The sequence below is a fragment of the Cupressus sempervirens genome, chromosome 1 (genome assembly GCF_028749045.1).
Source record: "Cupressus sempervirens isolate cs-2001-9-10 chromosome 1, ASM2874904v1, whole genome shotgun sequence".
NCBI classification, from domain to species: domain Eukaryota; kingdom Viridiplantae; phylum Streptophyta; class Pinopsida; order Cupressales; family Cupressaceae; genus Cupressus; species Cupressus sempervirens.
Genome location: NC_143118.1, coordinates 881,665,144 through 881,737,232, shown reverse-complemented (window position 1 = coordinate 881,737,232; position 72,089 = coordinate 881,665,144). Strand labels below are relative to the sequence as shown.

Here is a 72,089-nt window from a genome sequence, read left to right as displayed (position 1 = left end):
ATGATTTGTTAGAAGACATTGCCAAGAATTATGACGAAGCTATTAGGGTTGTGAGAAGAAGTGATGGTGTGCCTCTGGTCTCAATTAGCCCGGAAGAAATTAGAGAGGTTTTTCAACTAGAACCATTGTCAGATTACCATGTGCCAATCAATTTGCTAGAATTAGAGAATGAATACAAAGCAAAGAAAGATGTGATTAGGGGAGGTGCACTAAGGGCACACATTGGAATAATAGGAACTCTACCAGTAATTACTATAGCCTCTAGAGAACCTTTCAAAAAAAGTCTTTTCACTTCTAGGGCTATAGAGATATACATGACCCTGTACTGTTTTTTTGGTGAAGATGAGCATGAGTTCATGCCGATTGGCCTCATGTACATAATGCTTCAAATTTCTTCCTTTAGCATAGATGTTATCTTTGATTTTGCTTCCTTTTTTCCTAAAGAAATTTAGATTGGTTTAGTTGGAATTGCAAAAGGCAAGATGGAGAAAACTTTTGGCCACTACTCTTTATTAATGCATATGGTTTTGTTCAAAGGAGTGACATATTTTGGTAGTGAGATGGAATTGAATAGAGAGGAGAATGGGGCAACACTGCTAATCAAGTTGTGGAGCATAGATATGACCTGGGATGCAAGTAATGCTAGTTTTGTTAGATTTGATAGGTATTTTGCTTCTAAGTTGAGATGCCTCATATTGAGTGACAATCCCAAAATCCCTAGGGCACTGATGAGTCTCATCAGGCCTATGGATAGCCCCCATAATTTGAAAGTTTCACATAGTTGGGGAGATATCATCCCTTACTCTGTTTCTACTATTTTTAAAATCTATGGATTTAAAGAAAGTCCTCATGTCTTGCCTTACCAAGTACCTTTGAAGGTAGGAGTGCCTGAAGTTTTGTGGCAATTAGGAGTAGTAGAAGAAATGTTTTTGTTGAAAAGGCAATTAGGGTCAGTTTTCCCCACTTGCACAGTTGCCCATTAGTTTGTGATTACCAAAGGGGGTTGGCTCTTTTTGCATAAAATTTTGGATCAGTATATGATGGCTGTCTCCCATCCCCATTTTTGTGATTTTGAGGGATTTTTCAATCAGATTTTGAGGCATAAGATTAAGTTGGGAGAGGTCAAACATGATTCATATTATCCAGAAGACATTATAAGGAATGAATTCTCCTTGAAGGAATAAGAAACTAAAAAAGAAAAATGAAGAGTTTACTCTTGGGTCCTAGAATTCATTCATTGTTTTGATCAGAAATATGGTCCTTTAGATAATACTAACATAGAGGCTGACAGAATAAATAAGCTCATGAATAACTTTCCTAAAATAATGGAAGCTATGAATGAGAAGAAACAATTTTTTATTGATTATTATCCTGATAAGGCTAGAGAAGTTATGAGGAGGTTGTCTTTCACTCCTAATATAGGAGCTAGTCAAATAGTTGTATAGAAGAAGCCTGGTTATACTATAATTCAAAATAAAAGGGCTCCTATAGATAAGGGCAAGCAAATAATGGGATCCACTAGTACAACCCTAGAGGAGAGACCTAATGAGCCTAGTCCCAAGAGGTAGAAATTAATAAAGGAGGAGAGACCTCAAGTTGAGGAATACTCACCTACTCAATCCCCTTTGAGGATTGGAGAAGAAGAACTCACAGGTGACCAAGTTGAGCAGATGGTCCATCACAGGGAGGCGTCTTTATTACTCAAGTAGAATTGGATGAAGGTAACCCTCCAGAACCTCCCCTCCAAAGTCTGGACCTAATAGTAACTGACTATAGAGGCAGGGAATTGGACCCTATGTTAGAACAAGCAAGTCATCAATTTTTGGCTGATGACAATTTTGTGAAATCTAGAGCTTTTCAACAGTTTGCATGGAGGGCAAACATGAATATTTTTGAGGAAAAATGTAAAAAGTTGAAAATAGAGCATCCAAAAATGGATGAAGCATCCATCCAAAAAAAAAAAAAATGAACAAATGATGCAAGAGTTCCAGAACATTACCCCTGAAGAGGGAAGGCAAATGGTAAAGACTTCTAACATTTTATTGTTGCCCAATTGGGATATTGCATATGCATTGATTTTCAATTCTGTTTCTAATAAATTGGAGTTGCAAGACCCAAATAAAAGGGACTTCCAAGGCACTACATTCATTGAAGATCAAGTTGCATTGGTTAGTTGGTCATTAAGAAGAGGATCTAGAGCCACATCATCACAACTAGATGAGTCTGGATTAATGGGAAACATACTTGTAAGAAGGGTGGTTGATACCTCACATGTGCGGGCAGCATAGTGGAATGTGGATTCTTCCCAGTTTCTTTTGGCCACTACTAAGAAGGAGGAATAGGCCATGTTTAAATTATAGAATAAATATGAAACAATTCTTGAGGCCTATAATAAAGAGGTAAAAAAGAGAATTGAGTTTGAGAGCAAGCTATTGGGAAAATCCACTAGGCCTAGAATAACATACCCACATCCCCCAGTTGAACCTTTCAAATCCACCCCCCACATAGAAATATCAAATACACCCCAAAGGCCACAGTACTACACTGCTGAGGATTTTGAAGAAGAAAAGGGTAAACTATGGGCCTTACATGTAGAGCTAGAGTCAAAATATGAAGATAAACTAAGAAAAGCTCTCACATATTTAGGGGACAAAGTTGAATGGCCACTAATCCATGATTAGTTGGCTAGGGTAATCAATATCTAGGAGGAGTTGAAAGAAAATGATGAGGCTCTAAAGCCTATTGTGAATAAATGGGTAAGAAGGGAAAAATAAATGACATTTTTGTGTTTCTCTATCATAAAAAGTTCTCATGATCAAATTGAAAGAACCTTTGACATTGTTTTTGACATTGTTTCTGACATTGTCGATTTTGACAATAAAAGGATCCATTTACAGAGAGTAATAATAAGCTACTTGAAAAAGTACAAGAGCCAAAAATTTATTTTGTTTCCTCATGCCCTAGATAAGAAAAATAATTTAAAAAACAAAGATGAATGGGCAAAGGAACTTGATGACTTATTCTATTTAAGAATGAATCAAGTCATAAATGAAACAAGGCATCCATGGTGGGCTACCACAACAGAAGAAATGGTGAAGGCCCAAATATTCCTTGATTCTTTAAAATAAGAATTTGTTGTTATTGATAATGAGGCTGAGTATGTGCTAAAAAGGCAGAGGCATATTTTGCAATTTAATTGGCCAGATGACACACTTTTTGACAAGTGGATGGCAGAAATAGCTCCTGATGAATAGTTTGATGAAGATGAAATTGTCAATGATGAGGTACAGGGTGAGGAGATCCAAATAATTGACACCATCACTACTCAGGCCCAACTAGGACAAGAAGACAAGAGTAATCAGTTACTTTCAGTTGCAGGCTCAAGACCACAGGATGCTAATTCAACTGAAGAAGAGAAAAAGGTAGAAATTGCCCCCACCATACAGGATAAAGATAGTGAAAACCCATAGGTGAAGGGTAATATTCCATCATTAGAAAGAACTTCACCATTGGCTAATTTGGTAGCTGCATACAAAGAAGGATCAGAATAATAGCCAACTTGGCGACATTAGATGATGCGACAGAATCTGACCCACCAAAAGAACATTTTGATTTGGATATCTTTTGTTACTCACATTTTTGTCATTTTGTGATAGGTGTATGTAAATATTTCTTGTAATGGACACCTATCATTTTCTCTTAGCTTGAAGCTTGTTGCATCTCACACTATATAAGTGAGATTCCAGTGCTAGAAAAAAGGTCTGATTTCTATTTGTTTCTAGGTGATACACTTAGTTTTTGCTCTCGGTCCAAAAGCTAAGCAAGTTTGTGATATATTTTCTCTATTAGTTCTTGAGAATACATGAGTATAGAATGATCTCTATGTTTCTATCTTACGGTCATTCTGAGTCTACTGTAAATGTATAAAATTTTCAAAGAAAATGAATACAAATTATGAGCTATCCCCATATCAGTTCTTTTTGGACTTTGTCTCCTTTTGATTACTTGGTTATCTTGATGTTGTATGAGTAAAGACTTGTGCAATTGAATTTAGTCTAGTTAGGTTGTATATCTTTTCATCACTGCTATTAGTTCGATGGATTAAGTAAAAGCTTTGATGAATTTGATAAGGTTACTATAGTAGTGGAAAGAATTTTTGAATGATGAATTTTTATAAGAATTGTTGATAATTTTTTTTGTAAGGCAACAAATTAGATCTAAGGATTTATAGTAGACTCTAAACCCCAATGGATTAGGCACTGGTCAAATTGATTCAGCTAGAAGAAAGATGTGTCACAAATGTTTTTTAAATACAAAATAATAATCAATCTTACTTTTATTTCCTATAGATCTTCAAAGTTGGCCAGTACTTGTTTGCATGGAATGTTTTAGCTTCAATTTGCCACTATTTTTGAGATCACGTGTAGACCTATAGAAGAATTTTTGGCCAGATATGTTATTTGGGATGTGTTTATCAAATTGTCATGAATTATGCATGTATTTGAGGATTTGAGATGAGAATTAGAATAAAACTAAAATAATCCTCATACAGTGTTTCCTAGTCTTGAATCATCCTTGGGTATACCCACCCTGGTCTTGCAGAGCCTAAAGAGTAGAAAACCACCCCTAATTTGGTCGAAGTTGGATCCAAATGGTTTTCACATACAATTGTTAATAGGAATTGGATAGTCTTTAGATTGTGTGAGTGATATCTTTTGGTATTGAGCATTTTTTTGCTTAGTAGTTTCTCAAAACACCAACACCCTCTTCACCAACTCCACAATCTACCCCAACATATTCAAATATCACTCCAAATGGAGATACAACCATATAGGAAGGCATTAGGATCCTCTCCAAGACCTACAACCATATTTTATATTGTAACCATAATCAAGTTCCAAGAACAACACCAAAAAGCTTCTAAATAGGGATACAAGAAATTATCCCTACTTTTGATGAAAATCTTGAATAACTTGTTGGAAATACAATAGGGAAAGTAAACTCCAAGAGAGGTGGGTGGGTGAATCAGTTTTTCAAAACTTTAACCATAAATTCATTCACCACACATCCATCTCATAAGTTTCATGTAAACTGAAATAGCTAGCTAAACATATTAAACCATAGTATGAAAGAAAAAAATATTCAACACATATATGACACAAGATTGTAAGAATTTGGCTTAGGCCAGAATTCACCCAAGAACTAAGAACTCAAACACACAAGCACAATAGTAGACCAATAGAGAGAGTATGATCATAATGATGATATTCATTCAATATGCCAGCTTAGCCATATAAGCATATAAGCATGTACATACACACTAGGACAGCTTATATATAAAGGATTGTAAGATGCATCTAGAATGTGTCTAGAATGTACTAGGAGATAAGCATGACAACTAAGCACACATCCTCCACAATAAGAGGATAAGCATGATGAGGTGTCTAGAATGTTGTAGACACCATGTGCTCAAATAAAGTGATTACTCCAAAGTGTAGACAACTTGTACATAAGTAGAGTGCAAAATCCTATGTTCTCAACATGACAACTCACAAGAGTACGCATACTACTAGGAGACTAATTAAAAAACTAAAAAATATACATAAACCTAATTAAACTTAAGTAAGTGTAATAAGTAAATACTTATTTACACCAACACCCCCCCCTTAAGTGCAACTTAGGGGAATGCCCTTCAGCTTATGAAATCTAGGATGCAATGCAAAATGGGTCCTGACTACTAGGCCATGTTAGGTACCCATGTACATAATGATATGCAATCTCTCATAAAGTAGAGAAAGAGGGAAAACCTCATGGGAAAAACTATCCCCCAATAAGAGAGATAAAAAATAGACATGATGTATGGATGGATGGAGTAATCAAGACCCCCCCATTACGACATACATCCAATATATACATAAGAGAATGATGAGAAGAGGAAGAGAGATAGGATAGGCTCCCCCCAAAAGAAGAATGCAAAATAGTGACTGCTTTAATGAAGAAGCTGATCCAAGACTGCACAATGGTGTTCCTCCCCTTAGAAAGAAACAATACTATGGGTGCAAATGAAATGCTTCTGCTATGTGTGGAAAGAATCCCATAGGTAAGTGATGTCTCTAAAACCTACTTAACTGACTAAAGAACCTATCCCAAGAACTATCTATCTCTACAACTGATGAAGAACCCTACTACAACTACTGATCATAAGTATCCACAATCACTTCAACCTATGAGGATCGATCATGTAGAGAATGAACAAGAGAGTCTGATGGAGCCCTCATGACAACTAAAGAAGGTAATTCTGCATCAAGAAGAAGAGGTAGATCATCAATACTGTCCCCCAAATCTATCACTGAACCTATACTTGGAAGACTTGATGTACCCTGCTATGTTGGACCTATCATATGGTGATGTATGCATGTAGACTGAACTGATGTAGTGACCTCTCACTACAACTGTCGATAGAACCCCACATATTTGAATCTATTGAAGCACTATCACTGGTGTCACTATCACTTTCCACACTATATGATGTGTAGAGAGGAGTAGAGGACAAGCTCGGTGAACTTTCCTCAAATTGAACATCCTTCTCCAAAAAAAATTGATATGTCTTTAGATCTAGAAGTTTGTATGCCTTCACACTATCTTCATAGCCAATGAATGTACAAGGCCGAGGTGACTATGCCTTGCATCTCTTGGAAGATCACTTTGCCCATGTAGGACAACCAAAAATTTTCACGTGTGTCACAATAGGTTATCTACCACACCATGCCTCAAAAGGAGTTTTTCCATCTAAGGCTGAATGAGGAGAACAATTAAGAATGTGAGTGGCACTAGAGATTGCTTCAACTTCTAATGATGGATTTAGAGACTTGGCTTGTATCATGCAACTTGTCATAGACTTAAGATTTTAGATCCTTAATGCTGCAACATCTATCTTATGTGGATTGAATGGTAGCTGAGTCTGAAGATCAATTCCCTCAAGTCTACAAAAGTCCTTAAGTCTTATGTTCACATACATGCTTCGATTGTCTATTCAAAGAACTTTGATGGCTTTCTTGGATTTCTATTCTACATGAGTCTTGAAGTCTAGAAACTTGTCCAACACTTCATTCTTATTATGAAGAAAGTAGACCCAAGTGTATCTTAAAAAGTCATCAACAAAAGTCAATATGTAGCGACCGTATCTGAATGCAAAAGGATCTACTAATAACATGTGAACCATCTATAGAACACCTATTTCTCTTGAAGACTTCCCTCTTTGTAACTTCCCCTCTAGATGCATATCCACTAAATTTGTTGAACATTCACCCTTAGAAAAGTTGATTTGAGGTAGACCTTTGATCATTTTGCATGTGCAAAGTTGCTGAAGATAGTGCAAGTCAAGATGACCATACTGCTCATGCCATAATTGCATGTTTGAATTTGATTGTGATAACAAGGCCTTTGAAGGAGACTTGGGCACAAAATGAGAGAAAGAGTACAACCTCTTGTTATGATTCACTTTCCCCACTACAACCAAGGAATCATCTTTAAGATTGTGCACCTTTACTTAGTCTAGAAGGAACTCAACTCTATGTCCATCTCCAAGATGAGTGATTTGGTAGATTGATAGGAGATTTGAACTTAGGTTTGGAACATAGAGAACATCTTAAAACTCTCCATTTTCCATCTCCACATTTCCTTTTCCTTAAAATTCCATTTTGCTATCATCTCACATGAAGATGTGTGGTACCTTTGAGTGCTTCATTGAAGAAAAATCCTCCTTTGAAGAACCCATGTGATAAGAGGCACCTGAGTCAAACATCCATTCCTTTGAAGAGTTTTCATTTGCAATGAATGCTTGCCCTTTGCCCTTTGAATCTGAAGAAGATCCTTTGTCCTTATAAGAATTAGGCAATGGAACATTATGTTTCTTCATGATATTGGTCAATTCATCAATCTTCTTGAGATAACACTCATGTTCTTCATGACCCAATTTCTTGCAATAGGTACACTTCTTTTTCTCCTTATTGTTGTCCCCCTTCTTGTTGGAATTTGAGGATGTGCCTTGTTGATTGGATTGTAGTTTTATCATTTTTGCATCCTTAGATTTTCTCGTCCATTTCTTCTTACCCTTTCCTTTACTTGAAGATTGTCCAGCTGAATTTTGAGAACCCTTATTGGCCACCAATGCTTCAGAGTGAGGTGATTTGAGAATCCCCATTGATTTCAACTTCTTTTCTTCATCATCCAATAGTTTAGCATATTTATCAAAAGTGACTTTCTTGTAGGCAAACCCTAAGGTAGTCGTAGAGGTGTTAAAAGAAGATACAAATGTGGAATAGTCTAATGATAGCTTGACATGTATGAGATACATCAATTTGTCATCTTTTATAGAACTCCCAAAATCAATAAGCTTTTTCCTTAATTCATTCACCTTGATGATGAAATCCTATATTGAATCATATGACTTAGGATCTAAGGAGACAAGCTCATCTTCAATTTTGAACACATCCTCTTCAAACACTCTACCATAAAGGTTTTCAAGGGTATCCTAAGCTTCCTTGGATGAAGAACACTTCTTGATTTGATACATGATCTTATCATCAACCCCCAAACATATATCACCTAGGGCTTTCCTATCTATTGCTATCCAAGCTGAAATATCACTTGCTGATACATTATCACTTGCTGGTTTAGGAAGAGTATCATCTACATATTATGAAACTCCATTATGCATTAAGTGATACCACATTTTGATTGACCACATAACATAGTTTTGAGGAGTTAATTTAGGAAACTTAAAGTTTCCCATAATGTAGAAAATGAAACAAAAACAAAGTGCAGAAAAGAGAGAACACAACACCAAGAACACCCCCCGTTTTCACTAAATCAAGAAACTCCCCCAAAATGGATGCTTTGGGCACATTATTAGTAGTGTAATTACAATGGGCCACTTGCCAATTTTGGCCTTTGTGGACTTCTAATTTTTCTTGTTACAACCTCTATAAGGATTACAAATCTAGAACTTTACAATGTGCTACAATTCTGAAGCATTACAAAGCAAAGAAAGGCCCTATTGCTGAAAGTGACAATTTTTTCCACACAACCCTACAATCTAATATTAGATCTAGAAATTAGACAAAAAATAATGCACTTTCAAAAAAAATAGAAACTATTTTTGACTCCAAATGTGCCCGTATGAAGTGTTTGAAGTTGCAAAATGTAGGATTATATAGGTACAGTCGCCAAAAAATACAAATTCTAATAAATCCTTGCACCAAAACTAGAAAATAGATGCACCACTAAATTTTTTAGGAATTTTACCCAATTTAAAAAAAAATTGCACCTAATTTGGAGTTTGGATGTCCAAGTTATGGCCTCTTGAAATCAGACTACAAAAACCAAAATCAATTTGGAGAGGGGTTGCATCAGCAAATGAAGGGGTTAAATTTGACAATCATATGACTGATTGAGTAGTTTAAACTTGGCCTATGATGATGTTCAGATGGGCATCAAATTTAATGCACTAAATTTTCTAACATCAGCATGCCTAGGCCCTTGGATGTTGTCAGCACCGTGCAGAGTTGTACAGACCATACAAAAAAATCCATGTGGGTGGCTGACATGGATGATAGTAGGGCTTGTGAGAATCTATCACATGTTTCAAGTATCAAATTGAGTTGTCCAATTTGATGATGTGTCACCTATAGATTAGGTGCAGACATGGCTGATCATGTACACTGACTGGAGGCTATCATGGCTACGGTTACAAACTATAATGCACTGCATGTCACCCTTGCTGGCGGATACATGGCACAGGCTAGGTTGTAGTAGCATTTCCAAAAAAAAAATTCTGTTAGGGAGATGCCAAGTTTGAATTGATGATAGCAGAGTTTGATCATAGGATGCTCAGAAATTTATTTAATAGTTGTTGAACTTTCGCACGGGCTCATAAAAGGTTTATCCCACCAAAGGTTGCCATCACTTAGAAGGATGGATGTAGTGGGCTGACAATTACAAAACATGATGCTGGTAATGGAAATTGCTACCAATTTTGCAATGGCTTAGTCCCACATTTGTGGGAATAGCGTATAAAGCACTTTTTTTAAAACAAACTACCGTAGAAGGTTTACCAAAGGCAGTCTTCTAGAAGTGGGGATGGTAGTTGGGTCTATGGCTGCCAGTAGATGGTGGTGTTTGGCTATAGCCAAAATTTTTTATGTGGCTGTGGATTACTATGAAATGCCTATAGATTAATTTAGATGCCCTACAAATAATAAATTTGAATATGCCCCTTCAAAATTATAGAGCCGAGCCGAGGTGTCACTGCTTGAGTTAGCCAAATTTTTTTCCTTTGCCTGATCTATTAAAAGAACATAAACATATCTAGCTTAAGAAATGAATTGTAGAGAGGAAATAATTTAGATCCAAAAATTAATAATCAAATCAAATAAAAAATATACCTGAACTGCAAATCGGGGCCTCTGGGTTTCGATTTGCAAAACTTTTTTGCCTCGTGATTGACTTTCACCTAGCATAGGAAAATTTATAGTTGATCTTCATTGAATCAATGCTCTAGATACATTGGTGAGGTCAAATCTGGCTCTAGATGCTCCCAATTTTTGTGGATCCTCTAGATTCAGGTCAAGGTGCTGAAGCATGAACGGTCTCAAATGGCTATGTCTAGAGTCTCTCCCTCAAAGCTTTGATACCATGTAAGAGTTTGGCTTAGGCCAGAATTCATCTAAGAACTAAGAACTCAAACACACAAGCACAATAGTAGACCAATAGAGAGAGTATGATTAGAATGATGATACTCATTCAATATGCTAGCTTAGCCATATAAGCATATAAGCATGTACATACACACTAGGAGAGCCTGTATATAAAGGCCTCTATGATGCATCTAGAATGTGTCTAGAATGTACTAGGAGATAAGCATGACAACTAAGCACACATCCTCCACAATAAGAGGATAAGCATGATGAGGTGTCTAGAATGTTGTAGACACCATGTGCTCAAATAAAGTGCTTACTCCAAAGTGTAGACAACTTGTTCATAAGTAGAGTGCAAACTCTTATGTTGTCAACATGACAACTCACAAGAGTATGTACACTCCTAGGAGACTAATAAAAAAAAAAAAAAAATGCATAAACCTAAGTAAACTTAAGTAAGTGTAATAAGTAAATACTTATTTACACCAACAAAGATATTTGGTTACCCAAAAACCCTCCAATAAGAAGGTAAGATTGGGGTGGGGATAACACCCACAAATCCCCACTACTATAGTAATAAAGTGTATCCAATGAAGTTTACAATGTTTGACCATGAAACATGATATACCCTGTCAAAGGTTTGAAAGCTTACAAGATTGTTAGATCTTAACCCATTAAAAGATTTCAAAACCCTATTAGAAGTGTGCTTGGTAAAAGAAATTTAACTTACAATGAAGTAAGAACCCTGTTAAAATATTTACAATAGCATGTTAAGACTACTTTGTTAAGATATTTAACTAATTCACCTATTAGAATGTCTCAGCAATGATCTTTTCGTTAGCACTTTGTTGCTAGATAACAAATCACCTATTTCCTGATATGTACTTGATCCTCACTAATCAAATGTATCTCTTCTATCCTCTAACCTCCTTTTTTTCTCTTCTAACTGATTCTACAATGTATCTCAATTCACAATACCTTAGTCACCATGAATGCTCTATTTGCACATGCAAACTTTTCTCTTTTCTCCTTCTACATTTATAATTTTTTTAGGGTTTTTCCTCCTTAAAAAACCCTAGGTGACTTAGGGCTAGCTATGAATCAATGATTTTGATTCACCCATATTGCCACTTAATCCTTCCCTTTATTTGATTGGCTACATGTACTACATAGGGATCCTCAATAAAGATTTGTCCTTATCATCTAGGATTAGAAAACAATCCTCAAGTTAGCTCCAAAATGGTGTACACAGTAGCTTGTGCCATTAGAAACAACTATGTCAAAACTATATTACTTGGCACTTCAAGTGTCTAATGCTCAACATCCATTATCTCTTGAATGTTGTAAGTTGGCCTCTAAATGACTTGATACTTACTATCTGTTTGACACTTGAGTGACTTGGCACTTACTAGTTACTTGGCATATATTGTATATCTCTTTCTCATCATATACTATATTACAACTTATGCTCGACATACATTTCTTGTTTGGCATAAACTAAGTAAATGAATTAAGTATATTGTCACTCATTTGTCAAAACCAATCTAAGATTAACAATCTTCCCCTTTGACATGAGTGGCATAATACTTGGTCATGCAAAAATAACCTTATCCTTTCAAGCATAACTTAGATAATATCCATTTAGTATTTGTCTTACGTACAAAATTTCAAAAATTCAAAATTTTGTAAGACTCATGACTCATTAGTCATACCTCAAAATTCAATAACTCTCCCTGAGTTAATTATTCTATTCTAAATTTTGAACCAAAATTGAATACTCTTGTTGAGTAGATCTACTACACTGACTCAGACTTTGTTTGGTCTCCCCTAAAACTTATCTCTCCTTTCATGCATTCTCCCCCTTTTTTCATTCTCTCCCTACATCTATTCTCCCTCCTTTGACACTTATGTCATGGGTTGTACACAAATTGTGTGTTCATCCAAGAAATTTTTATGGACCTCAAGTATTATCTTCAAAGCTACATCCTAGTTATCACATTCTACTTCTAATGATTTGATTTGGATAGATAACTTGACAAAAAGGTGAACTAAGCCTTCATGTGTATAAAAATGAGGATCTTTCTTGATAAATAATTTTTCAAAGGCTAGTTCCTGGTGTAGTATCTCCATGTGTGGGGTCAACATAGACTAGATACTAATTAGTGTAGCCCAAATGTTTGCATCTTGAGCATGTAGAGCTGCCAATTGACATTGGGAGTTCATCAAAGTCCTAAAGTTCTTTTGACTCTATGCTAGATAATTGGGTAGAGTAGTACCTGTTAGATTCATATCTCCTTGCAGAATGTCAATATGTCATTGCACTTCTTATGTGAACAAAGTTGTATCACACAACTTGGTGTAAAGAGATAAAATATTCTCTAATACTTTCTTCACACCCTCAATCTTTATTGCTAACTCAACTTGGTGTAGTGCAATGGCACTAGATATTTTCTCATCCACCTTGGTTTGAAATTTATTCTCAGACCATTCCAATAATTTTCCATTGGTATCTAGGTCTTCATCATTGATTTTCTCTATAATATTTTCCAAATTCTCAATGATAGGCTTGGCTTCATTAGGTGCAAGGAGGCTGAGTGCATCAAGAAATATGTCCTTGATGTCATCAAGTTCTTGTTTCTTTCTATGCTCCCTTTTGAGTAGTTCTTGGTGTTTCCTCCTTGCTAGAGCATCTTGCAATATGCTCATCTACTCTATTGTGATTCTAGTAAGATCATACTTTGGTAACTCAATCACCTCATCTAAGTTGATGTCACCATAGGATGTAATCTCATCAACCTTAGATGTGCTAGGACTTGGACTTGAGGCTTGCAAAGGTGTGACTTCAGTACTCGGCCTGTGAAGTGCTTGAAAAGGAGTAGGAGTAGTAGTGTTTGGTAAGGTAACCAGTGTCTATATTTCTGTTACTTCCTCTAGATTTGTAGTCAAGACTGAATCTTCAGTGCTATCCTTCTCCTTCTTTTTGATCTCTTCTCCACCTTGTGCTTGTGGTGTATATAAAGGACTAACTTCATGACCTATTTGAACTTGTGTCCTTTCTTTTTCAATTATTGTAATTGTAGGTACCTTGGTGTTGATATGTGAAGACATGATGTCCTTTGTGTGGTATACTACCACATGCATGGTAGGTTTCACCTCTATAGATTGAGAGGGGGAATTTGATAATGCTTGAGTTTTATCCCTTGTAGATGCCAATTCTACCTTCTCAATCTCATCCACACTCACCAACACAAGATGACTGCATAATTGTGCCTTGGTGGTGGATTTAGCTAGTATCTTCTACATATCCTCCTCTATTAGTAGATTTATGTTCTGAATGGTGGTGTCAGACACATCCTTAACCTTTATTATATCTTCTTCATGACTAGCACTCAACATTTGTTACTTCAACTACCTCTTCATTTTTTTTGTCTTCACCTACTTCTTGAGGTGCTTGCTCAATAGCCTTTTGTGTTGTTAGCCCATAAATTACCTTCCATATTTGTGTGATTTTCTAGACAACAACTTCAATCTTGTTCTATAAAATGTTAAAATCTTAGTACTTTGGAGAAAATCTTCCCTTGTACTTATCAATAGCTTTTGTCATCTCAGATTTGTCCAAATCTAGCATCACTCTTGCAAGTGTAGTCTCCTTACTATTTCTCTTTGTTGTGAGACTACATTTCCACCTTTACTCAACTCTATCATATAGGCTCTTTGGTAGAGAGTTGGAAATCTTAATTGGAGTCATCTTAAAACTTGCCATCATGGAATATATCGACTCTTCTACTTTATCCATATTTTGTTCACATGTATTTGGAATATATGATCTTTTGAGAACTCAATCCTTGTTTTGTTCATCTTTATTTATGCCATGTATAAATTTATTCACCACACATCCATCTCATAATTTGTATGTAAACTAAAATAACTAGCTAAACATATTCATCCATCATATGAAAGCAAATAGAATTCAACACATGTATGACACAAGATATTGGGTTACCTAGAAACCCTCCAATGAGAAGGTAAAATTGGGGTGGGGATGACACCCACAAATCTCTACTACTACAGTAATAAAGTGTATCCAATGAAGGTTACAATGTTTGATCATGAAACATGATCTACCCTATGAAAGGTTAGCCCTATTAAAGGCTTACAAGATTGTTAGTTTTTACCCTATTAAAGGATTTGAACACTATGTTAGAAGTGTGCCTAGTAAAATGACTTTAACTTACAATGAAGTAAGCACCCTATTAAAGTATTTACAATAGCCTATTATGACTACACTATTAAGAGATTTAACTGATTAACCTATTACAATGTCTCAACAAGGATCTTGCGATTAGAAATCTACTGCTAGATAACAAATCACCTCTTTCCTAATGTGTACTTGATCCTCACTAATAAGATGTATCTATTCTATCCTCTAACCTCCTTTCTATTCTCTTCTAACTAATTCTGCAATGTATCTCAATTCAGAATACCTTAGTCACCATAAATGCTCTATTTGCACATGCAAACTTCTCTCTTTTCTCCTTCTACATTCATAATTTTTTTAGGGTTTTTCCTCCTTAAAAAAACCTTGGTGATTTATGGTCAGGTATGAATCAATGATTGTGGTTCACCCATATTGCTGATTAATCCTTCCCTTTATCTGATTGGCTGCATGTAATACATAGGGATCCTCAATAAAGATTCATCCTTATCATCTAGGATTGCAAAATAATCCTCAAGTCAGCTCTAGAATGGTTTACATAATAGTTTGTACCATTACAAACAACTATGTCAAAACTATATTACTCAACACTTGAAATGTCAGATGCTCAACATCCACTATCTCTTCAATGCTATAAATTGACCATTGAATTACTTGAAACTTACTATCTACTTGGCACTTGAGTGACTTTGCACTTACCAGTTACTCGACATATATTGTATATCTCTTTCTTGACATATACTATTAGACAACTTATGCTCGATATTCAATACTTGTTTGGCATGAACTAAGTAAATGAATTAAGTATATTGTCACTCATATGTAAAAATGAATATGAGATTAACATAACTTACAAAATTAATTAACAAGGGGTTAAACTAGCCTTTGATCTAGATACCCTTTTTAGAGAATTAAAGGATTCTTAAGGTCTTAGGCTTCCAAACAATCTATATAGTATGACCTACAACTGTTCCCAAAAATCAAGGTTTATAAGGCATTAAAGCTTGTCTGACAAGATGTAATTTTTCCCCTCCAATGACCCTTAACCACTTCCTCTCATTGTAGATGGAACTTCACAACTCATGCTTCTACCACTTCCCAATACTATGATCCCTAACCATGCAACACTAGCTCTCCTAGGGCATCACCTTTAAAATACCATCCTTTCTTCCCAGGGTCCCTCCTTCACTATAGAGAATTTACATGGGGTCATCTTCCTAATCCAAAAATTTTGTGCAAATTCCATGGTTAGAAGAGGCTCTATGACCCCATCTTTACCAATTGCCTAGTTTAGGACAATAGACTAGAAGAATAGAAAGAATTTGAACAACTAACTAGAAACCTAAAAAATAAAAAATTAATACCACAAAAATCCTAAAAATGAATCAATATAATACTTCTATTTTTTATCACACTTCATCTATTCCATTAAAACATTCAAAACTCAAAAAATCAAGAACTGTAACTATTATTGCTACTGTACAGTCTGTACACACAATTCCAAGTTTCTTCCAACCCCTTGGTTAGGTCAAGTATGGTCTTAAATATATGACCAAAAAATAAATCCAATGGTTTTAGAAAATTATGAAGCCCCATCCACAAAATTTCTCTAATGCAACAAAAAGCTGTCAATGACAACATTGACAACTTTTGAGCAATTTTTACATCTTTTTGAATTTTGCACTTAAACTTGTCCCAAAGGCCACCAAACTTCACGAAAAGCATAATAAGGTCTTAAAAAATTTTAAAAGGACCTTAAATCTCTTTTTGGGAAATTCTTCCCTTATAATACCACAAATACCCTATTTGACCTAAAATGGACATACTTACAACTAAGAGAAACTAAGGCTTAGTAAGTCTTCCTATACTTAAAAGACCACAACTTTAGACCAAGATATTTCATTTATTACTCTAGTGGTATGGCTAGTACCAGTATAAGACAAAAAGAAATAGGAACCCCAGGTCTCTAGGAGCCTTACCTAGGTGCTTCTCCACCACACAAGGTCACTAAAATTAATGTAAAATTACATAATATCTTATACCTTGACATGAAATTTCATGTGTTGCAACCAAAATTAAAACCTTTAACTAAACACTTATTCATTTATAACCTACAATAAATCAATAACATATTGGAAAAGTAAACTATTTTGTAAACCTTTGAAGCCACAATATAATATTTCAATCAAATTTCTCTTTTGAACAAAGGATCTTCATCCTTCAAATCTAGTCATTGGTTTTCATTCAATAAAGTTTTTGTATGTACAAAAGTGTATAGATATTTATTGGAAAATATTTTTTTAGATAAAATGGTGACTCCAACAAATAAAAACTCTCAAAATATGTACAAAACCAAATCCAAATTTTTGTAATTGGTAGGAAAATCATAAACAAAGTTAAATTTTCATTCCCACTCCACCTTTTATATGCAGATAAAATGGTTTCTTAATTTAAGAGTGACTTTGATAATGAAGAATTTTACATTGAGCAACCATGAGGATTCATTTGAGATTCCTCACTAGTTTTTTTTTACTTTGGAAGTCTCTCTATTGTATTAGACAAGTCCCTTGGGATTAGTATACCAAGATGGAATCCTTTGTTCTATTAGTTAGGTTCACTTAGTTCCATTGTGACATATAGAATTAAGGTCACTCAATCATTTTAATATATTTTTATCACATGGCCCATATAAACTCTTGATAATCTATATGTTTTCTATGACCAACTTTGACTCTATTTTTTTCAAGGGTGAAAATGAAGCTTAATAATCTTCACCCATCATTTTTTATTAAGGTAAAATCAATTTTTGAGGGGACTCGAATCCCCTTACAAATATATTTTATCTTAGGGATCTAGAACCCCATCAAGAATGAATGGCCATAGATATAACAATGAAAAGTCTAGAACCCCAAAAAATATTAATGACCTGCAACCAAGAAAAAAAAAAAAAGTTGGACTAGGTTTCTTTAGGAAAACCAACCAAAAGTGTTGGTCACATGGAGATGCTCTATTTTTTAGTGCCAATCAATGGGATTTTGAGGCCCCCTAAACCAACTAAGTGGTAAAACATGGCTTCCTTATCCATCAAACCAAACCAATTAAGTCCCTCAAGAAATTTTTCATAGAAAAACCTTGACCTCCCTAACGAATTGGAAAGACCCAAAACCTATAGTCTACCATAACTGTAAACATGTAGGCCAAGAATGATTGAGTACAATATGATCATGGTATAGGAGAACCTTAGGGAAGGGAAATCACTAATAGGAATTTTGGCTTCTAAATGGTCTATCCAACCATTTAAAAAATAATTAATAATCATAAAGTCCCAAGGTTCTTTTAGAGAGTGTCTAAATAAGTTGAGTTCAAGTGTCATTCATGATCTAGTTGCTAAGACCTTGCTATTGCTCTAAGGTCTTGATATGTTCAACTATGCTCAACATTGAAAAATACCTCAAAATTGAGGGATAGGTGTTGAAATATGATTAATAGGTGTTTTTGGATCAAATTGGACAGGTTTGAAGTGTTAAAAGGTCACCTTTGCAAATATTGCAAAAGTTGCTCATGACAACTTTGCCTTTTTGCAAAGTTGTCATGACAACATTTCCACAATTTTAGGAAGAAACACTAAATAGGTCTAGAGTTTGACTTGGGGGTTTGAGAAGTTGAGAATAAGGTATAAGGACAAACCACTATATTTTAAGGGTTGGTGATTGTCTTGTACAAACTATTCATGAGCAAGAAGTAAACTGTTGAGACGGAAAACATAATTTTTGTTGTGAGATCTATTGTTTGGATTGATACTCTAATTTTTTTGCATGGTTTGGTTACTTAACAACATGTAACTAATCTGTGCATACTTTTTTGAGGCATTTGGTTACATTTTGATAGGGTTTAAAAATTATTTAGTTTTTCTTTTCCTACTGGTTTGTACATAGTACTCTGAACAAGAATGGCTATAATTTGAGTTTCCATGGTTAAAACCTAATTATATTTTGGATTCAATTAGTAGAATTTTTACATTATATAAATATGAATTTTTTAGGTTTTGTGAACAAGTTGGGTATTTTTGCAAGTGATCCCTAGGAAAGCCTAGAATTATTTTCCTAGGAATCGAAATGCTTGCAACAGAGTTTTAATAAGTTTTCTCGATTGGTTTGTGCCAATAATTCTTGTGGAAATGATAAAGGTTGAGTAAAGTATCCAAAAACCAAAGTAGAATATCTAATAAGAAGAACCAATCATTAAACAAGCTAATTTGTTGTCATTGCCCTAAAAACCCTAAAAAATAGGGTTTTCTAGAAAAGTATAGTACAAACACTTTGGAGTGATAAAACCTAGAAAATCCTTGAGCCTAGGTTGATATTAAACAAAGTATAGAAGACATCAGAGGGGCTTTCTAAGTAATTTTTGGAGTTATAGAAGGTTCCTTGTTTGTAGGAGGCTTAATTGGGGTTCATAGGGCTATAAGGCTAAACTATGTAAGTTTGTGATTTTGAAGTTCAAATCATTTAAAGGAGATGCAAAATGGTTGGGAAATTTCAAAGAACCACATGAGGGTGGTCTAAAAAACTATTTACCTAGGTGGGAACCATAAGTGAGTTTGATGGCTTGTGTATGCTAGAAGTTGCATACATGCATTTAGAAGGGTTAAGAGTGTAACTTGAATTGATAGGTGAGTTTCTAGGTTGGAGAGGACTGGGAAGAGATCCTTCAAATTAGGGTGTAGATAAATAACCATAGGAATGCTAGGAGAAAGCCTTGGATAGAGAAAAAAGGCTCTAGGTGTGAGAAACTCCCCATCAAATTAGTAACATGATAGTACATATTCTAGAACTAGCTAAAATCAAAATGAAAAAGAAACTTATCCTCCTCCTTCTAGACCTAGAATTTAACCTGGCACACACATCCAATATAGAGGAATGGATGAGAAACTCATCCTTAGTGGAGATGATAAGATCCTTCTAAACAAAATCCATCATTGTTAGATAACTAAAAAAAAGAAGCCTAGCTAGATAAAAAAGGGGTTTGAATGAAAACCCCAAACTCCCCAAGAGAAAAAAAAAGGGGGGTTTGAATGAAAACCCCAAACTCGCCAAGAGAAAAAAAAACATTGAACAAAAAGAAGACATTACCTAAAATCTCACCAAATCTCCCTTGCACCTCAATAACAAGGGATACCACCTTGATAGGGAAAATAGAGAAGAACACCATCCCCAAAGAAGACCTCTTCTAAAACCACCTTTCCAACCAAGCAATGACAAAAGGATCTAGCATGTCCTACGTCCCATCAAGACCACCTACAGAGTATATCACCACCTAAAGCTTGATGATATCTCCACCTCAATAGGAGCAAAGTGTCGAAGAGATAATGATGGGAAATAACCTTAAAATCAAAAAAAAAACTTGAGCAAGATCCATCAAGGCCAATAGAGAGACTTCACCTCTAAATAAATTAATAGGGAGTGAAATAGGAGAGGACATAGAGTCCACCACAAAATTGAATAAAGGAAGTTCCAAACTCTAGTTGGGAGAAACCTCCCACTAAACAAGAAAGTGGTTAACAAAAAAAAGGATCCAAGGAGCACTCTTGAAAGCTAACATCATCCTCCTAGCATTTGAGAGGGAAAATGTAGAAAAGTAGAGCCCAAATATGAGATTGAGCAAGATGCACCTGCAGTCTCACCAAAATTTTACCAAGCCTCCAAGAACAAGACCGAAAATTTCCCATGAAAGAAGCACCCCCAAACCCTCATATTAAGGTGGCACTAAAGCAATAGCTAAGAAATCCAAGCCCAAAAGGGCAAAGAGATCCAAAAGGAGAGACTCCCCACTACCCCAAAAGTACATGAAAAACATCATAATAGGATTTCCCACCACAAGTCTCTCACCACAAAAAAAATCTCCCCCAGGGTAAAGGAAACTACAAAATGGTGTCATGTAGCACATCCCAAAACCTCAAGCCCTCTTGTCCACAACATACACCTATAACACTCCAAAACATGTAGCCCTCGACACATTATCTCTGTAGAAAGCCAACAAAAGGTGCACAGGTGCAACCCCCCATCCATTAAGTTCATCTTTTGATGATTCCCCACCGCCTTCACTAGATTCTCCTACATAGGAAGCCCTAGTCAAACCCCTCCCATTGCTCCTCATTTTAAAAAGATATCCTTCACCCATAATTAAATAAATCTTATATTGACAATTTGTTGAGATTCTCATCTACCAAACTCACACAAAACCAAATATTGCATATGATGTAGGACTTGTCTCATTATTTATACACAAAATCTCAATGAGTTTCATTCCAATGTATCCAAGTGGATATTCCACTATGTAGAAGGTAATCATACTTGAATAATAACTATATAGTTATTGTGGATAATTTGATTTGGTGGGACACATATTTAGATTAGGTAGGTAATTCTTAGGATTGAAAGTTTTCTTCAATCCATTCCATCTCACTTGGCTCTAGTTTCACTTGTTGGATGTATAAGAATCAATGTGCAATTTTGCATCTAGAGTGGTTGAGAATCTAGGGGCAATTAATGCCATTTGGATTCAACATATATCTATAATCTTGCAATTCTACTCAAGTATATAGTATATGCATCACTACTATCTACTTTTCGAGGTCATCTTATCTCTTCACACTCTTTGTTGTTATGCATCATATTTGCACATGGATACTTCATCAAACTTCATTTAAAGAAACCTATATGCTTACATATGCAAATTAGGCCTAAAGAAGGTGATAGTCTAAACTTAATATTCATCTTTTTGGGTGAATTTTCTCTTTTTCTACATATATTATGAAGGTTGGTGAGATTATTGAAAATGGTATTTATGAGATCACATAGCATGATCATGAGATATGTATTTGACTCTCATCCACTTTTGGGTAGATGAGTCTTGCATGATATTAAAGTTTATTATCCATCCATCCCAACCATTTATTTTTCTTGATATATTTAAGTACAACCATAAATTTAGCATCAACCAAGCAAATCTCTTGCCTATTTTAAATAATTAGGAATATAACTCCTCTTCTATGCATGTGCATTTATTTTTACTATATGCCTAAAACTCACCTCTCTTTTATACTAGATTGAAAAAAGTAATTTATGAGTATTATTTTCTTTACTAGACTATTTTGATCTTTGATATTTTTCAACATAAATACATATAATTTACATTGATAATAAAATCTAAATCACATTCACATTGTTGGAAATATAGATGGAGTAACTGAGAGGGGGAGGGGGGTGAATCAATTACCAAAAAAACAAATCGTTTGATCCTTTAGATGTCTTATAAAACTAGTTATTGCTATCACTTGGTAACCATACAAAAATGATGTAACTCAATAGATGTAGTGTATGTTAACTTATTACTGAACTTTAAGCATTCACAACTATTAACATGCATACACAAAAGAAATAACATGAACACAAGAGAAACTAGATTTAATGTGGAAACCCAATATGGGAAAAACCACCAAGTAACTAGCTACTGATTTTCACTCTTCTAAAGTGAGCTCTATTAGGAGCCAAGCCAGTTAAAGGTTACAAAACACATTGTTAGGTGTGACCTTGTTAAAGGATTTAATCACCCTACTAGGAGTGGCCTTGCTAGAGGACTTTAGAACAATTCAAAAGAACTATCACCTTATTAGAGGATTTACAAATTGGCTATTAAACAAACTTTGTTAAGAGATTTAGAAATCACTGCTATAATGATGAGAAAGTAACAATGACTTGACCTGAATGAGATGCAACTAGATTGGTAATACAGATTTCTATTCTACTTCACTAGATCCTCTTTGATTGAATATAACTTTACTGCTCCTCAAGGATATCTAATCCTTCTCCAAAATTTTCTCACACTTTCATCTTCACATAATCAACACACTTACATGCTTGCTCATTCATATTGAATTCACAACTTGACCTTTTTATTTATAGCTTACATATTATCAAGTCGGCTACAATTATAAGATACAATTATCAATAATCATTACCTCTATCAACTATAATTATTACATAAAACAATTAAACTTTATTTCTCAAAATAATAAAATCCTTCATTGGCTGACCCTACTCAGTAAACACTGCTCCAAAAATGATTTCTAGTGTTAACCGATTGCTTGGTGAACACTGCAAACTTTGTAAAATCCTTTGGAGATTGAGTGAACTCGGTAAAAATTGACTTTCCTTTGCTGACCTTGTGAGCTCAATTACCGCTGACTTCTTCCACAAAATCCTTCGACACCCAAGAGAGATCGGTAGATAGTAAAATTTGCTTTGCTAACCAACTGAACTCGGTAGAATTTGTCTACCAACTGACATGACATTTGTGTAACATCAAAGACAACACTCAATTAAACAATTGTATCCAACAATCTCACTTTTTGGCATTGATGGCAACACAACATGTCATAACACAATGAAACTTCAAAAAGAAAATATCCTTAGTTTGATTCTAATTCTCATCCAATAATTTGAACTCCTTTTGTCAGTAGACATTGCATACTTCTCCCTCTATGATAAATTTTCTTATGAGATATGATAGTAAAATTCTCCCTCTTTGACAACACATGCCAAAGACAACACATATCAAATGAGTATCAATGTACCTTGAGTATTGATTCATATGCAATGTTTCCATGACTCTACTACATCAACTGATAGATCTTCTACTTGGTTCTTGTTGATGCATCACTAAAAATTTATTTTAGTGAGCTTTAGATATCGGAATGACCCCTAACTTACCTCTTAGATACAAGAATATATCCTTAGGTAATGGCTTAGTGAATATGTTAGCAATTTGTTCTTTTTTCTAGACATATTCTAATCTAATCTCCTTATGCTACACCAATTCTCTGACAAAGTGATACTTTATTGCAATGTGCTTGGTTTTGGAATGTATCACTGGATTCTTTGATATGTTAATTGCACTTGTATTGTCACAAAAGGGCTTCTACTGCTGCAACATACTTTGCTTCTACTGTAGATTGAGATGTGCAATTTTTCTTTTTACTTTTCCAAGATACCAACCTCTTTCCAAGAAAGAATGCTCCACCACTTGTACTCTTTCTATCATCAATGTTTCCTACCCAATCAGCATTAGTAAGCACTTTCAAGTCCAGATTACCTCTAAATTTGTACCACAATCCATAATCTTCAATGCCTTTCAAGTATATAAAGTTCCTTTTGATTACTATCATGTGATTTTCTCTTGGTTTTGCTAAAAATCTTGCCACTATTCCAACTACAAGAGCTATATCAAGTCTTGTATGAACCACATACTACAATTTTCTAATCATTGATCTATATAAGGTCTGATCTACCTCTTTTTATTCATCATCCTTGGTAAGCTTTAGTCCAGTACACATGGGAGTTCCAACTAGTTTACAATCTTCCATACAAAACTTTTTGAGTATCTCCTTGATGTATTTAAAATAAGTAATGTAGATGCCATTCTTTCTCTACCAAATCTGAAGACCAACAAATAATTTAATCTCACCAAAAATAGACATTTGAAATTTTTTGTTCATTTTCTCTAAAAATTATTTGCATAGATCATCATTCCCTGTAAAAAGAGTATCATCCATAAATATTTCTACCAAAACAATCTTGTTATCTAGTCCTTCCTTGATATACAAGCTAATGTTATCATTAGTTATCTAAAAATCAATCTGAATAATATAGTTATGCAATCTTTCATACCATGCTCTAGGGGCTTGTTTTAGACCATACAATTCTTTTTGTAATTTGCAGACCATGTCCTTCTTGTCTGGGTCAACAAAACCTTTAGGTTGCTCAGTGTAGACTTCTTCATCTAGAATACCATTGAGAAATGTAGATTTGACATTCATCTGATATACCTTAAATCCTTTGTATGTAGCATATGCAAGTAGGGTCCTAACACCTTCCAATCTTGCAACATGAGAAAAAGTCTCTCCATAGTCTATTCCTTCTTCTTGAGAGTAGCCTCTACATACCAATCTAGCTTTGTTCCTTGATACCTTACCATCTTCATTCAAATTATTTCTAAATACCCACTTAGTTCCAATCACATTTTTAACTTTAGGCCTAGGTACAAGAGTCCATTTATTGTTCTTCTCTATATTCTCTATCTCTTCATTCATAGCCTCAATCCAATTTTTATCTTCCAATGCATCTTTGACATTTCTAGGTTCGAAATCAGCAAGTAAACAAGTACCTTTTAACTTACTTCTTGTCATAGTACCCTTTGATTTATCTCCAATAATCTGCTCTAGTGCATGATGCCTCCTAACATACTTGGCCAATATAGGGTCCTTGCCTTTTGAATGAATTGCATTATCATCCTCTTGAACTTCAACTTCAATTTTAGGCTGCTCTAGCTTAGTAGACATTGACTCGGTAGCATTGGAATGTGACTCGGGTTCTTGCAACTCGGTGAATGAAGACTCGAGACTAGAAGTCTCCTATAATCTTTTGGTTCCTTTTTTCTTTCTTCTTTAGTCCTTTCTACAAACTCATCAACTTTCACATGTGCACTTTCTATGATTTTGTGAGTAGACAAATTCAAACATCTATATGCCTTACTCTTGCAAGAATATCCCAAAAATATGCCTTCATCACCCTTCACATCAAATTTTCCTTTTCTAGATTCTTTCAAAATATAACATTTACTTCCAAATACTTTTAGGTAACTTACATTGGGTTTATAGCCATACCATAACTCATAGGGGGTTTTGAATGAGTCCTTCTTCAACTTTACTTGGTTCAAGGTATGAACTGCAGTATTGATAGCTTCCTTCTAGTATTTGATAGCAATGTTCTTTTCAGTCATTAGAGTTCTTACACAATCCATGATAGATATGTTCCTCCTTTTAGCTATTCTATTCTGCTCAGGAGTTCCAAGAGCTGATACCTTTCTTTTGATTCCTCTTTCAATGCAAAAGTTATTGAATTCATGGGAGATGAATTCACCACCTTTGTTTGATCTTAAACATTTAAATATTTTCCTCTTTCCTATTATACTATGGCTAAATACCATTTTAACTTCTCAAATGCTTTTGATTTCTCTCTTAGATACATGACAGTCATCATTCTAGAGTAATAATTAATAAAAAGAATGAAGAACTTTTCTCTAGTATAGCTCTCATTTCCAATAGGTCCACACAAATCAATATGCACAATTTCCAAAAAAAATTTAGACTGATAGCTTTTACTTTTAAAGGTACGCTTTGCCATCTTACCAATCTAACTATTCTTGCATAGACCAACATTAGGTTACTTTATACTAGGAATGTCTCTTACTTTCCTGAATTTCCTTATTTTCACCAGGTTATCAAAATTCACATGACATAACCTTTTGTGCCATAACCAACTTTCTTCAACTTGAGCAATAAAACATGAACATTCACCAAGTTCAAGATAGAACAAGTTACCTTTTGTTTGTATGCCTAATCCAATCAGCTTTCCTTTTTCATCCAACAGTCTTGCCTTCCCATGCATGAATTCCACCTTGAATTCAATATTGATTAGCCATGCCACACTCAATAGATTGTGTTTTAGTCCTTCAACCCTATAGGCATTACCACATATAAACTCTTTGGTTAGTGAGATTCTTCCTCTTCCTTTTATTCAACAAGGTTCATTATTACCAAACCTCACACTACCACCATCATAGTCTTCAAAATGTTCAAATTTGATTTTTCACTAGTCATATGATGAGAACAACCATTGTCTATGATCCATGTATCATTTTTTCTCACATGAGAGATAAGCGCCATCTTATATTCCTCATCATTATCAGATTCATATTTTACAACAATGTAAACAATTTCACCTTCACTATTATCAGAATCCTTAGAATCCTTAGACATGAAACATGTTTTCTTACCTTTGTCCTTGAATGATTTGAAGTCTTTCTTGCCATGGCACTTATGACCTTTCTTTTCATCCTTGTTTTTCTTGTTTGGGCACCTAGCTACAATATGACCAATTTCCTCACATTAAAAACAAATCAAAGAAACTTTACCTTTGTATTTTCCTTTTCCTCTAGAATATTTCCTTGCAAGTAGAGCTTCAACTACTTCAAGATCACTATCAAAAATTTCTTTTGATTCTGCTTCACTTTTTGACTGAGATTTCTTTATTTTCTTGCCGTTTTCTTTGAGTGAAAGCTTGGCTTCAAATGTTAATTCAATGTTCTCGGAAGATGGAACATAGTTGTCATAGTTATTTAGCTCAAATATAGTCAATCTTCCTACTATGGTCTCTAAATTTATCTTATGATTTTCTTCACATCTTCTTTCTTGAGTTGTAGAAACTCTAATTATATAAATGGGAAGCAATGTTCTAAGAACTTTAATTACAACTATTTCTTCCTTGATATCCCCTCTAGAAGCTTTGATTGCACTAACACTTGCTTTGACTCGTTCAACATATTTAGCAATATTCTCATCTTCTCTCATTTTCATCTAATCAAATTGTCCTCTTAGACTCTTTGCTTTAGCTCTTCTCACATTGTCATCACCTCCATAGTTATCTTTTAGGTTGTTATACATAGAAAAGGTAGTTGTGTAGTCCTTGATATCATCAAATTCTTCATAGCTTAGATTAGATGCAATATCTATCATCATGGTGTTATGAGTCTTTTTCTTAGCAATTTCATTAACAAATAATGTTCTAGAAGGTGTTGTGTATTCTTGATCAAGGTATTTCAATCTTGAATCTTTAATGGAAGCTAGAGGAAGTCTCATCAGTCCCTGCCATGCTAAAAAGTTATCCATATTAAGCCTTGGAATTTCTCTCTGGTAAGACATCCTGATCTTTAGCTTAGATCCTTGGAATCCTTCCTACAAGCACCAAAAGCTCTGATACCAATTGTTGGATATATAGATAGAGTAACTGAGAGAGGGGGGAGTGGGGGGAGGGGATTAGTTACCACAAAAAAAAATCCATTGATCCCTTAGATGTCTTATAAAACTAGTTACTTTTGTCACTTGGTAACCATACAAAAATGTTGTAACTCGGTAGATGCAGTGTATGTTAACTTATTACTAAACTTTAAGCATTCATAGCTATTAACATGCATGCATAAAAGAAATAACATGAACACAAGAGACACCAAATTTAATGTGGAAACTCAATATGGGAAAACCACCAAGTAACTAGCTACTAATTTTCACTCTTCTAAAGTGAGCTTTGTTAACAGCCAAGCTAGTTAAAGGTTACAAAACACACTATTAGGTGTGACCTTGTTAGAGGATTTAATCACCCTTTTAGGAGTGGCCTTGCTAGAGGACTTTAGAAAAATTCAAAAGAACTATCACCTTGTTAGAGGATTTACAAAATGGCTATTAAACCAACTCTGTTAAGAGATTTAGAAATCATTGCTATAATGATGAGCAAGTAACAATGACTTGACCTAAATGAGATGCAACTGAATTGCTGATACAAATCTTTGTTTTGTTTCACTAGATCCTCTTTCATTGAATACAACTTTGCTACTCCTCAAGGATATCTTATCCTTCTCCAAAATTCGTTCACACTTTCCTCTTCCTATAATCAACACACTTGCATGCTCACTCATTCATACTGAATTCACAATTTGACCTTTTTATTTATACCTTACAAATTATCAAGTTGGCTACAATTACAAGCTACAATTATCAATAATCATTACCTTTTTTGGCTACAATTATTACATAAAAAAATTAAAATTTATTTCTCAAAACAATGAAATCCTTCATTGGCTGACCTTGCTCGGTAAACACTGCTCCAGAAATGATTTCCAGTGTTAACCGACTGAAGCTCAGTGAACACTACAAACTCTTCAAAATCTTTTGGAGATTTAGTGAACTCAGTAAACATTGACTTTCCTTTGCTAACCTTGTGATCTTGGTTACCATTGACTTCTTCCACAAAATCCTTCGATGCCCAAGAGAGATCGGTAGACACTAAAATTTGTTTTGTTGACCAACTAAACTTGGTAGACCTTGTCTGCCAACTGACATGACATTTGTGTAACATCAAAGACAACACTCAATTGAACAATTGTATCTAACACACATTTATTTTCAATCTAAGATAAACATTCACATTTCTTTTAAATCTAACATAAATGAAATTAAAAAAGATACCAAGGACATACAATAGAGACATTTTAAAAATCTAAATTATGTTTTCAAAAAGTTAAACATGTATTTGAGAGACACCAAACTAATCTTGTATTAGTGCAAGTCCTAATTAGAATAAACATAATTTTTCTTCTCAATAGTCTAGAATTGAAAATTTATTTTTGTGCATATATTATTAAGATTTCTTAGAATATTAGATGCACATGATTTTACTAGAGCACATAGCATGATGCATTAGCTACACTTACTTTCATCCACTATTAGATAGTTGACTCCACACCCTCTTTAGAATCTATTATCAATGGATTATAAGAATTTTTAAATAACCATATAAATTGACATTAGCCAAATAAAAATTCCACCTCTCTCAAATAATTAGAGTTATTACCCCTCTTCAATGCACATGCCTTTACTTGTACTATATATACAAAACTTGTTTCTTTTATATTCATTGAAAAAAGTAATGTGAGTATTAATTGAGGATAGAATTTTTTTCTTTTCAAACATATATTGCCAAGGCTTCCTAGACAAGTTAATTAACCAGGTTCTTATGAGAACATGTACCATCATGCATTGGTTACATATGCCACTCTCACTCCTTTTTTTGATGGCTAACTTTCATGTCATTTCTAGAATTTAGTATACATTTATAATAATCAATACTCTTCCCTTGTCAATGGAAATACAACTATATAAATTGGTGTTGGCTAAGTAAAATTCTCACCTATTTTAAACACTTTGAATTATTGCTCATCTTCAATATGCATGCATTTATTAGTACTCTAAGAATAACACCCACCTTTATTGTATAATAACTACAGTAAGTAATGCAAATATTAATTAATCTCATTGAAATAATTCTTTTCATTCCATTACTTTAAATCTTGATTATTTTTAATCTATATAATTTAATTTAATTCATAAAAAGCATAAGCTAATCAAACTTATATTTATACTACTAAAATTTAAAATGTAAACAAAATTATATCAATTAAAACAATCCATCAATTTCTTTAACATCAGAAATGTAAATAATCTACAGTACTCTAAAATTACTAAGAGTTTAGTGCTTCTAAAATTACCAACACTTTAATGCTTCTAAATCCATTCAAATAGAGCTAGCTAGTTTGGAGAAGCTATAGCTATTAGCCTCTCTAATATTCAAATTATCAATCCCTTTTCAAAGCAATCAAGAGGTTTTTTGACCAATATTAAAATAGTTGAATTTTGATAGTAATATTACAATATTAAAATATCTAAATTTCTTTAGAAACTAAAGACAATGTGAGAACTATGTGAGCAAGTTAGATTCCACTTCTTGGAGATTGACCAAGAGCCACAACAAGCTAATCCATGTCTGCTAGGCTACTATCTCCAATTGTGGATTATCTCCTCTGCTCATGAGGCCATCTTAATGCAGCTTATTCTAATATTTTCTAAAAGATGACCCTCCTTATTAAAGATCTCCAATATACATGCCCCATAGATTTACGAAAACTCACATTTCTTGTAAATCTCACATAAATGAAATAAGGGGAGAAAAAATAAAAAACCATATTGAGAATGAATGATAAAAACACTGTAAAAAACCTAAATTGGTTGTTAAAAAAGGTTAATGTATGAGTGACACCCCAAAGTAATATTCTTGTCATGCCAATGTCAAGTGCTAGCCTTCATAAAAAAATGTTCCACCTAATGCAAGGAGACGACATAGGAATTCATAGCTAGGGGAAATATAAATAACTCTTTTTGGAATCAAATGATCACAATATTCCTTATTTCAACTTCATGCATCAAATGAAGATCAGTTTCATGACTCCATTGCCATGGCTGCAATCTCTAGAGGGGAAGCATGTTTTGATAAAAGGTGGATCAAGTGGGGTTGGACTTGCCATTGCCAAAGAGGCTCTCTCTCAAGGAGCATTCATCACAATTGTAGACATAAGCTCTACTAATTTGGAGAAGGTAGAACAAATTCTTTCCAAAGATGGTGAAACGAAAAATAAAATATTAACCAAGGTTTAATCTCATTCCTTCATTTTAAATTTTATCTTTAGACCTAGAAATTTTGATATCTAATCTGTTCTTGAATTTGAATAGGTTGCAGATGTGGGTGTTTATGAAACATTGACAAGGGCAATAAAAGAGTCTATTGAATGAAGGGTTGTTGATGTGCTAATCTGCAATGTAGGTTGCACTTCTAGATGAGATGAGTATTGAAGATGTGCATGTCATGGTTCAAACTAATTTGACATGAGTTGTGAATACTCTACATGTGGGAATGGAATTCCATTGATGAAGCAGAAGAATCCCCAAACACCCATGTCCATTGTTCTCATGAATTTCTAGTTAGGAATGGTATGTTACTACCAAAACTATTTGTTTTCTTATTTTAGAGTTCTTAACCTTTTCCAATTGTTAATTCTATTAAGAATAATAAACTTTTTGGTTGTGTTGTACTATTGACAGTATCTTGTGTACAATAGTTTTGTGTATACTACTACCAAACATGCTCTAAAAGGACTTGGAGAAAATCTTAAGATTGAATTGATGCCCTATAAAATTCAAATCAACTTCATTTTTCCAGGATATGTTGAAACCCCTATGCTTTATTACTATAACTAGCTCTAATTTTCTCTTAATGAGAAAGAATAAACTTTATTATTATTATTATTAGCTCCAAGACTTTTTTGGGGATGATCTAAGAAAAGGCATATTTCCTATCTGCATGCTTATAAGCAGGAAGTTTGTATCATGACACTATTTGAATAGTTTTTTTTTAAAGAGATTGGTGCATATCATGACCATGTTTGGGTACATTTGGTTCTTTTGTGAGATTGATGCAAAAATGATTTTTAGGCTTTCATAGTTCATTATAGTGGAATTGTCTTATTCATCAAAACATATTTCTTATTCATTAATATTTTTTCATAACAAAATTTGAAAGAGGTAGTGGTGAGTTTGGTTAATTACTAGTTAAACCAAATTGATTACAATAGAAAAATACTAAAAAGATAGAAAGGTTCAAAACCATAGACTTCAAAAAATCTCAAATGAATCACAATAATTAATAAAAAATTGTGAGAAATGATGGTGCTCACAACACCAACTTTCACTTAGCAAACACTATTGCCAAGTGCCAATTTCACTCAGCACGTGAAGGTGCTGAGTGGCAATTTTTCTCGGCACCAATGGATGCTGAGTGGCAGGAGGTGCCTAGTCAACTCAGCACAAGAGGAAGCTAAGTGAACTCGACACACAAGGGAAATTTGACACAAAAGATGCCAAGTGAGCTCAGCAATGTGGTTGTTGAGTGAGCTCAGTCACCACTATAGGGTGGAGCTCATTAATAGAGGATGCCAAGAGGACTCAGAAAAAACATTGAAGAGTATGTTCGGTCAAACACTAGACTCAGTGGGTAATATATCATACTACCATTAAAACGTAGAGAGCCAATGGATGAAGCTTTCAAACATGAACTTATCAAATGCAAAATATTATGCAATGAAGAATAGAATAGGGGAACACCAAGGATTTGTATGCCTGCTTGCTTGCTTACTTTCTATTCAAATATTATGAAAATATTACAAAATTTGGGAGCATTTGGCTTCAACTAGAAAACTCTAAAAACTTCAAACTCATAAAACCTTAAAACTTTAAACTTGTAGCTCTAATGGCTCCATATAATAACACCTAGAGAAATCACTACTTCATAGGTCAAATCAAACAATGAACTTATAAAATAATCAAAAGGATCCAACACGTGCAACTACAAACATGAGACTGGAACTTCCTTCTATCTTTTGACTTGATCTGCTGATCAACTTCTTTTCCTCTCTGCTATGCAAATCTCTACTCTGATCTCCCTTTTCTTCAACTCTTTAAATGAGACTAATTAATTCCTTTTGTCTCTTGCCAAAAATATTTTCCCTCTCAAATTTCAAACTCACCTACCTGCAATCAAGTCTCTGACAGATGTGCAATTCGTTAGGGTGGTAGGTGGGCATTTGGCTCTAGGGGCAAGCATCTATAGCATTAAATATTCCAACACTCCCCCTTTGTCCCAACCCAAAAAAAATAAGGATCGCACTTGATCCAAATCAACTACACCAATACACTCTCTTAGGTGTACAAAACTTCCAATGCCTAATGGCTTTGTGAAAATGTCTACTAGCTGCTGCTAAGACTTGCAAGATTCTATTTTGATATCCCCACTCTCCACCAACTCTCTGATGAAGTGATATCTGATCTCTATATGCTTGCTTCTACCATGTAATATTGGATTCTTAGACAATGCAATTGATGAGATGTTGTCACAATAAATTGTGGTTCCATCCTCTTGCCTTTCATTGAAATTTGTCAAGATCCTCCTTAGCCAAATAGCTTGACATGCTACTACATTTGTTGCAATGTATTCTGCCTCTACTATAGATTGAGAAACAATAGATTTCTTCTTGGATGCCTATGAAATAACACTTGATCCCATATGGAACATGTATCTATGATGACGGGCCACACCACCCGTACCAACTCACAACCAAAAATGCAACAATATGGAGATAGAGAGAGATGACAAAATGCTTCATAAAAATTCCATTAATACTTGAAATTCATTAGAAGAGCTTACAATTCAAGAACTTCTATTTCTCCAACTTTCATTAGAAGAGCTTCCATTTCTTCCGCTTGATTACAAATGATAATAGGCCTTTCTTAAATAGGCACTTCTAACCCAAGACATTACAAACACAAGCAATGTGGGATAAAAGGTAAATACAACTACCTTTAAATAAATATTAAATTCCCACCCAAATACAACTAAGCACCCAACAAATATTAAATGCATGATTTAAGGAACTTTCCACAAACTTCTAAGATGCCACCTACACACCTCGATTAATGGAATGACAACTATTTTTATTATTTTCTATTTATGCCACCCATGCACCTTGAAAATAGAGATTCCTCTTTTCTCCACTTTTCCTATTTTCTATTTTTTATTATTTTCCTTCCATTTTCGTCACTTTCTCTCTCCTCCACAAAATTTTTTTTTTTTTTTTTTTTTTCCCTTTTTTTTTTTTTTTCCTCTTTTTTTTTTTTTTTTTTCTAATAATTTAATTTTCCCATGTAAGATGCTCCTGCATCAGACTCCCTTGGTAGATAGAAAAGTGTGTCCCACACTTTAACGCCAAAAGAAAGATATACAACCATCTTCATCTTCACCACAAGCTACGACCTCAATAGGGACAAGAAAAACCAACATGCAAATCTTCCACATTTTTTTTTTTTTTTGCTGATGCATGATGCTCCTGCATCCGGCTCCCATGGTAGGAAAAATTTTGTGAATATGGATTCACAAAATGAAGTAGCCATTGTTGACAGATTTTTTTTATTTTCCTCCAACACATAGCTGGAACAAGTATCCGATGCCGATATATTTCCTTCTTTCTTCTTTTCCAACACCTAGTCGGAACAACTGTTTGCTGCTGAAAATACTCCTTCGCAATGAACTCTATCCAAGTATAACTCTCATCCTCATCCAATCTTGTTGAATTAATCACACCTGTAATAAATCCAGCAACACCATACCAATATTCCTTTGCATACCACACATGACTAACAAGATCCTCATGCAAAAAATCATCAATATCTTTTAAACTCATATCAAAGACAACATCCCATGATTCATAAGAATTTACCTGTTTGACATCTTCATCTTTGCTTGCCTCTTTTATGTCATCAACAATGCACGTAACTACTCCACTTGCTTGATCTCCAACTAAGGCACTATACTTCTCCTCCATTGCTGCAATCTTCAAATCATCTTGATCTACTTCAGGTTCGTAAGTCTTGTCATCTTTATGCTCTTCCTCTTCTTGTTCATCTTCTTCAACTTTAGGTTCGCAAATGATTTCCTCTTCATCCACTTGCTCTTCCATTGGATCATCTTTCTTTTCCACATCCAAGGAATTATCAACATCTCTTTTCTGGTGACATGCTCTTTGTTTCCGCAACTCAGCTTCTAATTCATTCACTTGCTTCTGTAAATCAACTAGCAATGATTGTTGATTTCTTGCTCTAAATTTCTCAAGTCGAGGAATCCTTAGAATCCATCCAATCACAAAAGTCATCTTCTTCTTTCTCTTCTCCATAATCAAGTCTTCAGAAGACAAATCTCATCCAAAACAAGAACCTCGTGCAAACTGCCTCACAGTCGGCGCTCTGTCTACACAATCAAGAACTTCTTCACAAACTTCACCCAACTCAAGGTCCTGGTGCAAACTGCCTCACATTCGGCGATCTGTCTGCACACTCAGGAACTCCTGCTCTGATACCACTGATGACGGGCCACACCACCCGTACCAACTCACAACCAAAAATGCAACAATATGGAGATAGAGAGAGATGACAAAATGCTTCATACAAATTCCATTAATACTTGAAATTCATTAGAAGAGCTTACAATTCAAGAACTTCTATTTCTCCAACTTCCATTAGAAGAGCTTCCATTTCTTCCGCTTGATTACAAATGATAATAGGCCTTTCTTAAATAGGCACTTCTAACCCAAGACATTACAAACACAAGCAATGTGGGATAAAAGGTAAATACAAGAAAAAATTAATAAAAAAAAAATTTTTGGAGGAGAGAGAAAGTGACGAAAATGGAAGGAAAATAATTAAAAATAGAAAATAGGAAAAGTGGAGAAAAGAGGAATCTCTATTTTCAAGGTGCATGGGTAGCATAAATAGAAAATAATAAAAATAGTTGTCATTCCATTAATCGAGGTGTGTAGGTGGCATCTTAGAAGTTTGTGGAAAGTTCCTTAAATCATGCATTTAATATTTGTTGGGTGCTTAGTTGTATTTGGGTGGAAATTTAATATTTATTTAAAGGTAGTTGTATTTACCTTTTATCCCACATTGCTTGTGTTTGTAATGTCTTGGGTTAGAAGTGCTTATTTAAGCAAGGCTTATAATCGTTTGTAATCAAGTTCAAGAAGGTTCAAGAAATGGAAGCTCTTCTAATGGAAGTTGGAGAAATAGAAGCTCTTCAAGACAAGCTTTTCAAGTGTGGTGCGTACATGGGGGGCCACACCACCCGTACAAACTCACAACCAAAAATGCAATTATATGGAGACAAGAGAGATGACAAACAATGCTTCATAAAGCATCCATTAATACTTGAAATTCATTAGAAGAGATTACATTTGAAGAGCTTACAATTCAAAAACTTCTATTTCTCGAACTTCCATTAGAAGAGCTTCCATTTCTTGAACTTCTTGAACTTAATTACAAACGATTATAAGCCTTGCTTAAATAGGCACTTCTAACCCAAGACATTACAAACACAAGCAATGTGGGATAAAAGGTAAATACAACTACCTTTAAATAAATATTAAATTCCCACCCAAATACAACTAAGCACCCAACAAATATTAAATGCACGATTTAAGGAACTTGTCACCTACACACCTCGATTAATGGAATGACAACTATTTTTATTATTTTTCTTTTTTATGCCACCTATGTGCCTCGAAAATAGAAATCTCCTTTTCCTTTCTTTTCTCCTTTTTATTTTTTTAATATTTCTCCTCTAATTTTCGTCACTTTCTCTCTCCTCCAATTTTTATTTATTTATTTATTTTTTTTTTCCTCTCTCTTTTTTTTTTCTAATAATTTAATTTTCCCATGTAAGATGCTCTTGCATCAGACTCCCTTGGTAGATAGAAAAGTGTTTCCCACACTTTAATGCCAAAATAAAGATATAGAACCATCTTCATCTTCACCACAAGCTTCCACCTCAACAGGACAAGAAAACCAACATGCAAATCTTCCACATTTTTTTTTTGCTGATGCATGATGCTCCTGCATCTGACTCCCATGGTAGGAAAAATTTTGTGAATATGGATTCACAAAATGAAGTAGCCACTGTTGAAAGTTTTTTTTATTTTCCTCCAACACATAGCTGGAATAAGTATCCGATGCCAATATATTTCCTTCTTTCTTCTTTTCCAACACCTAGTTGGAACAACTGTTTGCTGCTGAAAATACTCCTTCGCAATGAACTCTATCCAAGTATAAATCTCATCCTCATTCAATCTTGTTGAATTAATCACACCTGTAATAAATCCAGCATCACCATACCAATCTTCCTTTGCATACCATACATGACTAAGAAGATCCTCATGCAAACCATTATCAATATCTTTCAAACTCATATCAAAGACAACATCCCATGATTCGTAAGAATTTACCTGTTTGACATTCTCATCTTTGCTTGCCTCTCTCATGTTGTCAACAATGCATGTAACTTCTTCACTTGCTTGATCTCCAACAAAGGCACTATATGTTTCCTCCATTGCTGCAATCTTCAAATCATCTTGATCTATTTCAAGTTCATAAATCTTTCCATCTTCATGCTCTTCCTCTTCTCGTTCATCTTCTTCAACTTTAGGTTCGCAAATGATTTCCTCTTGATCCACTTGCTCTTCCACTGGATCATCTTTCTTTTCCACATCCAAGGAATTATCAACATCTCTTTTCTGGTGACATGCTCTTCATTTCTGCAACTCAGCTTCTAATTCATTCACTTGCTTCTGCAAATCAACTAGCAATGATTGTTGATTTCTTGCTCTAAATTTTTCAAGTCGAGGAATCCTCAAAATCCATCCAATCACAAAAGTCATCTTCTTCTTTCTCTTCTCCATAATCAAGTCTTCAGAAGACAAATCTCATGCAACACAAGAACCTTGTGCAAACTGCCTCACAGTCGGCGATCTATCTACACAATCAAGAACTTCTCCTGCATCAATCTAGAAGTGCTCTTTCTATCATCTAAACTTCTAGCCCAATCACTATTTGTGTAACCAACCAACTTGAGATCATTTTTTGTAGTATACAAAATTCCAAATCATTTGGTACCATTTACATACCTTAGGATCCTCTTTCCTGCTTGCCAATGGGAATCTTTTGGTGTTTCCATAAATCTAGAAATCAAACTTATTGCATGTATTATGTCTGGCCGAGTTGTAGTCAAATACATCAAACTTCCAACCATGCTCTTGTATAGTGTTGGATTCACTCTTTTGCTGCAATCATCTTTATTTAACTTTAGACCTATTGCTGTTGGTGTTGGGGCTACCTTATTGTTCTGCATTTTGAATCTCTCCAATATCTGCCTTGCATACTTTTCTTGAGAAATGAAAATACCATCATACATTTGTTTTACTTCTATGTCTAGAAAATACTTCAAGAGACCTAAGTCTATTATTCTAAATTCATTTTTCATGGCCTCTTTGAACTCACCAATTAGAAAATTGTCCTTTTTGGTGAAAATTAAAGCATCAACATACAAGACAACAATCAACACATTACTATTTTCTACCTTGATGTACAATGTGGGCTCACCATCACTTTTGCTAAAGCCATTTCTCATCAAATATGAGTCAATCCTACTGTACCATTCCTGTGGAGCTTTCTTGAGCCCATATAGAGCTCTCTTCAATTGATACACCTTGTTTTCTTCACCTACAACTTCATAACTAGGTGGCTATGCCACATACACTTCTTTCAATACACCATTCAAGAAGGTGGACTTCACATCCATTTGATATACCTTCCATTTGTGCTAGATTGCAATTTCTATGACAACACACATGGTTTCCATTCTTACAACTAGGGCGTATGTATCATCATAATCTCTATCATACTACTACTTGTACCCCTTGACCACTAAATGTGTCTTATGCTTATCTATTTTTCCTTTAGCATTGCACTTGGTCTTGTAAACCCATTTCACTCCAATTACTTGTTTCTTGGGAGACAATGTAGTTAGCTCCCATGTCTCATTCCTTTCAATGACATCTATCTCCTCATCCATGGAATTACACCATTTCTCCTCTTTTATAGCTTCCTCAAAATATATTGGATCACTATGAGAAAATAATACAAAATTTACACTCTCATCATAATCTTCCTCATACCTTTCATCTTGGTATATCTCCCTTAGACTTTTAGTCTTTCTTGGAAATAGGGAGGTGAGAGTGGGATCTAAATTTTTAGTATTGCTAGTGCTACTATTTTGCATACAAACTCAGGGTTGTCTTGATGTGCTTAGAGCTATTGCTCGACATGCTAAGGGTTGATTCCCTTTTTCCTTTTATCTGCAATCTATATTTTCTACTCCATCTTGTTGTTAATCATCAATTTCATCTTCTTTCTCTTCAATAGTAGGCACTTTACTTGAAGTTCTTGAGGATTCATCTACTGAGCCATCCCATGATTGATTTTTAAGATATTCCACATCTCTTGAAATGATGATATTCTTGTCAATTGGATCATATAGCCTATAGGCCTTTGATTCTAAGTTTTACCCTATGAAGATGCACTTTACACCTTTTTCATCAAAATTTTGTCTTTTTTCCTTAGGCACATGTGCATATACTACACATTTGAGCACTCTCGAGTGCTCAACTATCCATCTGCCCCTTGACCAAGCCTCATCAGGTATCTTGTCTCAAACTGATTTTGTATGACACCTATTTATCAAATATACTATTTTTGCTACAACCTCTCCCCAATATTTAGTTGGGAGTCCCTTTGCTTTCATCATACTTCTAGCCATTTCAACAATGGTCTTGTTCTTTCCCTCAGCCACTCTATTTTTTTGCGGAGTATAACTGGCTGTAAGCTCTTTTCTTATGCAATTTTTCCTACAAAAATTTACAAACATATTGGAGGTATACTCCCCTCCTCTATCTGATCTAAGGACCTTAATATAGTGTCCACATTCTTTTTCAGCTAGGGCATTAAATTCAACAAGTGTATCAAATGCTTCAGATTTTTTCTTCAAAAAATACACCAATGTCCTATGACTGAAATCATCTATGAATGTCACAAAATATGTACTCCCCCCAATAGAATTAGTTTTCATAGGGCCTACCAAATTAGAATGCACCAATTCTAATGGTGCTTTAGCCCTTCTATAATTTATAGAATTAAAGGGAGACCTATGTTGCTTACCCAATATGCAAGCCTCACACTTGTCATATGAATTTAGAATACTTGGCAAACCATTTTCCATTCTTTTCTTTGACAACAAATTTAAACCAACAAAGCTAAGATGTCCATACCTAAGATGCCAAAGCTTGGAAGGGTCTTTAATCACAGTCCTAAGAGCTGATTGCTGGTGTACTACTGTACATGCATTCTTGGGAGGTGCAACACTGACTTGAGAAGAGAAACATGTCTCTATTCTCAATGGGAATATTTGATTCTTTGTCATTTGGACTATTGCAAGTAATCTATTACTCTCATCCATCTCATGAATGACACATTTGTCATTTTACATCAGCACCTTGTATCCATTTTGAATGAGCTATCCAACACTCATCAAGTTGTGCTTCATACCGGAGGCAAAATACACATTTTGTATCTCCTTCTTCTCACCTTGCTTGGTGTAGACCATAATAGATCCTTTACCCACTATGAGAATGGTTCCATTATTTCTCTTCTTAATTTCAGACCTAAAAGTCTCATCAATGAAATAAAATAAACTTTCATTACCACTCATGTGGTTGCTACATCCACTATCAAGGTACCATACCTTAGGGCTTCCTTCTTCACCAATGTTACACATGATGAAGGCTGTGGGATTATTTGCATTTCCCATGTTCACATTAGCCACATTCACATTCTACTTTAACTAATCACCCTGTTTCTTCTAGAATTCACTTGCATAATGCCCATACTTATGATAGTAGTATCATTCAACATTGCTCTTATTGGAGTTGTAATTCTTCTTACCTCCTCTAGAGCTATTTTGAGAGGTTCTTGCTCCCTCTTGGTTGTTTTCTCATCCTGAGCTTTCTGCACCTGTATTCCTTTGACCATTCCTTCCATGACCTCTACTTCTTGAGCCTCGACCAAAACCATTTCTTCCTCTCCCCCTACCTCTTGAATTCTCTTGAGCCTTGAAAGACCGCTCTTGGAAAGTTGTTGATCTATTTATCTAGTGCTCATGGGTTTGAAGAGTTCCCATCAACTCATCCATGGTTAGTGTGGTGAGGTTTTTTGCCTCCTCTATGGTGATGATAAGATTGTCATATCTCTGAGGTAAACTCCTCAATATATTTTCCACAATCCTCTGTTCATCATATTCTTCTCCATTTGACTTGAGCTGGTTTATCAAGGTGGAGACTCGTGAGTTAATATCTACAATAGGTTCATTGTCCTTCATTTGAAGGTTCTAAAAATCTCTTTTGATCATTTGTAACTTTACTACTCTGACTTTATCAATTACCTTAAAGTTCGTCTCAAGGATGTCCCATGCTTCCTTTGCATAATTTGTTGTTGCAATCTTCAAAAAAACTGTCTCTGTCATTGCTGCCTCAATCAAACATAATGCATTTGCATCTTTTCTCCTTGAATCCTTCAACTAATTCTTTTGATTGTTAGTAAGGGCAGCATACTAATTTGGGTCTATCACATTATTGAACTTATTAATCACAAACTCCCACAAATCATTTGCAACAATTATGGTTTTCATCTTCTTTGCCCATGTGTCATAATTTTTTCCATTAAAGGGCGGTGGCTACTACCATATCTTTCCTGCATCTCCTGCCATGTCAAATAACCTAGAAAAAAAATGCCCTAACTCACTATGGATGTCGGGCCTCAAAGCTTTGATACCATATGAGAATTGACAGTGCTCACAACACCAACTTTCATTCAGCAAACACTATTGCCGAGTGCCAATTTTGCTTGGTATGTGAAGGTGCCAAGTGGCAATTTTGCTCAGAACTAATGGATGTTGAGTAGTAGGAGGTTGTTGAGTGAACTTGACACAAGAGGAAGCTGAGTGAACTCAGCACACAAGGGAAATTCAACATAGAAGATGTTGAGTGAGCTCAGTCACCACTATAGGGTGGAGCTCAGTAATAGAGGATGCCAAGAGGACTCAACAATAATAGTGAAGAGTGTGTTTGGTTAAAGACTAGGTCAAGTGGGTAGTATATTAGACTACTATTAAAATACAGAGAGTCGTGGGATGAAGCTTTGAAACATGAACTTATCAAATGAAAAATATTATGCAATGAAGAATAGAATAGGGGGACACCAAGGATTTGTATGCCTACCTAATTACTTGCTTTCTATTCAAATATTATAAAACTATTACAAAATTTGAGAGCATTTGGCTTCAACTAGAAAACTCTAAAATCTTCAAACTTGTAAAACCTTAAAACTTTGAACTTGTAGCTCTAATATAATAAAACCTGGAGAAATCACTACTACAAAGGTAGAATCAAACAATGAACTTACATAATAACCAAAAGGATCCAACATGTGCAACTGCAAACATGAGATTGGAACTTCCTTCTATCTTTGACTTGATTTGTTGATCTACTTCTTTTCCTCTCTACTCTGCAAATCTCTTCTCTGATCTCCCTTTTCTTCAACTCTTCGAATGAGACTGATTCATTCCTTTTGTCTCTTGCCAAAAATATTTTCCCTCTCAAATTTCAAACTCACCTACCTGCAATCAAGTCTTTGACGCATGTGTAGGTCGTCAGGTTGGTAGGTGGCATTTGGCTCCAGGGGTAACCTTTTGTAGCATTAAATATTCCAAAAAAAATGTAGTTATGTATGTGCAAATAGTTGGAGGTTATTATTTATGAAAGAGTGAGGGAAAGCCTTTTTATTATTTATGTAAAAGTGATTGTAGACTAGTATATTGTTAAGGGAAGATTGTTAGATCTTTTTGATATAGAAGTTCATACAGTTACTAATCAGAAAAAGTGGTAATACATGTATAAATTGTTGGAAGATGTCAACTATGACAAATGTGAGTAAAAATTCTTGTTATGGATGTCAAAGTAATTGTTTACTAGTATATTATTATAAAAAGATTGTTACATCTTGCCATTGATATAGGAGTTCATACAATTGTTATTCTAGAAAAGTTGTAATATATGTACAAATCTTTAAAAATTGTCATTTATCACAAAGATTTGAAAAAAATATTATTACAGACATCAAAGTAATTATTTTTGATGTTTTAAAAAGCAACTAGAAGGGGGGCTGACCCCAAAGTACAACAGACTGGAGCAGAGGATAGTCACACCCCTATAATTCAACCTATGTCTTTTCTAGACACCAAAAACATCTTATCCACCAAGAAAAGATCAATGTAATTATTAGTTACTATATCGACAAGGAATTATTGTTAGATCTTATCATTAATAGAAAATGAAATAGTTTTGATCACTATAATTAACTTCTTATGCCCATTAATTTTCTTTACAGCTTTAGAAAAATATCTTTGGTATGTTCAATTAATTATTTCATTCTTTCTCATAGTTTTTCTTATGTATACAAATGGAATTTGATCTCATTTTGTTGTTACATTTTCAATTTGTATGTAGGTGGTGTGCAAGATAACAAAGAGCTCTTGGAGTTGGGTAAGATCATAGCTTTTTATGATCAAAGTCAAGCAGAAAAGTCGAAGCATGTTGCAAAATATACATTAGAAGGAATAAAGAATAGGACATTTCTTATCACAAGAAAATTCAACGGTCTTCTATTATCTACAATATCTATGGACCTATGCCTGTAGAGACATTTCGAAGGGTTCTAGTTGAATTGATACTATATATTCCCAATAGAATCTTCACCTTATTTGCAACTTGTTATATTTATTATGTTGTAAAAGATAGAAATTAGAAGAAATGAAAAGGTCACATAGAGCATTTCTTGACAAGGAAACACAAATCTAAATTTTGTGTTTTATTAGTTTTATTTTTCAAAATAGTAATGATGTTAGTAAAAAAGGTACTTTGGTCTTGATTCTTAGTTAGTCTTTTAGTCTTTTGACTAATTGTTATGTAGTTGATGTAGTTCTTTAGTTTACTTTGGTATTCCCTATCTTACTGATAGTCTTTTGAGTGTCTTTTATGAATGTAATATTTTTATTTATTAAATATACTATTCAATTAAAAAGGAATACAAGGTGAAAGAATTAAAAAGGAATATGAGGATGAAAGAGATTAGCAGAAATAATATTATTTATTTCTTATATTTATTGGCAATTGATCTAAAGAATTCTCAAAAAGATATCAGTAGTAAGATAATTGGTCATATTTTATAGTTGATTTATAATTAATTTAGCTAATTGTCTTTATAATTAGAATCAATTTAGTGTAAATGGTACTAAAGTATTAGATTTTTTAGAAAAATCAAATAAAAAATTAATTTGTTCTAAATTTTACACTTACATTAACAAATTATAAACTTACATTGACACATAATAAATATTGTAGATTCCTTATTTTATTAAGGAGTTAGTTATATCACATTAGGTATCCATTGTCTAATTCAGCTTTATTTGTGTAAGTTTAAATATTTGTTTTCTATATGTATGTCATCGTGATATTTTATTAGTTAGTATCATAATATTTAGTTGATATTTGCAACAACATATAAGGCTTGAAAAGGAGGAAAAATATATTGGAACGAGGAAAATCTGCAAAAGAAGAGTTTAAAAGAACCTGCAAAAACCAAAATTCATTTTTGGTTTTAATATAAAAGCCATAGTTAGTTTGTTCAAAAAATAATTGAAATAAGTTTATTGATAATGTTGGTAATGTTGGAGAATAGTTATTCGAAAAAAGTATTTTTCTACATACTTTATTTGAGATGGAAAATATGGCTAGAATATTAGGATTAATGATTCTTATTTTTTGTGGAATGAGTTTTTCTTATTGGAGTATAAGAATGTAGGCTTTGTTAAGATCTAAGGATTTGTGGGATGTTGTCACCAAGGCCTTTTAGAAATTTAAAGAGGCAAATGTGTTATATGTATGCCGTGTGTGCAACAGTTATTGCAAATTTTGACTTTCAAATTAGTTTTTTGGAGCCCTATGTCATGAATCTTATATTATATATATCCAATACATATCATGTAACCTAGATAATAATGTTGCTGATGAATAAAGTAAAGAAGTTAATTACTTATTCTAACTAACTCTTATACCTCTTTTTATGCTTTGTTCTTAATCTTACTTTGTTTATTGCTCTACCATTGTACTTTATTTGTTAATACTTATGCATCTATCACACACTTTTCTGTCATTTTGTTTGACAACTAGTAAATTAGATCTAGGTTGGGTTAGCTTGAAGGAGATTGAAAGTTTTCTTTTGGTGAACTAGTAGTGTACTTATCCTACACATACATTAGGATAATCAATCATGCTTGACTTACAAAGATAGAAGTAGCTACACTAATAAAGTCTCATTAGACACATTTTTATTCGAGAAAATTAAGAATTGCAAGTTGTTGATCTTGAAAAGTTAGAATAACTTTGTGAATTGTGTGGAAGAGAATTGTTTCAAATAGTGAGTTATTTTTGAAGTGAGGAAAAGAGAAAGAAAAAAGTGGAGTGTTGTTGATACAGGAGCATCTTAGGTGTAAAGGCAATCTTACATCACCTAAAACTATTTTTTGGTTTGTCTTCTTCAATATGGGTTATCTTAGTGCAAAATTGTTGTTACTAGAAGCTTGTGATTTTTAGTAATTTTGGCATAGCCTATTTTAAAATATATTTTAAAAAATTGATATTGGGAGAAGGATATAAAAGCTTTGAACTCAAATTTGTAGGCTTTAGAGACCCCAAAAAGGGGTCAAACCTTGGGTAACCTAGCTTACATGAAGTAGACAATGTAGAGAAATGTGTGGCATTTCCAAAAGTGGCTTATAATAGCCAATTAGAGAAATTGGCAATGATTTATTATCTCTAGAAGTTGTATACCTAAAATGAATGAAAATAAATTTCCTTCAAAATTTATTGAGTTCTAAAAGTTGTTTGGGCCTACTCTAATATACTAAATTAGGAGTAATAATGTCTTAGGGTTTGTCGACCTCAAATTTTAGGATTGAAATCTCAAGAACCTTTTTGAGAAGTTAAAAATTGTCTATCTAAGGAAGAATCATAAGGTTAGATAAGATAGTTCTAGGGTGTTGGAAAGATTTAGGTAAGGTATTAAGAGAGGGGGGTGAATCAGTACTACACAAATTATTCACTTGTTCAACTTTCTCAACATAACCTAATAGTCTATAAAATTACAAGTATGTTGATATCCTCTATTTTAGTAATGGTTGCACTGATAACTATTTGTAATGATAGCTAATAAAAATAACTTGCAAGTAAAACAAATACATAAAACACATAACATAGTATTTGGTCTCACAAAAAGCCCTTGGTCAGAGGGAATAACTATGGTGAGGATAACACCCACAATCTCATCATTGCAATAATAAGATGTTCAGTTGGGAGCTTACATTAATATCATGTTCAAAATGACTTCACCCTGTTACAAGTGACTAATACCCTATTAGGAGAATTGAAAGAGTTATTAAATAATACTCTATTTATAGATTTATCCCACTTACACAGTATCCACTTGGTTAAGGGATTTACAATAAGTTCCTCAAATAGAGCTCCAAAGTCATGTTAGAGACTACTCAGTTAAGGGATTTCACAATCTTGTTAGTAAACTGTTAGGAATAGAACATGAAATTTTACCTGTAGTTGCCTTCCTCTAATGCTTGATACGTCATTTATGCTCCTTCACTTCTTTTATGTACATGCTTCTTCTCATTTCTAATTACCATATAATTCTTTACTCATACTCATACTCTTTTCATGCACTCTCTATATATCTGATCCTATACTTTGATCTCTTTTATTATCTACTTAACCTAATTTTGTATGTTGTTGTCAAATTAACCTAATTAGGGTTTCATAAGGCTTCGTCATAAATCTTCCATAGGCCATTGCTAACTTCTCATGTTGTCTCTAATAAAAAAATTTATATTCATCCCTTTACCCTAATACCCTGTCATTATTATGATTATCTGCTCATATTTGTTGATAAATATTTTAGTTTGCCAATAGTGTTGAGATATGATGGAAAAGATCATTGTTGAGAGAGATTAATAAAAGAGAGAGATTGTTGAAGAAGACTATGTGTTTCAATCATTATTTTGTCACTGATGTCAAACCTACTATTTGCTAGTAAGACAATTGCTTATAAGATTCGAGTACTATCACTTAGTTGATTGATGAAGTGGATTTGATCAAAAGATGTAACAATAGAATCTAGAGGAAAGGTTGAGTTATGATTATGTAATGAAGTACAAGGATCATTTAAGAAAGTGATGACATGATGAAATAATAATCTACTTAAGTTTACAAAGGTTGGTTACACTAAGAAAGTTTAGAAGAACAAGTTACACAAAGTTTTTCTATCAAGTTTGACTAACTAGATAGTATGTACCAAGTAAAGTCAGTGCAAGCAGAGCAAAAAATTAGTTGGAGCTAAGTAAAAGTTCATTCTATTGTATGTCAAGCAAAACTGTTGATGCTAAGTAAAGTTTAGTTGATGCTGAGCACCAGTAAACTTTAGTAGGTGATGAGTAATTTCATAGTGGATGTTGAGAAATGTAGTATGTGTTGAGCATCAGAAGGTTGATAATTCCGAGCTACTACATTATTTAAAAGATCAAAGATTTGATGAATCTGAGCCAACAAGTTTGTTTTCTTGAATTTTGTGAACCAGGTAGAAGATAAGGTTGATGAGCTAGTGGTATAGAATTTAAGGTAAACCATTTTTAGATGAATTCAAATGGATTCTAGAATTTTTTTAAGAAGAAATATGAGATATGAGCTAGACACATTGTATCCTACCTAATCCATCTAAATCCTAATTTGGATGATGGAAAATGAGTAGAAAAATATCTTAATTTCCTATTTATAGGAATGGTTGGTCATGAAGCAAGGTTTTCATGTGCGAGAAACTAAGGGAGACAAGGAGTCAAGGTTTTGCTTCATCAAGTAACCTAAGAGAAGAGTCTTCAATGGCATTTTAAGAAAGAAGGCTTAAGGAGATGAATGCTTGAAGGGTGAACAAGCTATCAGAGCTACAAAGTATGAAAGCCAAGAAGAACTGAGAATTGAATAGAGATCTATTATATGCAAGAGAAGTTGTAAGTTGTATCAAATCAAAGCCTTACTATTACTCTCTAGAAAAATTGTATTAGTCTAGGGTAAATCCTTTGGATTAAGGTTGACCTAATAGTCATTTGTAAATCCTTTAACTAGGTGGCATTCCAAGTGAATGGCCTAAAGTCCTCTAACAAGGCTCACTCCTAATAGGGTGATTGAAATCCTTTAATAGGGTCACATTTAACAATGTATATTATAACCTTTAACATGGTTGGCCTTTCACAGAGCATCACTTTAGAAGAGTGAAAAAGAGTAGGATGTTACTAGTGGTTTTTCCCAAATTGGGTTTTTGCATAAATCATTTTGTCAAGTGTGTTGATGAATCTGTTATGTTTCATACTTTACATTTATGCAAGTTGATTTGATAGTAACCTACAAGTTTTAGTGATTGCATAATTGTATGGATGCATGCATGAGTATAAATGTTTAATAGGTTCACTAGAGATGTGAAAAGTTTTATTTATACATCTGGACCTTGGATAACTAATTCAGCCCCCTAGTTATTCTAAAGTATTCCAATAATTGGTATCAGAGTCATATGCTTAAGAAATCTAGTTTGAAAGCACTAGAAGCACAAAGATGGAGATGTCTAAAAGAGAAGTACCCATGCTTAATCGAGATAACTTTTCTGCATGGAAAAGTTTGATGAAGCCACACCTTGGAGGACTTGGAGATCATGCACAATCTACCATTTTTGTGGAACATGTTGATCCTGATGGTGCCCCAACTATTGAAGATATGAGGAACAAGAAAGAACATAATTAGGCAATGCTAGAGATTGCCTCTACCATAAGTTATGCCAAATTTGATGATATCAAAGGTCTTGACAGTGCAAATAAAATGTGGGATACCCTCACTACCATCTATGGAAGAAACACGAATGTTCTTAGAGCCAAAGCTGAAAGCCTCATAGGTAAGTTTGATGAAATGAGAATGGAATAAGGTGAGAATATTGCTCAATATGTTGAAAGGATAAAAGAAGTTGTCAATGTAATAAGAGGAGCTACTTGTAAGATATATGATGATACTGTACTAAGAAAAGTTTTGAGAACATTGTTACCTCTATATGCTATTAGAGTTTTTGCAATTCAAGAACTAAGATGTATTCTAGGGTATAAGCTATCACTTGAAGGACTAGTAGGTAGACACATTGCCTTTGAGCTATCTAACTTTGATAATTACAAGGTTGAAAAGATTGAATCTGCTTTCAAAGCTAGTGTCATTAAAAGAACCTGATGAGAAGAAGAAGAAAAAGAAGAAGTATGTGTCTAGTGACAGTGATATAGATGAGGAGGATGTTGAACAAATTGAAGCACTACTAGCAAGAAGATTCCAAAAAGGTAAAAAAAAGTTCAAAGGTAAGTTACCAATCATTTATTTCAATTGTAATGAGGTTGGTCATATTGCTACTAGGTGTCCAAAGAAGAAGAACTATAAAAGTTGTGACAAATATAAGAGTAGAAAAGATGAAGAAAACAAAGATTACAAAGACAAAGGCAAGAAATCTTGCTACATTGTTGAAGAGAATGATTATGATGAACATGATGATGAGGTGGTATATGTTTCAATGAAGGATGAGTTTCATGAAGATGAGGCAACTACACTTGTGACTTGTGTGAACAAGAATGATAGATGGATCATTGATAGTGGATGTTCATATTACATGACTGGAGAAAAAAGTAAGTTCATTATCCTAAATTGTTATGCTAGAAATAGTGTAAGATTTGGAAATGATGCACCATGTTTGATAAAAGGAAAAGGTTCTATCAAACTCACAGATAAGATTTTATGTGACAATGCTTACTATGTTGAAGGACTTAACTATAATTTTTTGAGTGTGTCACAACTGAACAATTTGGGATGTAAGGTTGAATTTGAAAATAAAATTGCTAAGATAGATGACACAAATGGGAAATTTATTGGAAAAGGTGATCAAACTAGAAGTAATCTATTCTATCTTGATATAGAGGATGCTACTTGTCTTGTTGTAAAATTTTATGATGTATGGCTATGGCACAAGAGGTTATGTCATGCTAATTTTGATAACTTGGTTAGTATTAGTAACATGAAGAAAGTTAGAGGTTTTCCTAAGTTGAAGAAGCTTGATAATGTAATGTGTAAACAATGTCAGCTAGACAAAATAACAAAGTCAAGTTTTAAAAGTAAAACTTATACCTCTAAAGAAATACTAGAGATTGTTCATACTGACTTGTGTGGACCAATTGATGTGCAAATCTACAAGGGAGATAAGTAAATAATGCTATTTGTTGATGACTATTCTAGGATGATGACAGTTATGTTTTTGAAATAGAAATCTAATGCTTTCCAAATGTTTAAGTGGTACTTAGCAAGAGTTGAAAAGGAAAAAAGTAAAAGGCTGAAATGTTTGAGATCTAATAGAGGAGGAGAAATCACATCAAATGAATTTGAGATGTTCTGTAATGAAAAAGGAATCAAAAGATAGACATCTGCCCCTAGAACCCCTTCACAAAATGGAATAGTTGCAAGGAGAAATAAATCTATAAGGGACTATGATAGAACACTCATGATGGAGAAAAATGTTGCTTTGAAATACTAGAGAGAAGTACAACTATCTATACGTTGAATCGTGTGCAAATCAAGAAAGGTACTCATTCAACACCTTTTGAACTATGGTATGGATACTCAACCGATGTAAAATACTTTAAGGTATTTGGAAGTAAGTGTTACATTATTAAAGATGTTAAGAATCAAAAACGTGATGCAAAAAGTGAAGAAGGTATATTCCTAGGTTACTCCACAAGAAGTAAAGCTTATAAGTGTTTGAGTACTAACACTAACAAAATTGTGGAAAGTGCAAATGTGAACTTTGATGAATATATAGAAGTGTATGAGGATGAACTTACGAAAGAACCAAAATAATACAAATCACTTGTATACTTTTATGAAGGAATTTATACTAAAGAAGATGCTACAAATCAAGTTACAAATCAATAGAAAATTACAGTGACTGCCGAGTCACACCCTATGAATGCCAAGTTGCATTCAAAAATTGAGCTACATTCAGATGTCAAGTTACAAAATAACATGGATGCACATCCTTATTTTGAGATTAGTACACATGAAAGAGATGTTGAGATACCCGACACAGATGCACATAGTGATTCTGAAGTTGATAGACAAAATGAAGAAATAAGAGTTGAGCCAAGATTGTCCAAATATGTCAAAAGACGTCATCTTGCTACTCAAATCATTGGAGATAAAGATGCTAGACCAATGACAAGAAATAGATTGAGAAGTGAAACATGTTTGCTAAGCATGAAGGAACCCAAATTAGTAAGAGATGCATTAGAAGATGTTGACTGGTACAAAGCCATGGAAGAAGAGATTAAACAAATAGAGAAGAACAAAACATGGAGTCTAGTTCCTAGACTAGAAGACAAAAATGTGATTGGTACCAAGTAGGTATTTAGAAACAAGCTAGATGAAAATGGTGAAGTCATAAGGAACAAAGAAAGATTAGTCTGTAAGGCATATGCAGAAGAAGAAGGAATCAACTATGGAGAGACATTTTCCCCTATTGCTAGATTGGAAGGAGTAAGAACTCTACTTGCTTATTTTGCTTACAAAGGTTTCAAAGTTTATTAAAGATGGATGTTAAATCTGCATTTCAGAATGACATATTAGAGAAAGAGGTTTACATAGAACAACTAGAAGGATTTACTGATAAGAACATGGTATGCAGACTATACAAAGCTCTATATGATTAGAAACAAGCACCAAGATTATGGTATGAGAGACTTCATAGTTATCTTGTGAAGATTGGATTTGAAAAGATTAATGATAATAGCTATCTATACATGAAGAAAAAGAAAGGAAAAGGTATTTTATTATCTGAAATATTTGTTGATGATATCATATTTGGAGGTCAAGATGCTTTATGTAATTATTTTTTAAATTAGATGAAATAAGAATTTGAAATGTCTATGTTTGGAGAGATCAATTTTTTTGTGGGTTTGCATTTATATCAGCTGAAATATGGTATATACATCACTTAGTCAAAGTATGTCAAAGAAATATTGAAATTTTTTGGATTAGAGGATTCCAAACTAGTAAGCACACCTATGGTGACATCACACAAGTTGTCAAAGAATGATGATTCTACTAAAGTGAATCAAACATTGTACATGTATATGATTGGAAAATTGCAATATGTAGTACATAGCAGACCTAACATTGCATTATCTATAGGGATAATTGCAAGATTCTCTACAAATCCCAGGGAGAATCATTTAATGGTTGTGAAGAGAATAATGAAATATTTGAAAGGAAGAAAAGAGTTTGATCTATACTACAAGAAGAATGAAAAATTTGAATTGAGAGCCTACTGATGTTAATTGGGCTAATATCATTGATGATAGAAAGAGCACCAATGGAGGAGCATTTTTCTTAGGATAGAGACTAGTTACATGGATTAGCAAGAAACAAAATCATATTTCACAATCTACTACTGAAGCTGAATATGTTTCTGCTATTGTAAATTGCACAAACATTATATGGATCAAACAACTGCTCAAAGGAATGAAGGAAGAAATCATAGAACCGGTGATACTTTATTGTGATAATACAAGTGCTATCAATATATCAAAAAATCCAGTGATATATACAAAGAATAAGAATATTGCAATCAAGTAACATTACTTGAGAGAGTTAGTTCAAGATAAAGAGGTGAAGATGGAATATGTTAACACAAAGGAAAAAATTGCCGATATCTTAACAAATGCATTAACTAAGGATGATCATGAGTATCTAAGAGTTAAATTAGGGGTGATACCCTTATCAAAGGCTATCTAAGTAATAAGAGGAGTGCCTTGCATCAAACAAGTTGATATTCATATACTACACATTGATGTAGAGGATCTTACTTTAGGAGCTACCTAAAGTAATCACAGAGCGAAAACTTAGAATCAATCACAAGCAAGGTGACAAAGGGAGAAACTAAAGAAATTGAAAATGATTATATCTCCATGTTTAAGATATGTCTTTGGCATTGTTGTCAAAGAGGGAGATAATATTCTTGATCAATAGTATGATTTGCTGATCAAGAGGGAGATAGATTGAGAGGGAGAAAGATCAAGCTAGTATGCTTGTATGTATAATTACTGAGGGAGATATTCATATCAAGAAATTATTGTCGAAGAGATAGAGAGAGATTGATGATATTGCTAATTAGAGAAGAACACAAGTATGATAAGGGAGAAATCAAGAATATAAGAAAGAGGGAGAAATCCTAATCTACCTAGTCAAAGGAAGTTATGAGAAGGCATTTTGTAACATAATCAAAAGATGGAAGTTTCTGATCGAGGGAGAGATTTCAAAGTTTTTTTTTTTGGTATTGTCTTACTATTTTAACCTAGTCAGTTTGACTGAACAAAGTTGTTTACCATTTTAATTGATTTGGTTGATCAATTTGGTTTTCCATCAATGCCAAAGAGGAAGATTGTTGAAGATGTTTCAATCATTGTTTTGTCATTGGTGTCAAACCTACTATTTATTGGTAAGACAATTGCTTATAAGATTCAAGTACTATCACTTAGTTGATTAATGAAGAGGATTTGATCAAAAGATGTAACAATATCACCTAGAGGAAAGGTTGAGTTATGATTATGTAATGCAGTACAAGGATCAATTAAGATAGTGATGACACAATGAATTGATAATCTAATTAAGGTTACAAAGCCTGGTTACACTAAGAAAGTTTAGAAGAACAAGTTACACAAAGTTTTTCTACCAAGCTTGACCGAGTGGATATTAGGTGCCGAGAAAAGTCAGTGTAAGCCGAGAACAAAATTAGTTAAGCAAAGTAAAAGCTCATTCTTGTGTATGCTAAGAAAAATAGTTGATGCCAAGTAAAGTTTAGTTGATGTTGAGCACTAGTAAACTTTAGTAGGTTCCAAGTAATTTCACAATGGATGCCAAGAAACATAGTATGTGCCGAGCATTAGAAGGTTGATAATGTCGAGCTACTGCATTATTTAGAAGATCAAAGATTTGATGAATTTGAGCTAACAAGTTTGTTTTCTTGAATTTTGTGAATGAGGTGGGATATAAGGTTGATGAGCTAGTAGCATAGAATTTGAGGTAAACCATTTTTAGATGAATTCAAATGGATTCTAGAAGAAGTTTTTAGAAGAAATATGAGATATGGGGTAGATACATTGTATCCTACCTAATCCATCCAAACCCTAATTTGAATGATGGAAAATGAGCAGAAAAATATCTTAATTTCCTATTTATAGGAATGGTTGGTCATGAACCAAGGTTGTCATGTGCGAGAACCTAAGGGAGACAAGGAGTCAAGGGTTTTGTTTCATCAAGTGACCTAAGAGAAGAGTCTACAATAGAATGTTAAGAAAGAATGCTTAAGGAGATGAATGCTTGAAGGGTGAACAAGCTATCAGAGTTACAAAATATGAAGGCAAAGTAAAATTGAGGAGATCTATAATCTACAAGAGAAGTTGTAAGTTATATCAAATCAAAGCCTTACTATTTCTCTCTAACAATTGTATTAGTCTAGGGTAAATCCTTTGGATAAAGGTTGACCTAACAATCATTTGTAAATCCTTTAACTAGGTGACATTCCAACTAAATGGCCTAAAGTCCTCTAACAAGGATCACTCCTAATGGGGTAATTGAAATCCTTTAATAGGGTCACATTTAATAATGTGTATTGTAACCTTTAATAGGGTTGGCCTTTAACAGGGCATCACTTCATAAAAGTGAAAAAGAGTACCATGTTATTGGTGGTGTTTCCCAAATTGGGTTTCCATGTAAATCATTGTGTCAAGTATGTTGATTAATCTCTTATGTTTCGTGCTTTACATTTCTACAAGTTGATTTGATAGTAACCTACAAATTTTAGTGATTGCATAATCTTATGGATGCATGCATGAGTATAAATGTTTTATGGGTTCCTATAATTCCTCTTTGAGGTTCTAATTATTTCTTATTATATGTACATAAGTTTGTAGTTGTTTGATACTTGAATATGTCTCATTAATTTTAATTTCCAAAAGCATACTTGAAAATTCTTTGATAGTCTTCTTCACAATCTTTCTCGTTATTTTCTCTGTCAGATGTATCTCTACTAATGTTCTTTCTTTGAGTCTTTCTACACATATTATCTGATCATCATAACTCATCTTTGTAATATTTTTCTTCAATATTTTAAATTCAAGTTTCTCATCTAGATTTCTTCTTCTTCATTAGTATTTGAATATCTTTTCCTTTTCTCTTGTATTGCTTCTATCATTTTCATATTATGTAGTGCCCATGCAACTTGTGCTTCTTCAAATTCTGCAATTAGTTTCATAACTTATTATGTATCTTTCTTCTATTCCTCTATTAGTTCTAATTTCTCATTAAATTCATATATTTCACCTATCTATATTGATTCATCTGATGCCTATTTCTCCACATAAAAAAATACTATCCACTTTTTTAATCCTTCATTTTCAACTTCTTCCAATCATATTAATATCTTTTTGTTCTATACTTTGTAGTGAATATATTCTCATTCCTCTTTATTAGTGAGTCAATTTCTTCAACACCTTTGTAAATATTAAAATTTTCTCTCTACTTTTTCTTTCTTATTTTGTAGCTTCATCCCATTTTTCTTGGATTTTGTGAAGTAATTCCTTTGGGATATTCTATTGTATTTGACTTGGAAATATTTTGAATTTATGAAAAGAATACATAATTGCATCTTCAATTATTTTCTTATCCTCTTCTAACCATCTACTATTCTTGACTTTTTGTATGTACTTAATAGTTCCATATTTCCTCATAACTTCTACTAAGTCTGTTGTTGTTCTTGGAATTTTTAGTCTTTTGATTTTCTCGTTCAAGTTCAAGTTCATTTTTATTTCTTTGATTCCTTGTGCTTCCTTATTTTGTATTTTAAAATCATGTTCATCTTCTTGTTGATGATTTTGATGTTTTGGATCTTGTCTTTCTTTTTGGTACATTTTCTTCATTCTTATCGGTAAATACCTTTTTTTTCTTGCTTGTTCTTAATCTTGGCATATGTCTCCAGTATGATAGTTGATTTTTGTCTATTACTACTCTCTCCTTCTAATTTATTTTCCTTTGATATTTTTCTTTTATATACTTCTTCATATGTCTCATACCAATTAGCTTGTATGTCCTTAGGTTGTTCTAGTAATTGTTCTATATTTTTCATTAATTATTATCTTCTTTAGTTTCATATCCAAATGGTTGTAACCATGATGTGTATGGATAAAATTCTTTTACTATGCATGAATTCAATCATCAATAATTTTTTAGTATGGTACATAATTATGGTTTGTGAGTTTTTGGGAAGGTAGTCTAGGTGCATCCAATGAGAGTGGTTTGCAATGGGGATTGGGGCCCAAAGTGGTCACCAGGTAGCTCATTCTAAGTTGTGTAATAAGTGATAACATAGTAATTAAAATATTTAGACACACATTAAAAAGATAAATAAGGATGTTGCCTCACCCATGCCTTAATTCATTGTATAAGATAAGGATGGGAATGGGATGATACCTAGTGAGAGGTATGACTAGTTTCCCCATTTTCATGAGAGGGTATTCTAGTTGAACCACATGTGTCATTGAAAAACATATATCTTTCTTATATTTTCAATAATAAGAGGTTGTATTTGATACCCTCCATACATTTTAGCTTTAAATTATTTGAAATAGTTCCATATTACTATGTTGTAGTTTCTTCCTAACTATTCAAGATACTTGTTGATTTGATGAATAATTGGTCCACCTACTATCCAATTTACTCTACCAATACCTAAAGAATAGTTTTGTATATAGAAGAATATATATACCAATAAAGCTCCATACCTTAGTCCTTGTTTATTAATTTTCCTTAGATTCATTATCAATTGTTTCTTCAGCATCTCAACTAAATCATATATGTTTCCTTTAGTAACAAACTCATAGGCAACATGTACTACTCCACCCAATATATTATTAAACTAATTTTCCTGATATAATTTGTCACCAAATACCATGGATGCAAATTTCATCCCTTTATCCAAGATATTGCTCACAACAAAAGTCTTCTAATCTTGTGTGTATCTAATTAGGGCTTCACTTTCTATTTTAGAATTCAATTTGTATGTACATATTTTCTTCCATTATCTAATAAACTTGTGACCATGTGAATGATTTCCTTTGTGATCTCTACTTTCAAAGTTCTTTGGCATGTGCACAATGTGTGTTAGTCCTTATGTTTCCAAATTCCCAAACTTGTCACTCAACATTCCTTCTTCTTTATATAGTTCCTTGTAGCCTATTCTTACTTCTTCATCACCAATCTCAATCTATTTTCATTGAATAAATAATCTCACATCTTTTATCATTATAGATTTGTCTAGTATTCCTAACAATGCTCTAGCTTCATTTACATTTGTCAATTTTAGAGAAATCGGGTGATATTCAGGTTCATCCTCAATTTTTTCCACTATCATGTTCTTAGTATCTTTGAGTCAAAATTTTCTTATCCAATGGTTTCATGTGACTAGGATTCTCAATTCAATTGATTCGTCTAAATTCTTCTTGTTGAATAGATAGGTGCAATGGATAATGGTATTTACTTAAACTTTTTTTTGTAGTTTCTTTTTATAATATGATCACTTCATGATAGCTTTTTCTATATATGATGGAAATATGTCCAACAACTAATCTACCACATCATTTATTATAGTCTAAAAATAAATTTTGCACTGACAGTAAAACTTATCTTTTGATAAAATTTTCATACTTATACTTTAAACCTTTCTATTTCTTATTTATCCTTGCATATTTTAATACCTTTCAAATATTTTTTTCTCATAATTAATTAAAGGGACTTTTTTAACATTTCAATGTAATTCTATGTCCCTAAGTATTGTATAAAATTTTTAGTTGGTATATGAATTCCAAGTTTCATGCAACATAGTATCCTTCATTGATGTTGCTTCATCTTCCTTCTTTACCCATACCTTCTTCATCTCTTTACTAAGTTGTTCTTCATTCAAAATTTTCTTCCCTTTCAAATCTTGATCATTTTTTGTACTAAACTAATATCTATAGTTGTATGTCGAATCTCCAAACTTTAAAAAAAATATAACATGGTAGTCCAAATGGTCTCTAAGGTGGCACAATTTCTTTTCTACACTTAGTAGTCAAATGTTCTAGTTTCTCACATTGATAACATTTAACAAGATCATTATCTTCCTTCTTTTGATATTATACCAATTTCCCATTTTTTAGTATTTTGGTTCCATAGTCTTCAACTTTGTATCCATAGTGATTGCATTTATAATAGTATCCATAGAATTGTTTCTCAGATATGCTATTGTTAGTTCTAAATTTACAATCATAGGCTTTATGCTAAAACTTGTAGAAATTCTAAAAGTAACCACTAAATTATGTACTTCTAGAAATACTTGTTTGCTTCTACAAATATTTGCGCTATGACCATATTTTCCATAATTGTAGAAAGTAAGCTTGTAAGGTTTCTTACCCTTCATATCACTTGATATTTTGAAGTTTTGTTGTCTAGAGTTTGATGATTCTCCTTTCTCAATTTTTTTTGTTTCTGATATACCGTAAGATGATAGTATCATCTAGTTTTCTCTGATTCTGTAATCATTCACCAATTTCTTGCATGCTCTATTTAAATTTGCTAAGTCTTGTTCTCATTTTCTTTTTAATTCTTAAATTATTTTTCTGGTCTTCACTCTCTTTCCTTAGATTCTCATATTCTAATTGTAATTTTAGGATTCTATTAGTTATTTTCTCTATTAGTTCATTTCATCCATCAAATAGAATCTTGAAGAAATTTCCAACTGACCTTAGCCATGAGAGCTCTATTAAGGACTCCAATTTTCCTCAAGCCTAGCCCTCCCCAGGTTTTTGGTTTCTAAAATCTATCCCAAGCCACAAGGCTCATCCCATAATTTTCTTTCTGACCATGAGAAGTTTTGCTCAATTTTCTCAATAGTATCTCTAAGTCTACTAGATATTTTAAATAGTGATAAAAATAAATAGGTATACCTTGGAGGGAGGTTGAAAGCAGTTGTAGCTTGCTCACACTACTGAGAAATTTCCCTTTCCAACCTCTAAGTTTCCTCTACATGTGTTCCACAACCATGTTCCAAAACTAGGGGGTGAATTGATTTTGAGGGGAAGACTAAGGTAAGTATCTAGGAGAGTAGCCATCTAACAATTGAGTTTACTAGTTAGCCATTCTTGGAGATCTCTCTTAGTATTGAAGAAGTATAATTTTCTCTTTTGATAATTTATATGTTGACTAGAGGCCTTAACATAATGATCCAAAAGCTCCTTCTAGCACCTAATTGCTCTCATGAAGGATAAGCCATAAAGGAGAGTCTCATCAACACATTTTTGCAAGACCTCAAGTGGGAGAGTTGAATTAGGTTTAATACCTTTGATTTTTCCTTGCTTAGCAAAGGCCATAAAATTCCTTCTAAGAACTTCATCCAAAATATTGAACAAGTAGGGGGAAAGGGGGTCACCTTATCTTAGAACCCAATTAGTATTGAAACAATTCTATGGCCTATCATTGAGACAAACAAAAAATTCGACCAATTTAACTACCTCTCTTATAAGTAGGATTATTTTTTTCTCAAAGTCCAAGTCTAGCTAGTATGTCAAACACGAGTTCCCTTTCGACATTGTCATAGGATTTTGAGATATCTAACTTCATCACCATACCTAAGTTCCTACTACATCTAGGATCTAACTAATTAGGACAAATTAATTTTGGGAAGGGGTAATGAACTTATTTGAAAGTGGATTAATATGACTAGCTAGAACTTTGGAAAGAATCTTATACATAGTATTGCACAAGTTGATGGTCCCAAAGTCCTCCATCCTAGTTGGTTCACAATTTTTGGGAACAGGGACAATGTATGTTTGATTAAGTTCCCTTAAGATTATTCATTTCCTTATAAAATCTCTGATACCATGAATGACAAGATTCAATTTGATAATTTCCTAGAACTCTTGGTAAAGGCCAAGAGAAGCCATCAAGCCTTAGTACCTTGAACATCTGCATGGAGAATTTTTTTTTAACCTCTTGAACACTGAATTTCTTGACCAAGTCCTAGTTCACACCTTCATCCACCACTAGGTCAATAATTCTTAAGAAATCATCTCTTGAATCAAGGTTTAGAGGTTGAACGTGCTAATTGTAAATGTCCTTAAAGTAGTTGGTTGTACACAATTCCTCAAATCATCTTCCTTTGTTAGCTCTCTATTATTAGCATCCAATAGTTTGGTTATAGTGTTCCTCTTCTTATGTTTAGAGGCACACTCATGGAAGAAGCTTTTATTTCTATCTCCTTTAATTATCTACTAAACTCAGGATCTTTGTTGCTAGAAAATCTCTTCCCTTTCTATAACCAACTTCCACTATTCTGCCACTCCCTTTCTTCATAATGCATGCCTTTGAGAAATCCACATTATCCATAGCATTCTAAATAGCCTCAATCTTCTTCTCAATTTCTTTCTTTTGTTTAAAAGGATATCTCCAAAGGAAGATTTAGTCCAAGTCCCCACCTTCCTCTTAATATTTTATATTTTTCTAACTATCTTGATCACATGTATGTTTCTTACACTCAGATAATGAACTAATGGTTGATGTGATCCTTGAATTGAGGGTGAGAATTCCACATAATTTTATACCTAAAGGGTTTTCTCCTTGTCGAATTATGTAAATCCCAACAAAGGAGGAGCATGGAATGGCATGAAAATATCCTAGGGAACATTTGAAGAGAGGTGAAGCAAAGAATATCCCATCTGTCCAAGATGAGAACTATTCCTAATCTTACTTGGATAAGGTTAGAGGCAGTCCTATTATTGGACCATGTAAAAGAAGCACCTTGGAGATCAATATCCAGGATGTTATTCCTTCTTAAGAAGTCATTCAAATCTTATATGATCTATGAGTAGTCCTCCAAAGCCCATCCCCTCCTCCCACCATTTACTCCAATAGGTACAAGGGAGATTTGAAGTCATTAACATAGATGACATTACTATCCTAATGTGTGCTAATTACCCAAGAGGCTTTATCCCAAAAAAGGAGCCTTCTAGCTTGTGTGTTGGGAGCATAAAAATTGAAAAGAAGCCATTTATAAACTTTATTATCAAATTCCATGACCAAGAATTGGGGATTGTAGAAAAATCCCTTACCTATTACCTTTATAGGGTTCCACAATATTCTCAAAATTGTGTCTTGTCATCTTGACTTCCTTGATAAGAATAATATCCGTGCCTTATTTTCAAAAATATTTTTCTTTAAGACATGTCGCTTCCTAAGACTATTGAGTCCCCTTATATTCCAATAAATAATCTTCATTCCTTTTTTTTTGGTTATCCTCCAAGGTAAGTTTCTTTCCTTCAGAAATGTCCCTCATTATAGCTTTGATTATGGAAGTCTCCTAGTTTTATTTTCTAATCCAACATCTATCTTCTCTACTCCATGAGTCTTTCTATTAACCTCTTGCCACTCCCCAATTTTACTTTCCTAGGGAGGTGGAGGGGCAAAGAGAAAATCAACCATAGACATAGTAGGAGTATACACTTCCTCAATGATTGGTAGAGAAACCTTTAGTGAGCCTCTTGGAGAATTACAATCTCCCTACTACTTTTAGCCAACCTCTCACTCACCAAGAAAAAGCAATATATTCTCACTTTCTTCCTGAGTAACATCTTTTGTATTCTTGTGGTCTACAATGATAGCTCACCAATACATCCCTTACCTTCTACCTTTTCATCCCTAGTAGGAGGAACCACCATATCCACATCTTGTCTCATAGAGTTAGTTAATAAAGATGACAACATCAGTGAGACCATCAATTTCATCCCTAAGACCAATTGACCAATCCTAGGAATTTCACCTTATTCTAGGTCCCCTTTAATTTCTTCATTTCTAGGTATTTCAGTAGAAAATTGGTTCACTTTTTTGGCGGAGGTTTTTGAATTGTCCCTAGAAGAGCTATCATGGTCAACATTCCATTTCATCATCAACTTATTTTTATTTTTCCCTTAGAGGTTATCTTTATCCTAGTGTGACTTGATGCAACCTAAGATGATATGACTATATTTGGAGCATTTCTAATAGTAGAGAGTTGTGTTCTCATAGGAAATGGATTGATTCCAAATTCCCCATTTGGATTTCAAGACCACCACACTAGGGAGTGTCTTATTGATAGAAACATTAACACATAATCGGGTGAAGACCAACCTAGATTTGTTTAAGGTAATTTTATCCTTTCGTAAGAAATGGCCAAAAGAGTCACCAATCCATCTAAAGATCTTTTCATCCTAGAATTCTAGTTGGATAAAATGAAGTCTCACCCAAAATGGAGCCATATGGTTCAAGTCTTTATCTGAATCAAATCTAGTTCACCAAAGCTAAACCATGCTTACCCAGACTCTGAGAGCCTACTAGAATGATGCTTCTATAATCTTTAGATGGTAAAATAAAATGAAAAGGGCCACTTAGCATTATAGAGACACTAAAAAATCCGTTGAGCCTCCACTTTGAGGTGTGTCATTTCCTAACCATCTCAATGGATGGTTGACAAGATAGAAAGTGACCCACTAAAGCACGAGAAAAGGCTAGAGATATATTCTCAACCACAAAGTCTAGCAAGCAAATCTCTAGACCATCATTTCCTTGGGAGATCCTAGCCACATCCTTAAGAATCACAATATCATTGTGACCAAGGAGGGCATATTTCCAACCTGATTTTGGGATCTCCATGTTCTTTGGGTCAAAATTCTCTCGTACTAGCTTGGGATAAGAAATGCTTAGGAAGGCCAAAACATTAGGTGGGTAGGGGGTCCAAGAAGGTAGTACATGAGCCTTGAATCTTGGATGAGGCTGATCAGAAATTAGAAGTGAATGAGCAAAAAGGAAAAGGAGTAGATATAGATACACCTACACTAGATCCAAAGGGGGAAGGGTCATCTCTCAAAGCACACACTATGGGTGGGAGTTGTAGAGTATCCAAAATTCAAAAAAAAAGTGCACAAAAGTTTTATTAATTGTTAAAAAAAGAAGAAATGGCATATATAATTTACTATAAACATCAACACTTTTAAAATAAGAAAGAACCAATTACATTGATTTTAGAACTCTTACCTAATTTATTTTTAGGTTCTTAATAAAACTCAAAAAGATGTTTATTTATATGTCCCAAAATAATTCTCAAATTCATTTAGTCAAGGAGGAAATTATTTTGTTATACATTAATATTTTAACCATTTCTACCTTGATTACAGAAATAAAATTACATAGTTCAAATTATCATGCTTGAAAAACTTATTTCTCCTTTATTTTTTGATTTAATTATATATTAGATGTTGCTACTAACACCTCTTCCATTCTTGATACCTAGGCTATGGAAGATGAAAAAGATGCATGGAATACTAAAAATGAGGAAGTGTTTGGCTTAATTAGTATCTCTCTTAACCCTGATTTATATGTTCTAATTTCTAGTTGAACTACTACCTACAAAGCTTGCGATATTTTGAAGCAAACTTATGATAGGCCTACCAAATCATGCAAGATTAAACTTCTTAGAAGACTTAAGGTATACATATTTCAAATCTATGAAAATAATTTTACTTAAATTTGATTCTAATATAACTCGGTTAATTGGATTGGGTGCTACTCTAACTTATAATAGACTAATTACCATTATTTTAAAGAAATATATTTCTAGGGAATTTAAACAATTCATCACTAATATTCATTCTCAACTTGATATTCCTTTTTTGTCTACTCAATTAACTCATAGTATTTTTCATAATTTATTATGTCAAGAGGAAGCTAAGTTGATACTATTTGATACTCTTAGATCCAATGAATGTGCCTTTATTTTTAAGAATCAAAATCAAAATTTTAGATCATCTAATCATACAACAATTATCCCAATAATTATAATAATCCTAACTTTCTCATAATAATAGTTATTATAATAATAGATTTAATTCTAGATCCCCTTTTAACAACAATAATAATCCCAATGCAAATCACAATAATAACTAATGTAATCAACATAATAGTCTTAATAGAAACCTCATTGCACTTATTGTTGGAAAGTTGATCACATAAATAATAATTATTTTAAAAATAAAAATGATAAGCTACAACCTATAAATAACAATCATGAAAATAATAATAAAATCTCCTGTTAATCAATCTCATCATGCTTTTACTATTAGTTACAATATTTTTAAATTCTTAGAATGGATTGTGTATAGTGGTTCTTCTCAACATGTTGCATCTTATAGAGAAGTGTTTGATTATTTGCAACTTGGTCCTTCAAATATTCCAATTTCAATTCATCGATAACCATAGTTACAAATTTGAAAAAATTGGTGATGCTAATGTTCCAAATGTAAAGTTACATGATGTTCTTTATCTTCTTGAATTGAAATCCAATATTCTTTTAGTTTCTAAGTTACGTTTGTAGGATTTGAGCAAATATGCATAACAAATCCACGAAGCCCAAGAAAACCTACATGCAAAAAACCTATCACAGAGAAGAAAAAGACAAGAAGAGGCAAGGGTTTGATCTGAAAACAAAAAAATTGTATTCAGACAAAGATAAATATTATTCAATGGATTCAATAAAATACAAAGAGATCAATCCTTATAAAGGAGATTGAAACCCGAAAATGTAACCTAAATCCTAAAAAAGCTAAGTTGCACATTATAATTAATAAAATATTAATTATATGCACCTACGAGATAGCTTAAGAAAACTAGAGTAATAGAAAACTTATTTAATTAAATCAAAGTGATTTAATTAATAAGTGCAAACAAATAATTACTCTAACACCCCCCTTTAAGTTAAGCTCATGAGGTAAGCTAACCTAGCATAGTGATGAAAGTAGAGAATTGGGTCCCAACAACAAGGCCTGATTAGGTACCCAATCACAACAAAATCTCTATAAAGAGGAGAAATAGAGAAAACCACATGGGAAAAATCCTACTCCAAAAAGAGATAGCAAAGAATGTTCCAAAAGATAGGAACAAAGAGAGATCATGAAGAAAACCACTAAAGCATGAAAAGCCGCAAAAATTTATCAAAATGTTGATCTATAGAAGCTCCAAGGAAATAGAAGGCATGAATTGAGCATGTCTATATGGTAGATGATCCATCTCATCGAAATAAATAGCTAGATAGCCACTGTAATCACCTAGTATGTAGGATTAGGTACTAAATACATAGCTCACACTAATGAACCATCAAACCGAAGAAGCATAGAACCAACAATATAACTCCCCCTTAATGTAGATGGGGTGAGGTGATAGGAAACTAACAGGAACCAGACACATCAAGAGTGAGGTATAGACACCAATAAAGGCACATGTCATCGACACTACATGAGGCAAAAGAGGAAGAGGGCTTATGAGTGGCAAACAACTATCCCCCCCATGGCACTTTATAAAATAGTGTGAGTACAATGAATCACAATGATGAAAATGATCCCAAAACATAAGAGTGGAACTTTATCTCAGTGCATTTGCATAAAGATGCTTACAAATGATATAAAAAATGATAAGAAAAAACATAAGACTGATACAATAGAAGGTACAACCCAAAACAAAGCATCAGAAGCAACAAAATCGATCCCCAAACCTCAAATAGCTAGGATATCCACTAGCATGAAAAAATGCATAAGAATGAATAAAATATTCTTGGAGAAAAGTATAGAACAACAACCAGAATCACTGGAAAGAACATGGAAATATCTTTCCAATGATATAAAGAAGTCCAAAAACGGAGATCGGATGCTCAAGATATGCCTCCCAGAGTGCAAAATAGAACATCCAGCTTTGACTATCAAAACAAGCAACCAAACTACATCAAAACCCAAAAACACCAATACCAAAATCTCCATCTTAGAACTAGATTTTTGGCATTTTTTTGGATTGAAAAAATACATCCGTATGCTCAAGTTATGGAAAAAAACCCTCTAGGGCCTCTAGAAATGCAAGAAAAATTAATTTTTTAATAAAAAAAATAAAAATAAAAATAAAAAATCATAAAAACCTCTCCACCACTTGCAAAGTAGTGGCTTGGAAATGGGAGGGTGGAGGGCCGCCGTGGGGTGAAGTTGTGGTGGGAGTCACCAGCAGAGCCGCTGTGGGTTGCTAGCAGACCGTTAGTGGTAATTGCTTAGCAGTGGCCACCAACGATGACTGCAACAGTAACTGCTAGCGGTTCTGCTACAGTTTCCTAATTGCCATGGTAGAAAAACCACGTAGTTCTTTTTTTTTTTTGCAATTTTTAAAAATTTTCTTTGCCTCATAACACATGTAGAGGTCGTACAACCTTGCTAGGCAAAATTCTTTTATCTCCTAGATCAATGTTGTCCAAATCAGAAAATTTTTGTATGGAAACGAGGGTTTTGATGCCTTCTGAATCCATCCGTGAGGTCTGTTTGGCCTCAAACTACTCCAAAAATTAGTGACCCCCCTATTTTCTTAGAAAAAACTTGAAAAAACTCTAGATCTAATTTGCTAAACCCTTGTTCTTCCTTTTTCTTGAAACATCAGATAAGCTACAACAGATTTGGCTTTGATACCATGTAGGGTTTGAGAAAATACACATAACAAATCCATGAAGCCTAAGAAAACCTACATGCAGAAAACTTGTCATGGAGAAGAAAAAGACAAGAAGAGGCAAGGGTTTGATCTGAAAACAGAACAATTGTATTTAGACAAAGAAAAATATTATTTAATGGATTCAATAAAATACAAAGAGATCAATCCTTATAAAGGAGATCAAAACCCAAAAAGGGCAACCTAAAGCCTAAAAAAGCTAGGTTGCACATTATAATTAATAAAATATTAATTATATGCACCTACGAGATAACTTAAGAAAACTAGAGTAATAGGCAACTTATTTAATTAAATCAAAGTGATTTAATTAATAAGTGAAAACAAATAATTACTCTAACAATGTCAAGATTATAAGGTTGGATTTCATAAGGACATGTACTATGTTATTGATCCCAACACTAATCAAGTTGTGGCTAATGTCAAATTCTATCATGATAACTTGTTTCTTCAAGGAACTCTTTACAAGAAAATACTAATATGGTTGAGGTATTGCCTCGTATTGTTCCATCTAAGATTGTATGCACTAGGTGTATGAGTGGAAAAATACATAGGAATACCTTTTCCCACTATACATCATGAAAGGTGTCTCATTAGTGGCAAATTATTCATAGTTATCTCTTAAGACCTATGGAGAACATCTTCATTCATGGTTCAAAGTATTCTCTTACCCTTATTTATGATTTTACTAAAAGAATTTGGATCTATTTCTTACATAGAGAAGATCAAGTACTTGATACATTTGTTAAATTTCATATGTTTATAGAAAGACAAAATTGATTCTGAGATTAAAATTATTTGAACTAATAATGGTCCTAAATATGCTAACAATGCCTATCATTCTTAAGATGTTTTGGTATTAACCATCAAATTATTGTTCCTTATAGGCCACAATGAATCGTGTGACAAAAAGGAAGCATAGAACTATTATGGAAATTGGTAGATGTATGTTACATCATAAAAATATGGATTACAAGTTTTGGGATGAAGCTATGACTTGTGTCACTTATATTGTTAATATAACTCCCAAAATAGCTTGGTCGGGTAGGAAGCCCAATTTGTAAAACTTAAAATGTTTGGATTTATTACTTTTGTTTGTACACCCAAGCAAAAAAGGAATAAATTAGATTATTTAAATCTTCTCAATTTATCTTTTTTTGGGTGTGATGAATTTACTAAAGGTTATAGAGTTTATTATCCTCTTACCAACAAAGTGTGAATCACAAAAGATATTTGTATTGCATAAAATGAAGTACATGATTGTTCCATGGTTCAATATGTTGAATTTAGTGGAAGTAAATTTTTGATAGTGGAGGAACAATTTCCTTTTCTAAAATCTACTCCTTCTCTAACCCCTACTCCTCTAAATCCTACTCCTAAAGCATCTTCTTCTATTCCTCCCCCTAATTATAGTGATCATGTTAATGTTAATACTAATTTGATACTTCTACATGTTATGAATTTTTTTCTAGTGATGAATCTATTACTAATAAGAAAAATCCTAAATAGTTTGAAAATTTAATTAATGAATGTGATGATTATCTTACTAGAATGGATGGACTTAAATCTAGAAGGATTAAATAGTGCAATTATGGTTTGATGTCTTCTCTAATGAATTCTAATGAGCCTAAAACCTTTGAACAAGCTAAAATCTAACCACATTTTAATTGCTATTCAAACATGGGATTTAGTTTCGTAGCCTAATGGTAAGAATTTAGTTTAATGCAAATGGTTATCCAAAACTAAACTATGTGAATAGTAAAATTAGTAAGTTTAAAGCTAGACTAGTTGCAAGAGGTTTTTCACAAATTGAAGGATTGGATTACAATGAAACCTTTGCACCCATTGTTAAGACAACTACTATTAAGATTGTATTTTATTTACCTTCTAAAATAAATTGGCCTATTCATCAAATGGATGTTAAAAGCATTATTTTAAATGGTGATTTACAAGAAGAAATCTATATGGCTTAACCACCTAATTTTGTTAAATAAGGTAAAGAACACTTTGTATGTAAACTAAAGAATATATATGGTTTAAAGAAATCTCCTAGAAAGACATATTCCAAAATTAATGATTTCTTTATTAGTCCTGCCTATAAATAGGCAGAGACTATAGTTTTCATGTTGCTTTTATCTAAATTAGTTCACTTCTAGGAAACTGTGTATAGTCATTTTATCCTATGTTCTATTGAAAATATTTTAGTAAAGTAGAATTTTATAACTTAACTTCTATTTTTTGATTGGCCAGTGCTAATTTTCCTGGTGATAATTTTGTTTTTCTATTGTAAAAAATATGAAAAGTTATTCCAAAACATGTGGACATTTGTTGAACACTACACGTATTAGAAATCATTTAGTAGGTGGCATCTTTATATTAATTCACTTGTCTAATGTTTTACATGCATGCTTACTTATTTTTATGCTAAGACAACTCAGTAAACAGGAACAAGCGTATGAATCCCCTTGAACTTAAAATATCTTAGTTGGTACATTTCTTGTGGTGTAATAGATTGAAATAGATATTAAGTTTGAGGGAGGCCATCATCTTGAAGTCTTTATTTAATAGACAAAAGCTATGAATGCCTCCACTCCTGTAATTGGCAAGTTTGGTCATTTGTTTCTTGGTAAAGTTTACAATTGCCTTGTACAAAGTAGAAAATAGTTTTCATAAAATGTTGCATATTTTTTCCCCCATAGTATAGAATAGATAAAAAAATCTTAGATCTAGTGGCAATAGAAACATGGATTTTTCTCAGTGGAGATACCAATCAAGATTTTCACAACATTGCAAATAGTAGTGTGCACTTTCTATTAACATTTTTCACTTGATAATCTTCAAGGCACAATTTTTGTGAAGATTTATTTGTCCTCTTTAACACATCAAGGCCTCTCCAAAATTAGGGTTATTTACTACTAAAATCAAGAAATCTCATGCAATAATTCTTTTTAGCTATGCATGATGTAGCTCCAATGAGACCCACCTCATAGATTACTAGTTTTGGTAGGATATATCACTAAAAATATTTTAAGAAATATATCATTATATTTTTTAGGTTTTTTTTAGTATTTTAGAAATGTTTTATTTTAATTATGGAATCCCAGCTCATCTGGAGTTTTTGCACATGGATTTAATGTGCCAATAAGGTTTATAGAAATGCAATTCAATAAACAAAAAAATCATGGTTTCTTCAATGTTAACAATTCATTGATACATTTCTTTCTCAATTCCTTAGTCTCAATTTTTTTATTTTTTTACTTACTTTGTTCCAATTGTTATTGTAATCTATTCTCAAATCAAGTAGAAACCCAACTATTCAGTAATAAAAATAATTAATAAATGTTCCAAACATGGTAGAAATGTGACATTGTCAAATTTTTTTTTTCTTCACATGAAATTATATAGAGGTTTGGATTTTTCAAAATTTTAGAGGAGGAAGCTTAGTCTACAATTGATTAATTCATAACCATCATCTGATCATGGATGACAAAAATTGTTGTTTAATTTCCTTTGAAGATATGTGCTTAGCTTATTCCACTAATTATGTTGGTTTACACAGTAACAATTAAGTCAAGTTGCTTGGTTAGATCACGAAGTGATGAATGATAGGTAATTATTACTGATGAATGACAAGCCACATAACTGATAAAAGTCTAAAAATATGCTGGGTCGATAATGACAAGTCCTAGGATTGAAACTTGGCCCTAATTTGGAATGGTATTCAATTGTGTTGTCTTTTTGCGACAAATGTATTTCTGCTTCCTATTTTAACAAGAGGACAGAGGCATAGATAAATAATTCTTGACTCAAATTTAAATATATCTTCCAACTATTGAATTCCACAAATGTCATTTGGGTGATGCCACAATTGCCTAGAGCATAGGTCTCATAACTACCATTTAGAAATCTTGAGGTCAAGAGTTTGACCTCTCTCACCCCAATATTATTCCATTTGTGATAACCATAATTTGAACAATACATGCATTGAGAGATGAGATCTTATGTTTTTCTTGAGGCACTTTTCTCATTTATGATAACAATAATTTGGACAATAAATGCATTAACAGATGAGATCATATTATATTCTTGATGCAATATTCATTGTTTTTTGTTGTTCTAAGTCGGTATATTGGTTTTCATGGATAGTTTTACCAGGTATTACAAAAAAATTGTATATTTTTTAGAACTTATTTTAGGTATTTTTCCCATTTATTTTAACTAATGAAAATATGACTCTTTGATTAAACAATGATGCAACTAGCAACCTAAATTGTTATCTTTTTATAATTTATGATCTTAGTAAATATTGATTGAAATAATTATTGTAAAATGATTAATGATTTTTTTGTTGCTTAAGGCAGGACTATAGCTTTGTGGAGCTCTTAATTTCTCAAGGTTTTGATAGAAGTAAAAATGATCTTAACTTACATTAAACATACTCAAGATGATGTTGTCATTATTATGCTAATGTTGATGACTTGATGCTTACTTCAAGTTGTAACACATCAATTTTTTATATTAAGTATCAACTTTATCAAAAATTTAAAATTATTGATTTAGGGATATCACTTTACTTCTTAGGAATTCAAATATGTCAAAAACCTTGTGTATTTTTCTTTCTCAAAGTAAATATGCTCAAGATCTTTTGCAAAAATTTCAAATGAATGGTTCTTATCATGTTTACAACCATGTGAATTAGGAACTAAGTTAATGATCTATATGAACACTCATTTTATTGATGTTCCTACTTATAGATAACTTGTAGGAAGCTCGAATTATCTCACTCTTACAAGATGATATATTGCATATAGTCTTGGCTTAGTTTCAAGGTTTATACATCCAAACCTAAACAAATACACTTTAGAGTTGCTAAAAGAATACTAAGATATATCAAAGGAACTCATAATGTAGGATTATTTTATGATGGAAATTCTAATTTTTCTTTATAGGCCTTTACTAATTACAATCTAGGTGGAGATCCCAATGGTGTGAGATCTACTTGTGGGTACTATTTCTTTTTTGGTTTAGGTGGTATATCCTGAAAAATTAACAAAGACGCCTTCATTTCTTTATGTTCTATCAAAATTGAATATTAAATTTCTACTAATGCATGTAAAGAAGCTCCATGGCTTAGAAGAATAATTTATGATTATGGGCTACCTCAACAAGAACTTACACCTTTGTTTGTGACAGTAAAAGTGCAATGGCATTGGTAAATAATCATATCTTCCATTCAAAGTCAAAGTTTATTTCTCTCCATCACCACTTCATTAGAGAGAAAATTGAAGAAAATAATG

The 72,089-nt window shown here is 33.3% G+C and overlaps 1 pseudogene; it reads left to right on the top strand.

Annotated features, from left to right (window-relative positions):
- Positions 1-30,847: 30,847 nt before the first annotated feature.
- Positions 30,848-43,777, top strand: LOC149580646 (3-dehydrosphinganine reductase TSC10A-like; annotated as a pseudogene).
- The last annotated feature ends 28,312 nt before the right edge of the window (positions 43,778-72,089 follow it).